The sequence below is a fragment of the Prunus persica genome, chromosome G1 (assembly GCF_000346465.2).
Source record: "Prunus persica cultivar Lovell chromosome G1, Prunus_persica_NCBIv2, whole genome shotgun sequence".
Taxonomy (NCBI): Eukaryota; Viridiplantae; Streptophyta; class Magnoliopsida; order Rosales; family Rosaceae; genus Prunus; species Prunus persica.
This window is the reverse complement of record NC_034009.1, coordinates 17042520-17114608: the sequence shown is the minus strand read 5'-3', so window position 1 is coordinate 17114608 and position 72089 is coordinate 17042520. Positions and strand designations below refer to the sequence as shown.

The 72089-nt window shown below is 36.4% G+C and overlaps 3 protein-coding genes across 8 annotated transcripts in view; 1 reads left to right on the top strand and 2 right to left on the bottom strand.

Moving 5' to 3' along the window:
- Positions 25560-27841, bottom strand: LOC109946611 (monothiol glutaredoxin-S17-like). 2 transcript variants are annotated; one of them, XM_020554969.1, is made up of 4 exons: positions 27555-27841; positions 27382-27450; positions 26253-26422; positions 25560-26055 (listed from the first exon to the last, which is right to left on the bottom strand). In XM_020554969.1, exons 1-3 carry the CDS (start codon positions 27642-27644, stop codon positions 26279-26281), a joined length of 303 nt encoding a protein of 100 aa, XP_020410558.1. In that variant the 5' UTR covers positions 27645-27841; the 3' UTR covers positions 25560-26055; positions 26253-26278. The 2 variants fall into 2 exon arrangements, with proteins under 2 accessions (XP_020410558.1, XP_020410557.1); XM_020554968.1 differs by having other exon boundaries at positions 25560-26422; positions 27555-27840.
- Positions 34118-41879, bottom strand: LOC18793597 (cyclin-dependent kinase C-2). Of its 2 annotated transcripts, XM_020570621.1 has the most exons (14): positions 41309-41879; positions 41080-41221; positions 40866-40876; positions 39278-39359; positions 38973-39063; positions 38799-38828; positions 38494-38603; positions 38327-38399; positions 38117-38237; positions 37861-37978; positions 35754-35893; positions 35577-35634; positions 35239-35309; positions 34118-35111 (listed from the first exon to the last, which is right to left on the bottom strand). In XM_020570621.1, exons 2-14 carry the CDS (start codon positions 41140-41142, stop codon positions 34568-34570), a joined length of 1512 nt encoding a protein of 503 aa, XP_020426210.1. In that variant the 5' UTR covers positions 41143-41221; positions 41309-41879; the 3' UTR covers positions 34118-34567. The 2 variants fall into 2 exon arrangements, with proteins under 2 accessions (XP_020426210.1, XP_007225746.1); XM_007225684.2 differs by lacking the exon at positions 40866-40876.
- Positions 70304-72089, top strand: part of LOC18789574 (INO80 complex subunit D) — a 7561-nt gene continuing 5775 nt past the window's right edge. For 2 of the 4 annotated variants that reach the window (XR_002272116.1, XR_002272118.1), the window contains exon 1: positions 70304-70985. Coding sequence is in view for 1 of the 4 variants with exons in the window: in XM_007222138.2 (XP_007222200.1) it covers positions 70405-70985 (581 nt within the window). In the remaining 3 variants the exon portion in view is untranslated. The remainder of the gene's footprint in view (positions 70986-72089) is intronic. The other 2 variants (XR_002272115.1, XM_007222138.2) reach the window with 1 other exon arrangement.

Sequence of the window (72089 nt, the reverse complement as noted above, 5' to 3'; positions counted from 1 at the left end):
GACGGAAATAAAAAAACGACGCCGTTAAATATCATTTTCACGACAATAAAAAATTTGACGTCTTTAAATACATTAGAAGACGACGTTATTGATACCTACTACGTCGCATATATAAAAACAGCCGTCGTAAAATTAATTTTCCACTTCGATTTTTCGATAAAAGATGACGTGGAAATAGTTGTCAGTGTCATTATTTACGACGTATGTATTTATTGAGTAGACGTTGAAAAACGAAACAACGTCGGTTACAAATATATGAGAGTCGTATTACAAAATTTGTACGTCATATTTTCAGAAACAAACAACGACGATAAATATTAGACGTTGTTAAATAAAACAACGTCGGAAAACAATAAAAACAGACGTGTTTAGTCTGCTAAAGTTCTAGAAAATAGTCGAGGATGAGAATAGACGACCAACTCAAACAAATCACCGTCGTTAAAAAGGAAAAATATGACACATGTTAAAAGAAAAAGGCCGCAAGATATACATACAACGACGACAACTAAAATTTTACGCCGTCAAATATAATTTACACGACAAGAAAAAATATGACGTCTTTAAATACATGAGAAGACGACGTTATTGAAATATACTACGTCTCTTATTTACAAACAACCGTCGTGAAATAAATTTTCCACTTCGATTTTTCTAAAAAAGATGACGTGGAAATAGTTGTCAGTGTCATTATTTACGACGTATGTATTTATACAGTTGACGTTGAAATGCGAAACAACGTCGGTTGCATTTATATAGTCGACGTTGTATTTATATCTATCATCATTACTCACGACGCACTTAATAATATAGACGACATTGAACTTCTAAACAACGTCGGTTCCAAATAAATGAGAGCCGTATTACAGAACATATAGACGGCGTTGATTATGATGAGAGCCGTATTACAAATAACGTCGTTTAATTGTTATTAGACGGCGGTTATAATGAATTTCCGTCGGAATTCATTTCGTTCCTCTTCGTTTATAAAAGAACTTGCGACGTGGAAAATGTATGATGACGTCGTATTTTTTAACGTTCAGATTATATATCTCGTTTTTTAGACGTCGGTATTATGGGATTGGAGTCGTGTTATTTTGAATTACATGGCGGTTCTTAATCCTTCCCCGACATGATATCCTGAATAATTGCTTCACAATTGCGTCGTGGTTCTTCATTGTTACGTTGCTTTAAGACGTCGGTAAATATGCTGAATAACTGGTTCACAATAACGTCGTGTTTTATTTGAACGTAGAAAGTGAAGAAATCACATTACAATATATTACAAAATTAATGTCATACACTGCCAATTACATAAGCATCATTCAATCCATATATCTTCACACCCATCTCGAATATTTTGACCGCCTAACTCACCCACCAGTTCATCAAATGTGTCAACATTTGGCATCCCTCTAGTAAATGGCTCACACTCAATTATCACATCACCTAAGACTTCATCACCAATAACATCATTATATTCTCTATTAGGCATTGATAACACTACCGACCAACCACGATGCATCGGGTCGTCAACAAAAAATATTTGTTTGACTTGAGAAGCCAAAACAAATTGGTCATTCCTATGTCCAATTTTACTCAAATCTACAAGGGTAAATCCAAGTTCGTCGACTACAAGACCAGAACTATCTATCCAATCACACCTAAAGACTGGGATTGTAAACTTTTGGTAGTCAAGGTCCCAAATTTCTTGAATGACACCATAGAAACCCATATTTGAGAGAATTGGGTTTTTATCCTTGGCACTAGCAACTTGCATGGTATGTGCAAGTAAATAAACTCCACTATTTTGAGTTGTCCGCACATCATCTTGTGCCTTGATATTGAATTTAATACCTTTAATAAGATAGCTCCTATATAATGGCACTGACATGTTTGGACCAGCTGCTAGCCACCTTAAATTTTCTGATACGCCATGATTGTCTTCCTCAAGTTCACTTTGAACATGCAAATTAATCATATCTTAATTCAATCTAACATATAAATAAGAAGAAAATTAAAAGAGAAATATGTTATTCAACAATATATACCTTGAAGCGTAGCCATTGAATGAAAGTGCTATTGTGCTTATCCTGCAGCCACTTTGTTCTCTTTCTAAATTTTGGATAAGCAGTCTTGATGTGAATCATATGTTGCCTACATGACACGAAAAATTCAAGCATTACGGTCCTAAATATAGAAGATAAACATAAGAAATAATTTAAAATGGAAACTTAAAGAATAAAGCTCATACGTACTCGATATAAGGTAGGACTTCCTCCGTATTCTCCAAGACATATAGATGTGCTTGATTCAACAGGTCCTGATCAACTACGCTCACTGTGCAACCTGATAATGGCTTTGAAAGTCCCATCTTTTGGCTTGAAGGCACTCCAACTGTACTAACATCAGATAAATGCTGAGTACAACACTCTACCGCTTCTTCAGCTATATACCGCTCAGCAATGCAACCTTCGGGACGAGTACGATTCTGAACATACCCCTTCAGCACTTTCATATATCTTTCAAACGGATACATCCACCTAAAATATACTGGCCCACATAGACGAACTTCTCTGACAAGATGTACTACTAGATGAACCATGATATCAAAGAATGAAGGGGGAAAGTACTTCTCAAGCAAACACAGAGTAACTACTACATCTTCTTCCAACTTATCTAGCTTGGAAACATCAACAGTCTTTGCACATATAGCATTGAAGAAGAAGCACAAACGAGTTATTGCATACCTTGCAGGCTTCTCCAAAACAGAACGAATTGCCACAGGGAGCAATTGTTGCATTAAGGTATGACAATCATGTGATTTAAGGCCAAGAAGTCTTAAATCTTGTAAAGATACAAGATTTTTAATATTTGAAGAATAACCTTCAGGGACCTTCATACCATAGAAAGAATTGCAAACCTCTCTCTTCTCTGCTCTTGACAAATTCCAAGGCCCAGGAGGCAAACGAGTACGTCTTTCTCCATACTCGGGTTGCAAATCAGTTTTGACCCCCATGTTCAATAAATCTAATCGAGCAGCAATCTCATCTTTATTTTTTCCAGGGATCTCCAGCAATGTACCAATGATACTATCGCAAACATTCTTGTCAATGTGCATAACATCTAGGGCATGCCTCACAGGAAGGTATTTCCAATACTCGAGATCAAAGAATATTGATTTCTTCTTCCAACAAACTCTGTCACCATTTTCAACCATATGCAGCACTTCTTCTCCGGTTAATGGCTCGGGAGGTATGCCATATTCAGGTTTCCCATTAAAAGCTGCACGTTGCCTCCTATATGGATGATTGATTGGTAACCATTTTCTATGCCCAATGTAACAAATTTTGTGGCCATTTTTCAACCTGTGACTAGGTGTATCATCGCCGCATATTGGACAAGCTTTATATCCTTTAACAACATAACCAGATAAGTTTCCATAGGCGGGGAAATCATTAATTGTCCACATTAATGCAGCTCTGAGTGTAAAGTATTCTCCATTATGTGCATCATACACTCCTCTAATCCCAACCCACAAGGATTTTAAATCATCAATCAAAGGCTCCAAGTATACGTCTATATCATTTCCGGGTTGTTTAGGACCGGAAATCAATAAGGTTAACATCATGAACTTTCGTTTCATGCACAGCCATGGAGGGAGATTATATGTAACTAAGATAACCGGCCAACAACTATATCTGCTACTTAGAGAACTGTGGGGATTGAATCCATCAGATGAAAGAGCCAATCTCAAGTTTCTCGGCTCATTACCAAACTCAGGCCATTTATCATCAAGAAGTTTCCAAGACGGGGAATCCGCCGGATGAGACATCTGACCGTCAATTGATTTTCTAGCAACATGCCACCAAGTCAAACTCTTAGCTGTCTCATGTGATTGAAACATCCTTTTAAACCTTGGAATTGGGGGAAAATACCACACCACCTTCGCTGGCACACCCTCTTTCAAGATTGAATCTTTGCCTTCCTTCCACCTTGAGATACCACAAGTAGGACAATTAGTTGAATCCTCATACTCCTTCCTATACAAGATGCAATCATTGGGGCATGCGTGCATTTTCTCATAACTCAGCCCCAATGCACACAAAGTCTTTTTAGCCTCATACATGGAGGTTGGTATTGTATTTCCTTCTGGAAGCAAATCGCCTTGAAGTATCAATAATTCTGTAAAACAGACATCACTCATCCCATGTTTTGCCTTCAAATTATACAACTTCACTAATGCCGATAACTTCGTGTACTTTCTACAACCAGGGTACACTGGTTGATCTCCATCCCCAATCACATTGGCAAACTCATACGGATCCGAACCAAAATCACCAAAATCATTATCATCCATATCAATTTCTTCAGACACAAAACTGTACCTACTATGGCCATCATCTTCTTCAACATTTCTACTAGCATTAGTAGTTGCTTCCCAAGGTTCTCCGTGAAATGTCCAATTCTTATAGCTTTGGTCAATTCCATTAAAGTATAAGTGATCCCTTATAATTCCAACCCCAAACAACTTCAAATTAACACATTTAACACATGGACAACGGATATGTGTTGTAGTTAGAAGATTTTCTACAGCAAAGTTCAAAAATGCTTCCACCCCAAATTCATATGCCTTCGATCTTCTATCCGAGTGCATCCATGACTTATCCATCTCCGACACTATAACCTATTATCTATAATAAAGTGAAAATACAGGCAATGACCATCACTATAGTAGATTATACAATGATCTAATCGCAAGTAATACACAACAGAGACGACGGGTTTTAAACAAAAACAGACGTATTTGGCATATATAGACGACGGATTTTCAACAGACGTCGTCTATTATAAGTAATACAAACGACGGTTTATGAAAAAACCGTCGTGTATAAGTAATACAACGACGGTAGTTTAAAAAAACCGTCGTGTAATCGTCGTCGTAAGCCTTAAAATTCGTCGTGTCTCAGTTTATTTTCAAGAACACAAAACCCATTAAGAACACAACATATATATGAAACCAAGCAAGAAACCAACATATACATGAAACCAAGCATGAAAACAATAAATCCATTCCCAATTCAACATAACATAGGGTGATTAAAAGATACGACAAAATTAAATCCATTCCCAATTCAACATAACAGATAATGTAATCCATGAACCCATTAAACAGAAAATCCATGAACCCATACCTATAAGCACATTATTAACAGATCGCAAAGCATACACATAAAACCCTTTAACAAAACAACCTAATATCATTCAATGAATTTACAAGCATCACTCGAATCCCCATCTTCATTATCAGTTTCTTCCTTCGTAGGTACTATTTGCTCCCCATCATTTTCTCCATAGCAGAAGTGAGAGAGCGAAATGTTATGTCGCGCGAAATCTGAAAATTTAAGGTTTCAGGGTTCGAAGTATAAGAATAAGAGCCAAATCTAAAAAAATTTAGGTCGCGCGAAAATTTTTAGAGTTCGCGCGTTTTAAAACGTCGAAAGAAAAACCAAGGCGAAAGTTCTACACGTACCGACGTAAATTTAATATTGCACGACGGAAACTTCATTTTTCGGATTAAGAACGTAAGGCCGTTCATTTTGAAGCTTCATTTTTCGGATTAATTTTAAATTTATTTTGAATTTTTTATATAACGACGACTGAAAAACCACGTCGGTGTTAAGAAATTAAAGACGTTGTAAATTATATAAACCGACTTACATATTAAAATGACGTCGTTTAAAGCGTAAACCATGTCGTATGTTTTTCTGTACGACGTAAAATATGTATTCCACGACGCAACCACCGTCGTTAAAAATTAATACCCTAAACCCATAAAACTAAATTATACAATTTAAAAAATTAAGTTTATAAAAGGTTTTATGGTTTTAAAGCCTAACATATACCCTAGACTACCCAAAAATTATACTTTAAAAATAAACCCCAATAAATAACAACCCTAATCTCTAAACCCTAGACTCTAAACCCTAAACCATAAAACTAGAAGTGATTTTATGACTCATCAAAACAATTTTGTTTTGGATGGTCATTTTAAATTTTTGTTATTCAAAATGAATTTTTTCAAGGTTTATGTGGAAGAAAATATATCAATGACTTCATAGGAGTTGACTTTTCAATTTTCTGATTTATTTTAAATTTATTTTGAATATTTTGATATAAAAATAATAAAATATTCTTACCACAACAACAAACCACGTCGGTGTTAATAAATTGTAGACGTTGTAAATTGTAATAGACTACTAAGTCGTTAAAATGACGTCGTTAAAATGAGAAATCATGGCGGCTATTTAACTATACGACGTAAAATATATATATCAACGACTTAACCGCTGTCGTTACATAAACGTCGTCGATGATACCCTGAACCCTTAAGAAATTGAAGATGTTGTAAACCATAAACGACTCAATTGTTCAAAGAACGTCGTCTAACTATATTTTTACGTCGTATTTGTTTAAAACACGAAACAACAAAATACGACGGTTTGTGACTTTATTAGGTCGTTGGAAATGTATTACACGTCGGTTAAGCAATTTGTATGTTTGTTTTTTTTTTTAATTTAAGAAAACCTCAACAAATTTTTACATTACATATTATAGAGAAAATTTGTACATTATACATAAATATCAAGTGTTCAATAATTGCCCTGTTTAATAATTTGGAAAACAAACTCTGCCCATTCATTCCGGACTTCATCAATGGCTTCTTGGGGGTATGAAGCTTCCTGGTTTCCCTTGGCATACTGCATAAACAATGACTATTAGGGTTTATAAATAAAAAGAAATTCAATCACAGACGACGATATGTTTCATAACCGACGTAGTATATCCATTCAACGACGTTAATTTTACATGACCGTCGTTGATAATACAAAAAACGACTTGAAATGTATGAAGGTAATTTCTTCTTACCTTATTCTCAAACCCCAAGGAAGGATCCATGATGATGTCCCTCATGAAGCGCATCACATAATACCCGCATTCGACATTGCTGGGTTGCTTTGGTGTGCCTGAGAGAGTTTTCCAAATTACATTTTTACGTCCTGCTCGGCCTATGTGGGTATTATATATTTTTAAAGCACTGTTCACGATGTTTTTCGCCTCTTCGTCGACCACACGATGACCTGGCAGAGGATCCAGAAAATAGACGGTCTCCTTCTTTGCTCTTACAATCAGCAAGATCCAATGACGGCTGCACAAAATTAATATAAAAACGACGGTTATTTACAAAAACGACGTATTATAGTATTTCACACGACGAAATAAAGTAGATAACGACGACATTATATATTTATCACGACGATAAATAAATACCGACGTAGTTAGTAGTTTCAAACGACTAAATAAAATAAAACACCGACGTGGTTAGTTTATAAGCTGTCATTTATTGAAAATCATAAAAACAAAATCCTAAGGAGACTAACCCTGGATTGTAAGGCATCATGAAAAGCTGTTCACCGTCTGTCTTCTGAAGTCGAGCTGCTACCAGTCGTGATCTTTCAGTTATTGTGCCAGAGTTGGCACTAACTGTAGCAGGGTCAATAAAGCCAACCATGCTGCACATATTGGCTTGTTTCAAAACATCGTGTAAGTACCTAAATACATAAAATAATATAAACAAGTCAGCACAAACAAACACGACGGTTATGTATAAAAAAACGACGTATTATAATATTTCACACGACGTACTGAAATAGATGAGGACGTTATAATATATTTATCACGACGGTAGTTAGTTAAGACGACGTGGTTAGTTAGTTAAGACGACGCAATATAAACCAACGAGGTATTATTTTAGAAGTACAAACCTCATATATACAGCCAATACAGTAGCTCCAATTTCTTCCATGCCTGCAAATTGTGTAATATCTTCAGGCAGGAGGAAGGTATCGCGCTCACCACCAAACACCTCCTTATCAATTGTAAATTGGAGTGTCTTATCCTCAGGCAGGAGTGTCGTTTCCACAAAACGACAAAGGGTTTTTAAAGAAGATGGCGCCTCCATATTTGAATAAGCACCAACTTCAATAACCTGTTTAAAGAAATAAAAAAAATGACGTGGTAATTTAATAAAGACGACGGTTTAAGTAATAAAACGTCGTCTTAAAAGTATTTAAACGACGGTGAAAAAACTGTCGTGGTAATTCAATAAAGACGACGGTTTTATGAATAAAGCGTCGTCTGAAACCATTTAAACGACGGTGCAAAACCCGTCGTTTAAATATTTTATTACGTCTTAAAAAAATTCCGCCGTCTAAGTTTTAAACAAACGACGGATTAAATAAAAATATCGACGTCTGAAATTTTGAAAAACAAATAAAAAAGGCAAAGTTATGTGAACATACCTTGTCGTCATGCTTTTCTTCATCTTCTTTCTCCTTTTCTTCTTCCTTCTCTTCATCTCTTTTTTCTTCTTCCTTCTCTTCATCTGGCTGATGTTTCCCCATTTTGGCAGTATCATCCTCCAAATGTAGGGATCTCACATCACCTCCAGAGCAGCTAGCTTTGTCAGACATTGGATTTTTGGGGCTTTGGCTAATTCTTGGTTTAAGCATGCTTGGATCAAAATTGGGAATTAATTGGGAAAGCTGACTCAGGAAATGCTCCCTCTCAGCCTCTACCAATTGTTTTGTCCTAGCCTCCATCCTTAAGGCCTCTTCCCTTGCCTTAGCCTCCATCTTTTTAGTCTCTTCTTGAAGGAGAACTCTTAAACTGTCCTTCAAACGGTCGTCAAAGCTCACCCTCTGTGGTTTGGGCAAATTGAAATATTGCCTTGGGGAAACACCAGCACCAACTCCCCTCAGTCTGCCTGGATGCTCGGGGCCCAAAGCCATGGTCAGCACATCATTGCTGCCATCTACTCTGACTTTGCCTTCCGAGACTTGTTTCTGCAATTCATCCTAAAAAAAGATAAACAAAAAAACACACGACGGTTATTTATGTACAAACGACGTATTATATAATTTCACACGACGCAATAACGTATAAACCGACGTTATTATAACTTATCACGACGGTAGTTATACCGACGTGGTTATTTATTTAAAACGACGAAATGAATAAACAACCGACGTCTTATGCTATAATTAAAGATAACAGAGTAGTGATTCCTATTTAGACCGTTAACGACGTTTTTAAAAAAGTTTCGACGTGGTAATATCATTCACACGACGCGAAAATGAACCACCGACGTCTTATGCTATAATTACAGAAAACATAGTAGTGATTCCTATTTAGACCTTTAACGACGTTTTTAAAAACTTTTCGACGTGGTAATATCATTCACACGACGAAAAATATAACATACGACGTAATAAGAATAATTCACAGTTTAATAAAAATTTAAAACAGAGTGATAGTAGGCTTACAATTAATTTTGCTTTCTCTGCCACCTTTGGATCAGGGATGTTACCATGTTTGTCCTGTCTAGCTCTCTTCCATAAGGTAGATCGATCAATTTCTACCCCAGGCATGGTTTCCTCCAATTGATCCTCCAATCCAGCATATCCTTTTCGAGACAATCGATGATTGTACTCGAGTTTCTCCCTAATCTGTGCATGTTGAGAATGCACAGACTCAAAATCTTTGGATAGCCTTGAAGCTACAAAGGCATCCCATTGTGCTTTCTCTATGAATTTATATGTTTCAGGGGGTTGGCTTAATTTCTCCCTGTCATTGGTGTATGGAAGGATATAATGCCTCGTTAGTGTAGACTTGAAATCCTTCCATTTCTTGGAAGCAGAAGCTAAAACAGAGGTCTTGCCCCCTTGGCCTACGACAAAAGCCATGTCAACTGCTTCCCAAATCTGCTCCTTTATATCCTTGGGGATTTGGGACCATTTCTTGTCCACAAGTGGGATCCTGGAGCGTGCCAACACACCAATATACGACTGCATCTCAATATGTGCTTGGCCAACACCTTTCCCCCTTTTATTGTACTCAACAATTGGCCTCAGTTTCTGAAGCTTTCTCTTCACAACACGAGGCATTGTGCTCATACCTCGACCAGTCTTTGAATCATCTGAGATTGTTGTCTGGCTGGTTTGTTCTGTCTCAGCAGATGATGAAGCAAACTTCATCTTCTTCGAAGACTTCATCTCCTTCGAAGACTTGTCTTGAGGAGCTACCATTCCAAGCTTCTTGGAGCCAGAATCCTTAGTTTGTTGTTGAGAAACCATTTTAACAGACAAAACTGCAAGTGAAAATATTTCAGGAAAACATTAAGAACACAAACGACGGTATTAAAAAAATACGACGTATGATATGATTTTAGACGACGCAATGAAATAATCTCAGACGTAATACACCGTCGTGGTAAACTATTATTTATATAACGTCGTGGTATTTATGTTCATACGACGTCAATAGTAATACACCGTCGTGGTATTAACATTCACACGACGTAAAACAATAAGATATTTTGTCGTCTATATTAGATACCAACCCTAGTTTCTTTTTCTTTATATTTTATCAAATAAGGGAAAAACAAAAACCATTGTTCAGCGAAATCAAACCTGCAATTAAACAAGCATATAAAAAAAGACTATTATTTTAAAAACAACTTTGTCAATTTTCAGACGACGCTAGAACAACTGACGAACCGTCGTGGTCTACCGTCGTCTTATTTAGTTGATGTAGTTGTCTTCAAAGTTGGAAACTTTCTCTCTTTGTCTGTATATTTTATCAAACTTGGAAAGAAGTAAAATGATTTTGGCCAGAAAAAAGGTAAAAAGATTTTTCAAACAAAAAACGTATGAGCATGCAAAACAGTAACCAAAATAGTGAAAATGAAAGCTTACCTTTTGCGTGCAATGAAAGCAAGAGGAAGATGATCGATGTTTAAGTTCAGAGACGACGAAGAAGACGAGAGGAAGACGATGAGAAACTCTGACAATGCTCTGACAAGGAAAAAAGACGAAAAGGTTTCTCTGGGAGATTGAAATTTTTAATCGGGTTTGGAAACAGTGCATGTGTAAGTCGAAAAGTTGCTTACATATAAAACCATTTCAAAAAAATAATACGGCGGTTACATTTAACTACGTCGTTTTTAACTAAAACGACGCAATATTTTTCATTCGACGTGGAATCATTTCATTTAACGTCGTTAGGTTTAATATAACCGACGTGGATTTTAATTTTTAAATTATGAATAGAATTTTTTTTCCCGTGACCTTTCAGTTTATTTTTCAATTACAGTGCGTTATAAATAGAGTTTTTTTTCCGGAGGAAATTTAAAACGAAGGAAATTAATATTCTGCAATATGTAAAGTTTCTTTTTTGGATGACAGATTTAAATAAAATAAGAATATAAAAACAACAAATGTGTAAGTCAAGTAGACGAAAAGTTGCTTACATATAAAACCATTTCAAAAAAATAATACGGCGGTTACATATAACTACGACGTATAAATTACAAAATACGACGGTACATTTAACTTCGGACGTGGTAAATAAATACGACAGTAGTTTGTAGGTACCGTCGTAGTAAACTCAAAAATTAAAGTACATAAGTAATAACTCGCGTCATGATAGATTATTTAACACGTCGTTTTTATTAATTTACCGACGTGGATTTCTGTAATATACGTCGATCATACCGACGTTGATTTTAAAATTTAAACGGCGGTTTTTTTGTAAGGACCGCCGTTGGTTTTAAAAATTTATTCTATAAATTTGTCGCTTTCATTCATTTTCGGTTTACATTTAAGGTTCCAAGTTCTTCCTCTCTCAGTCTCTCATGTCTCAAAGACAATAATTTGGATGTTTTCTCAAAGAGAAATTGAGCTTACTCGCATCAAATATATGTCCACAAGAAGAAGCTTGTCAACTAGCCTTCTCACTTCCTTCATCAAGCCTGATAGGACACTTAGTGCTTCTGAATACTCCTTGCTTTCCATCAAAAGAGATGCAAGCCTGGCCTCCACTCGCTGTCGAAGGAAAGTTCGCTTCTCAGGGAAATCTGAAGATCAGATGTGCCTGATCCTCTGCTTGATTTTCTTGCCTAAGAAGATCCGTCGGATTTATTGTGATAGCCTCTTCCTTTATCCGTAGAGCTTCAGAAGAAGAAGATGGGTTTCAAGAATGCGATAAAGAATAGAAATGGCTTCAGATGGCCTCTAAAGCATGAGCAATTGAATCAGTAGTTTCTGGGAGATATGATGAAGACATTGTCAATGCTTTGAACTACACAAGTCCTGCAGAAAGATATGTTAAAGAAACTGAAACAACGGCGGTTTTCTGTTCTACCGTCGTCTTTTATCGTCGTCTATATTAAGTTAAGATGGCGGTAGATTTATAATTACCGACGTAGATTATTTTGTTAAACGTCGTTAAGTGTACTACAACCGACGTGGATTTTAATTTTAAATTATAAATAGAGTTTTTTTTCCCGTATTCTTTCAGTTTTAGTTTTCAATTCCAAAGCGTGATAAATAGATTTTTCTTTCCCGAGGAAATTTAAAATGAGGGAAATTAATGTTCTAAAATTTGTAAACTAACACGACGCAATATTTGCAAATCTGTGTCATCTGTTAAGATTATGATGTGGAACAGAGTTCCATCTGGTAAGATTTCGTAACCCTTGGGATCTCAGACAAAACTGATTATGTCGGCGGTGTTCTATATAAACCGTCGTGGTTATTTCAATTCTTGTCATTAAGTAGATCTACCGACGTAGGATAAGAAAATCAAAGAAAAAAATTGTTAACAAAAATTCTTATTAAGGCGACCGTTAAAATTAAAGGTACGACGTATAAAATGAATAAATACGACGATAAATTTTATTGTACGATTTAAAGATAACGTAGTAGAACTATACGAGAATGACGTTGATATATTTATATTTTCCGTCGTTGTAAATTAATTTAATACGGCGATATTTTGTATTTTAAAGCCGTGGATTTGTTTGTAATTATACGGCGTCTTATACGAAAACCTCGTCGTGTTATTTTATGAGTAAAAACGGCAGTTTTTATTGAAATCGTCGTCTTTACTTTCTACGTCGGTCGATTCATAACTTCTGCCGTTCTTTGTTGGCATTGATTTTACACTGCGGAAATCTGTTTCAAATAGACGTCGGTTGTTTAATTATGTACGTCGTTGTTTTTGAACAGCCATTTGAAACTCCATTTTTTAGTTGTCTAAGGTTGTATTACACGACGGTGTTTTTAGAACCGTCGTCTTTTTGTAAACCACGACGGTTTTCACTTAGACCGTCGTTGTTTTCTGGTCGTCTTTTTCACTTTTTGTAGTAGTGGTATAACCACGCCTGTAAAGGATATCGTTGATGACTGTATATCTTGCTGATCGATACCGCAGCTTTCTTGCCTAGGATTGTCATTTGGCAACGCACCGTTCGTTGAATAAGCATAGATTGGAGACATCCACGTGTCTTTGTACCGTACGGTACACACTTCATGAGTTACCGTATTTGGGTGAGCCAGAATCTCCACCGGCACCTTTCTGCCAATTTTGTCATTGATGGCCAAAGCTAATCTGGCCAATGCATCGGCGTGACTGTTTTCTGTCCTAGGTATCTGCCGAATCTCATAAGCCTTAAATTTCTAAAGCAATTGGGGTGTGGTTGACAGGTAGGCTGACATGGAAGCATCTTTAGCTACAAAGTCTGCCGTTATTTGATTCACAATGAGCTGAGAGTCGTTGTAAATGTTGATCTGCTTTGCACTCATGCTTTTGGCTAGCCGAAGGCCGGCCAAAAGATCTTCGTATTCGGCCTTATTGTTGGATGTCCTGAAATTGAAACGGAGGGTGTACTCAATTTTGACTCCGTCTGATGTAGTTAACACCAAGCCAGCTCCACATCCCTGTTGATTTGCCGAGTCGTCGATGTGCAAGATCCATACAAGGACTGATAGATTGAAACACTTGGGATTTGGTGCGCCATGTTCTTTGGTATCAGTACATGCATTCATTGGCTCGGGGATTACCGAAGGTGTTAGCTCGGATATGAAGTCAGCGACTGCCTAGCCTTTCTCTGCAGGTCTTGGCCTGAATTGTATGTCAAACTCTCCTAGTTCAATAGCCTACTTGACCAATCGACCAGACATTTCAGGTTTCTAGAACACCTGCCAAATCGGTTGATTAGTTAAGACTATGATTTCGTGTGCCGGGAAGTATGGAGGGAGCCTTCTGGCTGAGACGACGAAGGCTTGGGCTAGCTGTTCTATGGGAGGATACCGAAGTTTTGCGCTCTGCAGTGCTTTACTGACGTAAAAGATCGGTAGCTCTGCCTTCTTTAGTTTGAGTATTAGTACCGAGCTGACGACCATGCTGGATACTGAAAGGTAAAGAAACAAAACCTCCCCAATGAGTGGTTTTGACAACAAATGTGCTTTGCTCATGTAGTTTTTTAAGTCTGCCTTGTCGCATTCGGCAGTCCATGTGATATGCTGTTTGCCCCCTTTCAAGGCTTTAAAGAACGGTACACACTTATTGGTGGCTTTGGAGATGAAGCGAGTTAAGACAGTGACACGTCCGGTAAGGCTCTGAATGTCCTTCCGTGTCTTTGGCCTCTCCATGTCGATTATGGCTTTGATTTTTTTAGGGTTTGCTTCGATCTCTCTCTGACTGATCATGAAGCCGAGAAACTTACCGGAAGATACACCGAAGGTGCACTTCGTTGGGTTTAGTCTCATTCGGTAATCTTTCAGTATGCCCAACGTAAGGGACAAGTTGTGTAGATGCTCTTCTGCAGTCCTACTCTTTACCAACATATCGTCTACATACACCTCTTTGGTGCTGCCGATATGTTTCACGAAGATTCTTTAGATCGAACGGCGTGACATTATAGCAATATAGTCCCCTGTCCGTGATAAACGCCGTATGTTCGCGGTCGACAGGGTGCATGAATATCTGATCGTACCTCGAATAGGCATCCATGAAGCTGAGCAGCTCATGGCCGGTAGTGGCGTCTATGAGCTGGTCAATTCGGGGTAAGGGAAAATTATCCTTTGGGCAAGCTTTGTTTAGATAGGTATAGTCCTGGCACTTTCGCCTTCCGAACCATCACAGAGTTTGCTAGCCACTCAGGGTACGTAACCTCCTGAATGAAGCTGATAGCCCAGAGCTTGGCAACTTCGGCTCTCATGCCCTCATACCATTCGGTATCATACGACCAGCGCTTCTGACGTACGGGTTTATAAGTAAGGGAGATGCTGAGCTTGTGGCTGATGACGTTAGGGAGATGGCCAACATATTGTCATATGACCAAGTGAACACTTAGGAGTGGTGTCGTAAGAGCTCAATAAACTATGCTCGGAGAGCTGAGGAGAGTGAAGTGCCGATCTTTAGGCATCGTTCTGGCTGGTCTTCCTGTAAGACGACCGTTTCCAATTCCTCGACGGGTGGCGCTTGCGGCGTCGGAGCTTTGTCCCTTGGGTCGTCAATGGGCCTGTTACCATTCTACGCCCCTTGAACGGACATGGTCTCTCTTGGAGATTTGAAGGCTGCCAATTTTAGTGCTATCGCATAGCATGTTCGCGCACTAAGCTGGTATCCTCGGATCGTGCCTGTGCTATGGCAAGTTGGGAATTTCATCAGCAACATATGGAGTGAGAGGTGCGCCATGATACCAGTAATTGCCGTTCGGCCCACTATGACGTTTTATGTCGTTGGACAATCGACTACTAGGAATTAATCGTATGTCATTGTTTTCCTTGAGGCAATACCGAAGGCAATGGACAAATTGACGATGCCGACTGGTTGAACCAGGTCCCCAGAGAAACTGAGTAGGGTGTTAGCTGCCTATTGACGTGGCCATCGTCTATCCCTAATTCCCTGAACACATCGGCAAAGATTACGTTTACCGAACTTGCAGTATCAATCAGTACTCGTCCCACATCGAAGTCGACAATTTCTGCTCGGATGATCATTGGGTCATCATGGGGTAAAGGACCCCTTTTTCCTCTTTCTCGCAAAAAGTGATAGGTTCCCACCGAACCATTGGTACCTTATGGTGCTGATTGACCTCTATGCCAAAGACTTGTGGGTATTGGGCGACTCGAACGTATTGCTTCAGCGAACGGTTTGACATACCCGCCAGAGTGGGTCCTCCGCTGATGGTGCTGATCATGTTAATCTACCGATTTGCGTTCAGGACTGGCACTTGTGGCGGTCTAGCAATGTACTGATCCAGCTTGCCCTCTCGGATTAAACGCTCGATGATTTTTCTCAAGCTTATGCATTCTTCGGTATTATGACTGTTGTGCTGGTGGTACCGGCATAATTTGCCAGTATCCCGATTGTCCTGCCGATTGAGTTTTTAATTGACCGATTTCGGTATTATCCTGTGCTCATTCATGAGAACGGCCTCGTAAGTGATGTTCAGCAAGGTGAAGAATTCCTGACCGCGTTCATGATTTGGTAAAGGCGTCCGGTGGTCGTTGCTACCATATTTCCCCTTTCCTTTCTTCAAGTGCCCTTACCGACCATCGAGATTGTCTTTTCATTTTTGGCCTGCCGAATACTCATGAACCCTTTTATCTGGGGCATACGGTGATCCCAACTCCGAATAATTCTTCAGCGTCAGCTTCTCCTGCCAAGCCAAAGGCCCGAATTTTGAGTTAAAGTATTCGGCCTTTGCGTGGATCGCCATTTGCTTCATCAATTCGTCATAAGTGCTCCAGTTGTTATTGTGCACTAGGTACAGAAAGTGTGAGGATCGAAGGGCACTCTTGAAGGCACCGTAGGCTGCCCTGTCGTCAGTTTCAGGATACCTTGAATACTCGTGACTGAAGCCCGCATCGTACTCTCTTAAGGGCTCGTCTGCCCTTTGCCGAATAGTGTACAGATCATCGGCAGAATACAGACAGTCCGTCTGGATCATGAAGTGATTGAGAAAAATCTGCTTTAGCTTTTCAAAGGAGTCTACCGTTCCCGGTTCCAACCGATATAACCAATTTAAGGCCGCTCCGGTAAGTGCAGATAGGAATAGCAGGCATTGCCCTTTGTCGCTGAGTCCTTTATATCCCACGGCAGATTGGAAAGAATGGAGATGCGTCAAGAGGTCTTCTACCCCAGTGTAAAATTGTATGCGCAATGGTTGCACATCCCTGTCCTGCCTGGAATGCCTTATACGTTCGGTGAATGGTCCCAGTCGAAGCTTCCCTTAGTCGGGCTCCTGAGAGCGAGTTCGATCATCCTCCATCTTCTAAACTTTCTGGAAAAGGAGTCGGATGACTGGGTCCTGACTAGGGACTTCTTCGGATTCGAAATCCTCCAAATGCCTCTGCGACCTCCTTAGGTTGAACTCGGAATACCGTGTCGGCGTTGCGGAACGGTAGGTTGACTCTCGAGTCTTTGAATGACATACTCGTGGTCGGATTTTGTCGTGGATTCAAACCCTGCACTTTCCGGATGAGGGATTTATTTCCTAGAACCCTCATTCGGGAATCTCTGAGGTGCGCATTAATCCTGATCGGAGATCTCCGCCTTTCGACTTCCCTATCATTAATCCGATGGCGACAATCGAAGTAAACCTTCTTTGGTAGGTGGGGCTTATCTTTAGGAGCTGGAACTACTAGCTGCTTAGAAGGCACAGACGTTGCTTTTACCCCCTTCTTATTTTTCTTCTAGCGACTCGGAGTCTGTAGGCTCTGGGAGGATTGAGTGGTTTGGATATTTTGTGTTTGTTGCTGATTGAGCAGTTGCTGAGTTTCGTCCACTTTGGACGAGAGAAGGTTGTTATGTTCCTACAACTTTGCCTTATCCTATCGAAGAGAAGTGATTTGGGCCATAAGCTCTTCGGTAGTGGTTTGTATCACAGGAAAATTACCGAATGGAGTACAAGGGGGTAGCTTGGGGCTAGCTCCGCTTTGCCTTCCAAACTGTAATCCTTCTTCTAGCAAGAATGTTGGTACTGAAGTGGTCCCCATGTATTTAGGGATAGAGGGTCGATTCGGATCGTTTTCCACAGACGGCGCCAAACTGTTGATGCGAAAAAGTGGTTCGGTACTTTTGTACTCAACTTAGTGATCTTTGGGCCTTTGAAATGCTCTGGGCCTCGGTGGGAGCGTGATCCTGTAAAATAAGAATCTGCTCGGTAAGACCTAGGGCACCGATGTGGTACCGGCCGAAGGCTCTTCGATGCTTAAGTAAGTGCTGATTGGGTAAGAGAATTAAACAGATCTAAGGGCAGTATGTCGAGAGTTCAGATTACCTTCCTTTTGGGACTTATGCCCCTTTTTATAAACCATGGGAGGCATGCATATTGTGTAGGATTTTCGATGTGGGGACTGTTGACAGTTAATGTGGGTGCCCCACGTGTCCAATAAGTGATTTGCGTTTTAAGAAAGCGGTCGGCAGGCCTGGGTGCCGAGTGCTTCCTTGCCGAAGCTATGTTTTGTCCACGTGTCCAGTTATTACTGGTCGCTGATTCTTGTACAAACAAAATCTATATATATACTTGTTCTCAAAAATATATATATATACTGGCTTTGAAATTTCAAGTAAAACAAATTAGACCAACGATTTTGAAACACTTAAACATTTCAGTTTTAAAACACTTCAACGATCTTGACGGCAATATGTTTGTTCCTGTTAAAATCTATTTAATTTTATTTATTAAAGGCATTTGGTAAAAGGCGTGTCGATTTGAAATTGCTAGCGTGATTATTTGAATTTTCTATTTAAACAAACAAACAAGTTCCCAGCCTTTTGTCAAAGAACTGTTTATCCATGGGTTTCAGAGTTCTATCCAAATATTTTATTATTATTATTAGTTTGTTGGTTAAACATAATTATTGGTTTGTATAATTTTGAGGAATTTTTTTTTTTTGGTTGCATCTTTGTGGTATATATATTGTACAGTTCGTTTTGTTGTTTGGGATATTTTAATTGCTAACTTTATTTCAATAGCGTTAATATATTAATGTTCTAATCATATTATTCTTGATTTTAGATATTAATTATCTTTGGTTTTGGAAAATGGATCAAATTACATTCTCTGTGGTGTCTTTCGAGTATTTGATATAAATAAATAAATATATAAATAAATATATATATATATATATTGCACTAACGAGTTTGTCCAAGGTTTATCTTAGATTTGTGTGATTTTCAAGTGGGAGTTATAATGGAATCGATATATCAGAGGTCCAATATCGTATACCGCGAGTTAAGTGCTACCAGCTAATACTTTATCTTATGCAAGTGTGAGCATTGCTATAAATATATGTGATTCCAAGAAATTAACTTAGTTTGAATTTTATGAAATCAGACAATACAGAAACTTATTATTTTCCACTTGTTTAGTTTTGTTAAATTTTAAATAAATCAATCAATAACCTGAAATGAAAATGAAAAATGAAAATCTATTTCATGATCTCATGTACATAGTCTTTTTGTTCTTTACAAATCAGAGGTTGTATTGTGTCTGTTTATTGTTTTTCCTTACCGTATTATTGTTGGTAATATACTTTCACTGCACATTTTCAAAATCCAAACTTTAAAGTCCAACTTAACAAAACTGTTAAAACAATAATATTAAACTATTTGCCGAGTTGGTCTGCGAGTTTTGGAAAAGATTTAAATCTTTAATTGCTCAAAAGCTTTAGATTGTTATAAAAAAAATATAGTTTTTCTTTTTCATAAAGTCAAATACAAAAATATTTACATTATAAATAACTTATAAAAAAATTGGAAAGCTTGTAAGGTATAATGAAATTGAAGAAAATCAAATAATAGTTAAGTAAAATCAAAATAAATAATAAGTAAGAAGGTGAGTTTGGTACGGTGAAGCACGTCAAAGACGCTGTCTTAAAGCTTTTGTAGCATCTCTACGTGCAGGTACTGACGGTCTACAAGACTCCAAGATACGACCTCTTGTACACAAACTCAAGATCCTCTATGAGCCCGTTCATAGACGGATATATCCAAGTCACAGAGCCATTGCCAAAATAATAATATAAAGTAGAGTATATATATAAAAGTAGAAAAGGAGAGAATTAGTTTGTGGTGGTGCTTGTGGTATGTGATATTCTGATAGTGTATTGTGGTTGTTTCAAATATGAAGGAGAAGTGGCCTTTTATAAGCATCCAAGAACATGTAACCTTCCCTAACCAGAAAATTAAGGCATTCAATATAAAAATGAAACCTGAATATTAAATATTTATAACTTCACAATAAATAGAATAAAACAGCCAAAATAATTAAATCAATCAAAACGGTCACATTCTTAGAAATCTTGCACCGAAGATCATACAAAGTCAAAACTTTTTATGGACCAAGTTTGAGCCCGCTCAGCATTGGAGTGCAAACATTTTGAAAGCGGACGAACACCATTCCGACAAGATTTCTCAAACATGGTTATGAATTATGATACTAATTATTTTGGAATTTCGGTTCTTCCTTATTCATATTCTTTTTTCCTGTTTTGTTTCTTTGGGGTTTTCAAAAGTCTAGAACTGGTGTTATCACTTCTTTGAACTTTTGATGGCAGCGAGACATTTAAGCCACCATTTCTCATCAAAGCTGACGGAGGAATTCATAACTATCTTCTTGGCATACTCTTTTGCATACCACAACACCGAAGGATATTGAGTTACATGTTGTGGAGATACCATCTGCCATCAAGTTGGAAAGTACATAACGAACCAGAAAAATAGGCCCAATATGCTAATATATATATAATTTTACATATATATATGTTTATATATTTATATTATTTTAATTACCGTATCGTTATATCGTCTTATATCGTATCGTATCGAATACCTGTATCCGTATCGGTGCGACATAGCCACTAGTTGGAAGATTATTTGCTCATCTACTACTTAATTAGATGTTCCTTCACATCAGATTTAACCATTCATCTTTCAATAATATAACTTTGAGATTATTTTTTTTGCGACAAAGATAACATTGAGATTATTAGTTTAAAAGAATTTGCCAATGGTATTTTCATCTGTGTGAGTAATTCCTTGGCTCTTTGCTAATGCAGAACCTCATTGCTACTCAACTTGGAGTTCAGAGGATCACAGGCATTACCGATTTCAACACAAGAGAGGAACAAACATACGACCCCTTGTCAGATTTGGAGGCTATGTTATTTTTTTCTCTAAGAAAAACAGTAGTTAGGTATCCATCTGCTGGTATATTTTTTGTCACCCTTTCATCCAGATGCGTAACGCTGCCTGGTTTTTGATGTGCTGTCTTTTCTATCTAAACTATAACACCAAATGCTTTTCGTGATCGTCCTGTTCTGGACTCGGTGCAGATTTTGTGAATCTGGACTAATCATTGGCTAGTTTTGACCGGTTCTACTTCCCGTCTTTCATGGGGAATATTTATCAATACGTTATGCAGAGGCCATGGCCTGTCTCATCAATGGGTTTCAATCACGTCAAGCAGATCCGAAAGGCAAGCAGCAAATTCAAGTTCGATGATGGGTGCTGTTTACCTTCCCTTTGGCCTGTGATGGCTAGCTTCAGTGATCTGTCCCTTCCCCTAAAGGGTTATCCAAGTATTGATGGTTCGATTGTATTGAGGAGGAGCAATTGTAAAGCCGTACGATTAGAATGACCGTAAACATGCTTTCGCATCGATTACATTGCTGGAAATTATACTGTACTTCCAGAGGTTGTCGAAGCATCGCTTGGCCCTCATATCATATGCATGACACTGCCATGATGGACACGCTCCGCCTTCCCTTTTCTATGTGTATGATTTTTACTAAACCCTACACCATTTAATTTCTTCTATAAACAAACCCAAAAAAAAAAAAACTCAAAAAATGACAGTTGACCCTATTAAATTTAGTTTTGATTATTAAGTTACTTTGATGCCTATTGAGTGTTTTAAACTTTTTTATGAGTTTTTACTCGAGACATTTTCTAAATGGATGAATTCTCGCATCTTCAACCATAAGAATATAATAGGCAATGTGCTGCAAATTGCAATTCATTTGTTGAACACTTCTTTTTCTTTTTCTTTTATTGTATATGCAATCTCATCTCTCTAACCATAGAGATATTGGGCCACATGTAGAAGAAGTCGAATTAGATATTGCATGAGATTTGTTTTCCTGAAGTGTGTTACTCTGCATTTGTCTACGAATATTACAGTTATTTAATAATATTTAAAAATAAAAATAAAAATTCTAATTATTTGTTAAATTGTAATTAACATTTAATATAATTCAACCTTTTACTTTAACTCCCAGGTACCATTAACTCTTCATTCTCTACTATTTTTAAGGACAAATGTTGATAGAAAAATAACCAGTATAATCGTCGCAAGTAAAAGCAGAAGGAATATGTCTCCCCTCGCGGCTCGGGCAAGTAGAAGGCCAGTGTTCACCTTGCTTTCCACAAATTGAACAATCCTTGAGAAGTGCTTGTCCTTCGCTTAGGCCACAACTGGCACAACAGGAGCCTCTAAAGAGGCATCCGCAAATCTTACAAATTACCTCAACACCGCTGCCGAGAGTTGCATTCTTTGGGAGATGATACCTATAAGGGCATAGTGGCATATAGTGTTTATCCACTTTTAAACAATACTTACATTCACCTGTGCACAATTTGTAGATTTATTGTTAAATACAACAAAAGTAACAAAAATAATCTTTTGTTATTATTTTTTTTAAAAGACAATGAATAAAGATGATAAAACCCAAAAATCAATATTGTGAGCACATGACATAGAATAATAACAAATACATAAGAGAAGCTGCAGATGAAAATATGTAAACATAGAAGTTGCAGATACTTTTTTTCTTTTTTCTCTCTAAAATCAAAAGCATACTAATAGAATTAGCAAGGAGGAGGGTGGCTATCTATTTTTTTTTCTTCTTCTTCTTTTTCTCTCTAAAATCAAACAGTCTATGGGGTCTAACCTAGTGTAAACTACAAGAAGCTACATTGACTTGTAGATTCGAACCCCCATGGGATCATGGTACTGTGTGTTAGAAACTCACCTCTCCCTTATAGTTTAGACTATCTCTTGTATTTTATTTTATTTTAAAGTCAAAAGCATACCAATTTCGGACATTGGTTCTTCAGTCTCTAGTTCTTCATCCATTAGTTCTTCAATCTTTGGTTCTTCATCTTTGCTACCTGTTTGCATGCAATTACATTGTTAAATAAAAAAACTAAAAAATAGAAAAAGAATAGGTGATGATGTCAAAGCTATTTTCAACATGAAATAGAATAACAAAAAATACATAAACATTTTGTCATAAAATAGAGAAGCTGCAATGCAGTTTTTTTCTTTCTTGTCTCTAAATAAAAAAGCATGCCAACAGGACTAGGAAAGAGGAGGCCATCCAATCTTTTTTCTTTTCCTTCTTTTTGTTTCTAAAATTGATAGGCCAACGAGTTCTAGTCTATTGTATAAATGGCCTTGATTCCCCATGACACTCTAGTAATATGTTTGAGAAATTCATCTCTAACTTGTACTTTTGTATTTACAAAATATATACATACCAATACGAGTAGGACTAGGAGGGCCCCAGTGCAGAGAAAAATAAATCTCAAGGTCTTCATCCAATATTGTAGTCTTTGGTTCTTCAACTTTGCTATCTGTTTGCATACAATTACATTGTTAAATAAAAAATAATAATTAAAAATAAAATTAAAAAGAATGGGTGATGATGCCAAAGAAGTTGGAAGGAATGACATCTATGATCAATAAATAACTATATTATTAGATATTGGGTATCTATCATGCACACACCAAAATAAATTGGTCGGAAGTTGATTCAAATTTGTTGGATAATATATATCCTCTAATTATACCAACAAAAGTAAAATAAAAACAATTTCTTTTTTCCAAACCACACAAAGCCCAAGCAATTCCAGATAATCTTCCTTACCAACTCTAAAAACAAAAATAAAGCATACCAGGAACACTAGGATATAAGGTAAAAAAAGGGTAATTTTTCATACACAAAAGCTGAGGCTTAAAATTTAAATCCCAAGTAATTCAATTGCAGATAGTCTTGGTCATCCTTGAATTAAAAGAAAAAGAAAAAGCATACCGATTATTGGCGTATTGCAGTTAGAGGGGACCATAACTGGCGAGAAAAGGTCCTTTCGGCCGCCATCCTTATCGAGCACCTCCAACTGAGAATCCAGTTTCAGGCACTCTGAAGATGTGACGTGGTCCATGGCTGTGTAGCGTAGAGCTTTGGGTTTGGCTTTACGGTTGTGAGAGAAAAAAACGATTTGTGGTTTGGCTTTAGGGTTACTTACTTACTTATTATATAGGTGTGAACCGCAACTCTTTTTCAACCGACCATATTAATCAATATTATTTTTTTCCTTTTCAGCCTTGATTCAATAATAAATTATCATTAAAATAATAATAATAAAGTACTTTTATGATGCACGTATTAATAAATGTTTGTGTTTTTTATTTCTCTAATATTATATAAAGCAATTTAAATGTGTTTTATGTGGTTTGTTTTGTCTCTTGTTTAGCCCTTGTTCTTTTGTAGCTTGTAAATAATCTACTTAATCAGTACTTACTAAAAATAAACAAATTTCAAGAAGGGAAAGGCAAGATTGAAGAGGAAGCAGGAAGCACGTGGGAATTCGAGAATGCAACTTTTGGCTTCTCTCTCATCCTTGTCGTGATGTTTCCCAAAATCCTCCGCTTGGAGCTCCTGCCTGCCTTTTGGATATGTAAAGTTGGATCTTGACCAAAAATATAGAGGTTTTTAAAAACCCCAAATTATTATTATTATTATTATTATTAATTTTGCATTAAAAAAAACCCCAAATTTCTTCTTGTTTCTATGAATGGGTCACATAGAGGTATTATGTTTCCGCTTCCACAAATTTTTACCTAATATATTCCATATAATATTCTATCTATCTATATATACTCCCTTCTATTGAGTGATTTCTTAAATAATTTTATTTGAGGGATGCCCTTTAAGGTACCTTACAAATTTTTTTCAATGATGCAAACTATTTATTTTTTAAGTCTACATTCATATATCATCCTTGCAAAAAATTAGGCAAATCGAAAACTTTTGACATCCAATTGTGTCCTACAAAATCAATGAACACGACAGTGCTTCAAGAAAGTACTAAAATTTCACGACGGTGGATTCCCGTCATCTATTTCAATTTTTGTAGTAGTGTGTTACTGAAAAAGAAGAAAAGATTTACAAATTTTGTTATATGAAGCTCATGGTTCCTCTATACCAAAGGTGTATAGCTCTTGATCAGTGAGATGTCTATTATTCCTATCAGAATTTGCCCAGAAAGAAATTTATGATGAGTTTATACAGTTCAATGGCTTCATATCTGATTTCTAATACACTTTATTTTTGATGTATAGTGTTTTGTGTTCTATGGAAGCGCAACTAAATGTACAGGTTGCCAATGGCGAACCCAGAAAATTTTCAGAGAAGGGGCAATATTTAAAAGACTAAAAATTTGAAAACAAAATTTAGACAACTATTATCTATAAAATTTACACAATACTAATGTCATTCATAATTGATGAAAAAAATAACAGTCGGACAAACAAAACATGGAAATCTCTTTGAGACATTTAGTCGAATACATAGTGGGCGCTAGCTAAAATTTTAAACAGTGAGGAGTATGCTTTTTGAGACATCAATTGTTTTGACAAGAAAAATTTATAAATTTACTAATTAATTTTGATGCATAATAATCAGTATAATGTAATTAAATATACGTACTTATTCATCTAAGCAGAATAAGCAATCCCAAAATATAAAAGTGAGCAATAATAATGAGAAATAAAAGTGAGAAATAATAACCTGTAAAAGCCACAAGAAATATTACCCCATAAAATATATCTTCAAGACTAACCCATCATCACTTAAATTTTTACTGAAGAAATCTTCGAGAGATTTAGGTTGTGGGTGGGAATCCTAATCTGCTCACATGGTTAATTGATTATGGGATAATTAAAAGGTTTTTTGAGCTGGAGGATAATAAGATGGTTAAAGTGGTAATTTGTCGAAAGTCAGAATTGCTTCAATCAATACTCCCCATTTCATTAAACGCCTTTTGAGCTAGAGGATAACAAAGACGACGTCGTTTGCACTGCAAAAAATTGAAAACAAAAAACCCAAATCATCTTCCTCGTTTTGAAACCTCTTGCAACACACCTCAGATGCAGAACCTTGGGACCAGCATAGGTGCATAATCCAGCCTCTTCACAGGATTTCCGACAAGGGGAGGTGCAACTTATAATCTCCAACCAAAAGAGTGTAGAAAGTTGTAAAAGATAAATGATCTACCAAGATTTCTAACAAAAGCTGCAATATCATAATATTGCTAACTCTTGGACTGTGTCAAGGTTGGCAGGAGCAGCAGGTTCTCCAGCCTTAACTGACCCAACAACCCTAGCAACTTTAGTGGCAAAACTAGGTGGATCTACACCTTCTGATGTATCAACGACCTTTCCATCCTGACAAAAGAAAACACAAACAAAAATTGACCAAGAGAAGAACAAGATACAGAACATGATTCATAAACACCTCAAGTTGCAGTAACAAAAAAAAAACACCATCTAAAATTCTATCGGATCTAGTAATCACTTTTGGGGGTGGATGATTGTTTGAATTGCTAAAGTTTCATTACCACAATATTGAGCAATAATCACTATTATAACCCATTCACTAACTAATGGATGGTTTGATAAGTTAATAATAAAAACAAGGTATAAGTTAATAATCACTTTGTATTATGTCCAAAAAAATTCAATTTTTTTTCTCTTTGTTGCTTGATTTTTCCACATGTCTGTTCTTTAATATGTTCTTCTTTTTTGCCTGATGCAAAGGTGAATAATAATATGGTGAATCAATATAGAGAACTCTGTTGTTAGAGATTAAGAATTGGTGAAGCAATAGACAACAATATGTATAATGATTAAAGTCTTTTTCTTTCTTTGAGTTTTTGGGGTTCACTGTGACAAAATAAATGTGTTCATTTGTTTTCTCTTTCTTTGTTTTTGAACTTTAAATATCTGTCAATGGTTCATCAAAATGTATGTGTAAAAATATCATTGTGCTGTTTGGTTTTTGAGAACCTGAACTAAAGGGGAAAGAGGAATAAGTTACTAAATTGCTACGTGTAAAGTTTGGAAAATAAGAACTCAGAGACAGAGAGGAATGTATATATGGAGCACAATATGTAATGCATTGGCTGAGTTTTTTTGGTTTCTTTTCTGGTATGTATATATGGATATGCACTGGACGCCATACCAGCGTGCTTGTTGGATGAAGATGCTTATGAAGTTGGTTTGCCTAAATTTTCTCTGTAATTATTGCAATTACAAATTATAAACCGAAAATAATTAACCCCATATTACAGTGAACCCCAAAAACTCAATTTCAAACATGTATATACTATACCCAAAAAGCATACCTTCACGAAGGCAGAGAAGTACGGCACATCAGAAACCGAATAAGGCTTAGGCTGTTCTTCAGCTTCAACCTGCAATATTAATCAGCAATTGAAGATTAAAAACAAAACACCAACACACACACACACAGAAACACCAGACAAACCCCGGTTAGAGATGAAAGGTGGGCAAATACCTCGTCCATGTGCTTCGAAGCCTCACACCTCAAGGGACGGACCACGCTATCAAGCTCTTTGAATTGCACAACTCTCACTGATCCACCCATGGATGACGAAGTCTTTGAAATTCTAAACCCTAAACGCACAAAAACAAAGAGAGAGATGGAAACAAAGAAAAACAAGGCTGACTATTATATATATATATATAGATATATAAAGGTAGAGGCATACTTTAGGGAAACCTTTTTTTCCCCAAAGAATTTACGGAAACTTTCAAAATACTAAGAAATATCCTCTATTAATTAGACTTCTAAAACAAGATAACTTAATTAATATGAAATAAAATACTAAAGGTTAAATTAAAGTAGTGGGTAATTTTTTATAAAACTTTCCATTACTTCTTATTTTTATATTTCAAAAACATATTCCCCCAAAAAACGACTTTACATATCAATTAAAAAAAGGTAAATTGGTGTCTGTGGCTAGTGTTTAGGGTTAGGCATATGGGAAACAAAGAAAGAAAAGACAAACACAAATAAGAACCCTAAACCCTATATTGATTTGTGAATTAAAGTTGGGCATATGGGTATTTTAGTCTTTTGGGCCTAATGGCATAGTTGTGTCAATTGGGATTAGGGCTCGTACAAGTTACAACAGTGGGCCTGATTCTATGGTTCATGTTTCCAATCTAACAGTTTAAAGCTATTTAGTTAGGAAACTTTTTTCTTTTTCTTTTTCTTTTTTTTTTTTTTTTTTTTTTGGTGGGGTTCTGAAGCTATTTGGTTAAAACGAGCTGTTCCTGTTAACACTATTGCTTTCGTCCTCTTGACGTTGGTCATATATCTTCTTTTTTTGTTTAAAACGTGTTGCTTTTTCTTTTTCTTTTCTCTCAATAAAGTTTTATCTCTGTTCTTTAAATAATTTTTTTTCTTTTTTTTTTAAAGGAAGAAGGCTGGAGTAAGAGGAGTTGACACGAGCAGCACCTAAAACTGAGATTCCTTTTTCTTTTTTTACCTTCTCATTCGATAGGGAAGGAGAGTGAGGAATATTATAGTGGGTTGCCTCAAGATTGTCTCCTACATGAATCTAACTCGAATGCCACCCCATATGCAAAACGAGATTCCTTGAATAAATAATGAAAGAAATATATATGTGTTTTTATTTTGAATAATAAAACTCGCCAATGTAGATAACCATGCATGCAGGGTGGAGAAGTTATTTTGCATAAGTCATTGGGCCTTTAAAACCAAACTTCTATACGACATTGTGCTTTCTAAGAAGGAAAAAAATTAGAGAAAGACATATTTTTCCCAATGAATAACTATTTTCAATTACTTTCCTGTTTTGTTGAATTTTTTTGTTGTTTTGACTAAGAAATTGGTAAGCTTTTTGTTGATTAATATGGAAAGTCTTAATTCAGAGAGTAACATTCTTTTACTTCCCTAAACATAACAAGCTTTTTTTTCTTATAAAAGGATAGTTGCCGCTCTTAACTGGTAGAACTTTTTCAAACTTGCACAAAAACTTTTCTTTCTTTCTCAACGGCAAATTGGTTATTGTAGCTGAGATAAACATCTGTTTTGCATTATGGCTGAGGCATGCTTGGAAAACACCAACCAAGAGTTGAAGGTTTGTGACATTACCACTATTCTTTTATCTATCATACCTTTTTTTTGTAGTTAAATTTATCATATGTAGTATGTACTTACGAGATCTCCTCATTAATCGAATTATGTTTTTATAGTATAGCCATTGAAGTTGAATTTTTCTTTCGAAACTTGGACCTGTTGGGGTTAAATTTTGAACCATGACTTGTTCGATTTTGTGGTCTCTTATTTGTGAGTTTTTAAATCAATAAAAAATTAAATCACATTAAACAATAGAATACGTTCTTAATCCAAATCTATCCTAATCTGCATGACAATTCAATCTAAATTTAGCATATAAATTTTATGAACACAAAAACCCCAAATCTGTACTCTTCTTTGGTTTATTGATTTGATTTGTTTTATATTTCTTCTTCCTATCGGTTTATTCATCTGTACTCTCTCCTTTGGTTGTTATTCTAGTTGCTGTATTTGTTTGCCGTCTTTACTTATTTTTATTTTTTTACCCAGATAAAGGGATGGGGCACAACAAACATCATTGTTATCTGTAATAAAGACCATAAAGCAATATATGTTGGTGTCGATACAAGGTCTACATCTAATGGGATAAAAGGATCTATAGTGTGTGAGGATGCAAAAAAGTTTTTCTTTATGGAGAGTCGCAATGTATTTGCAACTATGGCGGGTTATTCCACACATTGTGAAAATATGTTAAATTATGTGGAGGACTGCTTAACCACATATGAGGAAATAGTTAATGGCATCCATGATGCACCAAAAATAGCCCATAAGTATATTAATTCATGATTGGCAAAAATCGACACTGGAGTTATATCAGGGATCTGTTTATATGGTTGGATGGGATGCAGATGGTCTTCCTCATGTATATAAAGTTGATTCTTCTGGACCAGTGAAAAAAACCAAATCCAAACGTTGCTATGGATTTGCGAATGGAACCGGTGGTAAACAAGTTCGTGAATACTTCAAGAGTTTCAATGTGGAAGTCCAAAGTTCAAATGAATTGTTAGAAACTGTGACAAGGGCTTTATTATATGCAGCCCTTTTTGATGACAGGAGCGGTGGATATTTACGAGTGTTTAAGGTAAAACAAAGTGGCTTTGATGATTTATATCACAAATCAGTTTTGGAAGCGTTTTTTGATCATTACGATGCCTTAGCTGGTCATCTTTCCAAATCATTTTTCTTTCTCTTCCCCAAGCGTGATTACAAGCCTACACATGACATTAATGTGAAAGTGCACAAAGGATTCAAAAGAAAGTTTCGAAAAGAATATAAGGATAATGTTGTCATAAAGCAAGGAAGAAGATTTGTTGTACGACTGGTACATTTTTATAGCATTCCTGATGAACTATATGAGCAGATCAGAAAACAAAATCTTCAAAATAATGTGGCTCGTGAAGTCCAAGCTCTACCGTGGGTTCTAATTGAACAATTTAGTCGAGTTCCTATTTTGTTTTGTAAGCCAACACAGGAGGTTATGAGAGATTTACAAGATGTGTAGCATTGGGCGTGCACTTCTTTAAATAACTGTAAGAATGCTAATGCTTTGTTTAGACTAGTCGTGTAATAACCCATTTCATTTATTTCATCATTTGTTTTCTTTTTTCTTTAATAACAGGACATGCACCTCAGTTGAATAGAATGGGTTCATGTAACTTCATGGTCATTTGAAATTAAGTTTATGCATATATTGTTTTTTAAGTATAAAAGCTTATTTTAATTTTTCTTTTAGACCAAGCAGAATGATTTTATGAACAACGAGTAAGTTAACACACAATTTTTACAATTACATAAGAGGCAAAACAGACAATCAAATAAATCTATTATATAATTGACTAGAAAAAAGGATTCAAAATCGTCAAAGGGAACAAAGAAAAGGAACAAAACAAGCAGATTCAAACATGGAAAGGATTTTGCAACTTGAACAAGCATGAAGCGAAATACACCAAATAACAAATCTATGAACAACGAGTAAGTTAACGAACAAAACAATAGAACAAACCCTTGGAAAATTTACCCATGGTACATGAAAATCCCGCATGTGTCTTAAACCAGTAAACTCTCACACAATCTATTTTTTTTAGTACAACCGATAGTCTAAACTCACACACACAAAGATGTCATTGGGAGTTCGAACTTGAGACCTCTGGTATACAAGTCAATGTCCTTTTCCACCGGATTAGACCCCGTTACAGTATGCACGTATGTACAATATACATACCCAGTAATTACCGGTGGTTTAGCTCAAATGCATTATACATCATACATGCATACATACATGTATTTGAGAAAAATATTCCAACACATTAATTACCGGTGGTTCAGCTTAACACATGAACTTCGACTCGAACTCATTAAACTCACCTCATTTTTCTTAGCTTCTGAGCCACGAAAAACAAAAAGTAAGCAGACCCATCAACAAAATGGAGTTCAAATTGAAACAAAAAATCCCCTTGAAAATTAAATAAAAAATAAAAAAAAAAAGTAGAAGTTACGAGTGCTGTGTGCAGAGGAAGGAGGGCAAGGCGAGGCCATAATTGTGCAGACAAATCAATGGCAACTGTAGCGTGAGGAAACTGGTTCAGCACAAGTAGGTAAATAATTTATTTAAACAAATAGGCACATTTTTTTAATAAAAACATAAGTAAATTATTTATTATATAATAACAGTTTACCTAATAGTCAAGTTACTTCATAGGCACACGTATCAAATGTATATCAGATATATCACAAATCTACAACATAAGGAAAAGTTGACTCGATCAAAAAACAAAACGGAGGAAAGTTGACAGAAATTATAAACAAATAGAAAAATCAATTGAGGTAATAAATAACCTCAATTAATGGAGACATATATAATTTAGCATTTCTAATCCTGCCTTGAATAGATGAAGGGATAATTAGGGGTATTTTTGGAATTCAAAAAAATATAATAAATCCTATCTTAAGCTTGATTAGGTAACTAGTTGACTTGGATCTAGGGGTGGGTACGATTCGGTTTGGACCGGTTTTTGCCTCAAATTAGAATCGATTCGATACTATTCATCCGGTTTGGTTTGGTTTTAATAAAAAAAATTTCAAAAACTGTCTGGTTCGATTTGAACTGGTTTCGGTCCGGTTCTGATTTCGGTTCGGTTTTGGAACCGGATTATATAAATTATTTTTTAAATTATTTTTTAATACAATTCTCAACTGAAATATTATTTTTTTACTTGAAAATTAACAAATTATTCAATTTCATATAAAAAATAAATATTAAAGTGAGAAAAGAGAGATATTTTGACACTGAACTTGGATAAATATTAGATTTTTTTTAGTGAAATTAAAAATATAGCATTAAATATAAATATATATTGAAATTATATATTTTTTTAGTTTCACCAGTTCGGTTCGGCCTGGTTCGGTTTTTGAAGACATGGAACTGAATCCGGAACCGGTCCAAACCGGTCCGGTTCGGTTTTTGACCGGTTTTTGACTTTTTTGTCCACTCGGTTTTTTTTCGGTTTAGTTCGGTGCAGTTCGGTTCGGATTTCCGGTTCACCGGTTTGAGTGCCCACCCCTACTTGGATCTAGTCATCTGGTTTTACATATAAAAATTAGATTTTATTTATAAAAAAAATAAGATGATGGGTTGTAGGTATGACAAAAATAATTTGAAGGGGAAAAAACAAATTTACTATATTATAATAGCTGCCCGCCGTGGGGGAACAGTCGTAGTAGCCTAGGGAAACCTAGGTTTCTTTCTCTCATGAGTTAAGCCCTTTCTTTGGACAGATCATATATCATAGATTATGGGATTATGGTTTGGTTTTTTTGATTCTGCAGCTTGTTCAGCGAATGTCTTCTTCGTAAAATGGATTTATATTGAGGTTTAAGCATGGAACACGTGTCTGCGAATATCACAGTTATTTAATAATATTTAAAATAAAATAAAATAATTCTAATTATTTGTTAAATCGTAGTTAATATTTAATCTTTTTCAACCTTGTGCTTTAACGACTTGATTTCATTACTTTATTTTTTATGAAAGTTATATGTTTTCGATTAATACTGTCTATTGGATTATTGAAACAGATTCATTATCCATTGATCAATTGGTTAATATCTCAAAGACACTTGCCCTGTTTTTTTTTTTTTTCATGGGAAAAAAAAATGTACTATTCAAAAAGAAAGTAAAAATAAAAGAAACATAAATTAGCCATGCAATTAAACACCCTTAAAAATCAAAACATTACATTGCAAATGCCTCAATATCTTTTCTTCTATCAAAATCACATTTCGCAAAAGTTCAGTGTCTTCTCTTGTGCTTTCTTATAAAAATATTTTCTCTTGTGCTTTCACTTGGACAACCTTTCATTTGAGTTTTATGTGACGGAAACCACAAGCCCTCCCTTCGAAGTAAATCTGTAGTAAGGTTAAAAGATAATTTTTCATCCAAAAAAGCTGAGGTGTAAAATTTAAAGCCCAAGTAATTAAATTACAGATAGTCTTGGTCACTCTTAAATTAAAAGAAAAAAGAAAAGCATACCAATTATTGGCGTATTGCAGTTGAGGAGGACCATAACTTGCGAGGAAAGGTCCTTTCCGCCGTCGTGCTTCTCAACAATTGAACTAAATAAAAGAGTAAGTTAGTAATTATAAATAGAAAATTCCAATCAAAAAAAGAATTGATAGAAAAGAAAAGAAAAAAGAATCATATATACTCACCAATAACCAAAGGAAGGACAGTGGAGTGCCAATTGAGGGTGTAGGAGGATAGCCGATGAAGAAGGCGAAAGGAGACGGTGACTATAGAAGAGGAGAGGAACGACAGAGAGGAGGGGAGAACTAGTTTTCACGTTCAGGTGGTATAGGATGTGATATACAAAATGTGGTAAGAATAGCATTACTCTTTTTATAAACTCCCTCTCTTAATTACTTGTACTAAAAAAACACTAGAAAAGTCAGACTCAGATAAAACAATAGAAAGGTTCAAAGACACCGAATTACAACAAATCGTACATGGCCACAAATTACAGTTTATATCAAAGCCAAAACTGTACGAGGAGATATTACTAAAAATAAAAAGTGCAATTTTACATAAATTTAATTAAACCACACAAGCATTCCCGGAGACTCGCCTAAGTACAAACTCAGTCAGATGCACAACTCCAAACAGAATCATGCTGCTACATCCAACTTTTCTGTATATTTTCCAAGAGATTATCACATAAACTGATAAACGGGTACAAGTCAGAACAACCCTGGTTTAATGTATTTTACATATGAATAATTTAGTAACGGTTCGATGATGCTTTCCACCTCCAAATTATTTACTAAATCATCCAATCTCAGATCCCTTGTATCAAGGAGGTGCATATCACGATACCATCACTCATAACTTCGTATAATCAGATCAACCATTACTGCTGCCAACCATACTGTTGATTGCGGTTTCCACCCATCATGTTTGAGCCCCGACCAGCAGTGGAGCCACCATATGGACCATTTTGAGGATAGTTTGGACCACCTACTCCATAACCACTACCTCCACCCCGAGGACCTGCACCAGGCATGCCACTAGAACCATATGGCCCGCCTCTCCCTTGTGTAGGATATGGGCCGCTACTGTACCCACCTCCACCCCCTTGACCACCCCTATTTGGATGGTTGTATCCACCACCAGGGTTTCCACCAGGTGGGTATCTGCTTGGCCCTCCAGAGGGCCCACGGGGTTTCCCATAATGATGGCTAGGCCCTGCAGCAACTGGGGGCTGAGAACCATGGATGGGCTGGTTAGGTCCAGGCCGCATTTGGGAATGTGCTTGGCCAGATTGCTGAATCGGTGGGAGGCGAGTATGTTGTGGGTGCTGCAATTTCTGACGTTTTGCATTTTCTTCATGTTGCCGTTGCTGCTGACGTTTTTTCTTTGTCTGGAACTCGTGTGATGATTCATATTTTGGTAAACTGAGCCAAGAAGTGGTTTTAGTTAAATAAATAACAAGTGGTGTAGATCACATGACAATAAAATTTGTTTCTTAAAGAATAAAAATAAAAATGAAATGAAAGGATAGTAGTAGTACAAGGAACCAACCTCTTCGGATCACAAGGTAATGGATCAGTCCAGAAGTACTCAGCATCAAGAGCATCCTTAGCAGATATTCTCTATAATTAATAATTAAGAAAAAAACAAAACGATAAACAGTATGTTAGAATCCCGCCTAAATACAGTAGCATTGATCATATGGGGACACTATGCCACATTTTTCTGCTTACAATGCAAAACCAGCTAGTATTACCATTGCTACATCTAAGAAGGGGCAACTCATAGGACCAAGGATTAACTTAATAAATTACAAAAGATGATTGTTCTACAAGGTAAAAATCATTCATGCACACGAAAGAGGACAATTTTATCGGATATGTACACACCTGAGAAGGATCAAGTGTCAACATTCTCTCCAATAACTCCAAAGCATGGCGGTCAAAACTATAAAGCAAACAAAGAAAATTTAAGCTAAGATACAAGCCACAAGGCCCAAGGCTTATGCTTAACCTGTATGCTGATGACAGAACATGTGAATACGACGGCAGTAGGAAAATTCTTACTGTCTAAAAACCTCCCTGAGACGTCTCTTCATTGGCCTTGTTGGCTTGAAGTTGTTATACCAAGGAATCTTTGAAACTCCGGGCCAGTTGACCTCATCTGGAGCTCCACACAGCTCAAAAATTTTATTTAATTGTTCCGGCTACAATGATTAAAACAGAAAAAGAGGATTACATTGTTGCGATAAATTATTGAAGATATTAATATTTTAGGTTGGAAAATTTTATACCTTGTACATATGCATGTTAAACAGTAACATATGCCCATGGGCCTTCTTGGAAACCCAAGAGCATTAAGACAAACGGAGGACTCAAGATGGAGTCAAAATAGTCAAACTTCAGGAATAGTTAAAAGTTGGAGTTAGGGTTGGAAGACCAAACTAAAACAATCTCTTGACGCAGACTTGGGAACATGCTTCAGTTGTGTCTAGATAGTAACCAAACCTAGGAAGGGTTATAACTCAGAGATAAGTATTATTGAGGACTCGAGTAGATGCAAAGATAACGAACCACATCCAGAAGTCTTGGTGTGCTGGCAAAAGGACTTGGCAGATTAAAGGGCCAAAAAATTGTAAATGACCCAGTCTATTGGATTGAATCTGGTCAAATGGAACTTAGGAGGTCGACCCAAAGCTTACTCAGTACACCAGCTGTTTAAGAAATTCAAACTTCAGGAACATCTGTGTTATAGACAGTGGGTTCGATCAGAGAAAATCTTGATAGAAAAGGGCTTAGCTCTCAATGGATAGAGCTGGATGGTCAGTGGGTTCAATCCACCTCCCTCAGTTTAAGACACGAAGAATGCAGCAACAGAAGCTCAGCAACCCTTCCTAGTTCATTTTTTATTTGGAGTTATATTCAAATTGCTTAATTTACGCATACTGAGACACATTCAAGCCTACACCTGTACCCACTTGGATTAAGGGGAGTGAGGCTTCCAGTAACTTGTAAATCTTAAGAACCTGTGAGAAAATTGAAGAACTTTTTAAGTGGTGGGTATGGGCTGGCTGGCAATGACCTTGTGAGAAAATTGGCCACTAAGTTTGTACAGACTTTGGGTTGATCTGTATCCCATAAAACCTTACTTTGGATGAGTAACAAAAATCTGACCTAGAGAGGTTGGTGTGGATGTAGGCGAGTTACCAAACAATGTAGAAATCTTAGTGCTTTTATGTTTTTTTTTTTTTTTACAGCTTTATTTTAATTATGCAGAAAGTAGTGTCCTGATTGAATTTCAGTTGACTGGAAATGAATCCTGCCCAACCTAGTGACTTACTAGACATGTGTTAGCATAAGTAAAAGTTAGACACTAAAGCTTGAACCTGCACTAATCCGCAGTCAAAGTGAACCCATACTTCAGTTAGTACACTGTTTGACCTTTCCTGTCACTCTAGGCCGCACTTGCAATTAGTTGCATGAAGATTATAATGTTTTCTTTCTAGTTCTCAATAAGTTCATAGCAACAACATAAAATTCTTATAACTGCACAATGCAAAAGAAATTAAAATAAAATACCAAAAGGATGGTTAATTAATTAAATGACACAGAGAACTACAACACATCCTAAATTGAAAACTACCTATTAAGCATAAAGAATGAAATTTACAAAAAGGGAGGCAAAAATATACTCTAAAATTATGGCCCCTTTTATGACATACGAACCCACACTTCAGTTAGTACACTGTTTGACCTTTCAAGGTCAAACAGTCAACCAGTCACTCTAGGATGCACTTGCAATTATTAGCTTGAAGATTATACTGTTTTCTTTCTAGTTCTCAATAAATTCATAGCAACAACATAAAATTCTTATAACTGCACAATGCAAAAGAAATTAAAATAAAATAACAAAAGGACGGTTAATTAATTATATAACACAGAGAACTACAACACATCCTAAATTGTAAACTACCTATTAAGCATAAAGAATGAAATATACTCTAAAATTATGGCCCTTTTTACAACATAAATTTCGTATAACACATGGTGTTATTGTGAATCTATCTTTTGTGAATTCTTACCCAATTCTTCATCTTTCAAACTGTCCTAAAATAATCTTATTGGTCCTATTGTACATGCCTGATGAGAGCTTGTAGTGCAGAAAATATTTTACCTCATCTTTCCCGGGAAAGATTGGCTTGCCATGTAGAAGCTCAGCAAAGATACACCCAACCGACCACATATCTACAGCTGGGCCGTACTTAGTAGCCCCAAGAAGCAATTCTGGAGGTCTGTTCAAACAAAGACAGATCACAAACTATACTTTTTGTTGTACAAAATTTTATTTCAGAGACAAAGGAACCAAAAGGAAATGCCAAAATTGAAAGATACAAAATCTCTAGAATCCATTCAAGGGAGTTCAATTTCACCTGTACCAAAGAGTAATAACACGATTTGTAAGATTGGCATTGTGATCGTTTGAAAATGAACGGGCGAGCCCAAAATCTGCAAGCTTCAGATTACCTTCATTGTCTATAAGAAGATTAGAGCCTGCAAGAAAAATATAAAACATAATGTAGGCCTCATAAAATAAAATAAAATAAACTAGAAATGGTGATAAAATACTAGCGTTTATAAACCTTTGATATCACGGTGAAGTACTTGATTCACATGACAATAGTGAAGCCCCGTCAAAAGTTGTCTCATGTAGCACTGTAAGACAAACAGGTAAACAGATGAGAAGAGTGCTTCAAGTATCAAATAGTTGGTGATTAAGTACACTTTGCAATCTTGCTGTTTGTGATACCTTAATCTGAGGAACCGAAAATCTCATCCCAGGTCGATCAGCTAGGCCTGTCAAATCATGGTCCATGTATTCAAAGACCATATAGATGCCACCTTTATACTTGTTACCATCTGCAACTCCAAGAAAAACAGATTTAAGTTAGAAATTCCGTGATATCAAATGAGAGTAAAACCCCGGAAAAAAAAATTGGCTAAATTAGACAAGCCAGATCTAAAGAAAAATGGTAGTGCTTGACCAGCTTTAAACCAATGAAGACGACAATAAACATGATACGCTAATGGTGAACACAACAACAGAGTACTTGCCTGGTCTACCTTGGTCATCCTTCTCTGGCCCTGTAAAACAATCCCCCAAATTATTGATAGCTAAAAAAAACTATAAAATGAAACTGTTCCAGGAAACAAAGAGTGCATTATATAAAAATTCCCACAGTTGTATACAGAGACATAAATATCTAATAGAAAGTATCACTACAATACCTGGAGATGTCACAATCTCTTTCAAATTGATGACATTTTCATGATGCAGCTTCTTTAGAATCTTGATTTCCCGTATGGCAGTTATGGGGAACTGGATGGGACACATTTCAAAGAAGTTTGCATATTTAGTAACCGATTATATATTAGCATTAATCTTTCTTGATTGGGTACTGTACGGGAAATCCAGTTCAAGAGGAAATTTAAAAATTAAGGTATAAGTGAAGGGGCGGTGGCACCATTGTTCTTCTATGTAATCAAAATAACAAAGCTCGATGTGCTTAATAAAACTAAAAAGCATGACATACCCCCTCTCTCTCATTGTCCATTCGTATTTTCTTCAAAGCAACAATTTCTCCAGTCTTTATTTCTCTAGCCATGTAAACTTGACTGCAATTATTTGACAGCATCAGCAACCAAAACGTACAAAGAATGAGAATCCTCTTAACTTTGTAGGAGGACTAAAAAAAGCACGCATTAAAAAAGTTCTAGAATAAAAGGTTCCCTTAGGAAAGGATAAACAATAAACAAATTAAACTCTTGGATGAAGGTTAGTGAAGTTCAAATAAGAATATTTTGGTGGCACAAAAGGACCCACGGATTTATTGTCAAATTCGGTAAAACAATATGTGACCTGATTATCTAATCAGAAAAGAAAAACAAAAGTAGGCCTCATTAAACATGAATGACAAGTATACACTGTTTAGCTTATTATTTTGAATGATTGTATCCATGAAGCACTTGCATTCTTTATTATAACTTCTGTAAGGAGAACCACTCTCATTATTTTCTTTTTCAATGAAAGTATCCTTGAACCATTATTATTATCATGCACCTTTCTGTGCAAGTGCACCGTATATTGATGTTAAAAAATCGCAACGCATTTGTTTTGGAAAAGGTTCTTTTTTTCCTAAGGGGGTTGATGTCCTCCAAGCTATATGTACAGACGACTGGACTCCTAAGAAGAGTGGGTGTAAAGTTAAGGAGGAAGGCAGGTTAGGGTGCCATATGACTCAACATTCAAGGCACTGTTAAACAACTTTTAAGGTTAAACATTCAGCTCAGTTTGGACACACTGCCTACATTTATGTTTCCTTCTAGAAGAGGCTCCAAGATTTTATATTAACAGAGGTGCTTGGAAAAAGGGAAGGAACTTGGGATACATAATAAATGAATAAATATGGGTCACCAAGGCATACAGAACCGCAAATGGCATCTATAATATACTGTCACTAAAGATGGTGCGAGGAGAAGCAGGCTTATGTGGTATAGATTTCTTCAACCAAAAGTTGAAATGGGGAAAAATAATTTATTTTTGGGCCTCTAAAGCTGTTGATTCATGCTATATTCTGACAAGTAAGATTTCAGTTCACTTCAGTGTTGAGATTAACATGAACAAGAAACATTAGGGTTAAACAGAGAGGTTTTACTGTGTCTGTTGTGGAACAAACACAAGTCCAATATCTACTGCCTTGTAGACATTGTTTAACTATGTCTTCTACAACTTAGTGAAAAAGGTAAAACGAGTTGGGAATTATGAAAAAACAAAGGGCTTGCCAAACGAAAAATATCTGTAGCCACGTCCAGATGGTGATTTGTCTGTTAAGCCATGTGCTCTAATCAATACCTATTAGCACTTGCCCAGTGACTAGAGTGCCTTGTTAGTGATGTATCAGGTAGTAATTAGCAAAAATAGAAAAAGAATGAACAAAAACCAAAAAGAAATATTGAGGTCATCCTTTATCAGCAATACAAGCTAATCATTAAATTTATTTCATACATTCACCAAGACGTTGCAGTAGTAAATTCATAAAGAAAAAACAACTATTTCAGTTCCCCCTGAGGGTCAAAGTAAAATAACAACTCTGTTTAAATATGTGTTGTCGATAATCATACCCATATGAGACCTACAAAAAAAAATTGAGCAAATTGAAACATCAACTTCTAAGATTAAACTTCACTAACCAATATCATGTTATCTGACAAAACATCAAACAAGAAACACAGAAAAAATGGGTGCCAAACTACAAGCCAAAATCCACAATATTTAAAAAAGTAAAAATACTACGACAGAAACTTCAAGTACTGAGATGCATGGAATTGAACTAACCCATAGGTTCCCTCGCCAATTTGCTCCAATTTCTCGAAGCAGTCGACGCTTCTTGAACCCCATGAAGGCACCTCGTTGAGATTAAGCTGCCCAGGGGCTGCTATTGCCATTATTTCGCTTATTCTTCAGCAATCGATTATATCTTCAATTTAATACAATGGCATAATCAGAACACCAAGCTAAAACAGAACAAAGACAATGAAAGTTGCAGATTTTCTCATCATCATACCTGAACGATATCAATCGTCCAAGAAAAGGCGAGGAAGCTACCAAATCCAATTGGTGCTTGTTAACACCTCCACCCTCTTCTTCTTTTGGGGTTCACAGACTCCAGGAATGCAGCACCGGGGCTTTTGCAGAACAACTGTACACTTTTCAAAATTGATAATTCTCCGTTCCAATCAGTTTTCTAGGGAAGCAAACAGAACGCAGGCCAGCCCTCCTCTTCACACAGTAATTGGTTCAATCTCAGATTCACAAACTGAAAAACGGAAATATAAAGAGAACCCAATTTGAAAAGACGCAAAAGAAGGCGGCCCACTAGGGTTTAAGGTGGGTGCCGTTCACCAGAGCCGAGGCCGATCGAGGTCTGGCGCTTTGACAGAAAAACCCTAGCTTCAGCTTGAGGAGCGCAGGGAGGGGCGACGGTAAAAGCTTTGTCTTGGTCCGTTTTCCAAACGTATATCCAAACTTCAATCAAATAAGCTCATCACAGCGACAAGAGTAATTTTTTTGGTGTAACCACTAATGATCCTAGACTAAATAGAGAAATTGGAACTCCGATCATGCTACTTATGCCTATTCACTTTCTAAAGTAAGAAAAGGAATTCTAATGGCTTCCAATGGTTTAATGCTTTTTATTTTTCATATATTAAACTTTTAATTATTGGTAATTATTTTTTATTAAAAAATTAGGTATTAAATATAACAATCCTTATTAATTAGGATTTGAGAGAGAAGAGTAATACTACACTTACTATATTTTTATCCCATATTTCTATACCACATGATGTGGCATGTTCATATCATATATCACATCAATTAAATCAATGAAGTGTATTTTAATAAAGAAAGTTTAATTAACAATCTTTTTAAGTGTTAAGAAATTTTATTTATATGGTTTCCCTTATTGTATGCTATTAGAGCATTTCCAGGAGAGTCTCCAACTTTTAGCCAAATTCTAGTTAAAATAGTTAGAAAGCTATTATAGCAAACCACTTAAAAGGTGTTTCCTCCAGCAATGTTCTCTATTTTGGCTAATCTGAAATATATTTTTTATTATTTTCTCTTTCTCTTTCTCTTTCTCCTTCTTTCTCTTGCAAATCCAATATAATTATAAAATAAAAATAAAATAAAATAAGTAGAAACTCAACCCCACCAACCTCTCAAATGTCTCTATCTCTCTCTCTCCCTTATTCTCTCTCCTCCTTGATAAATGTTGAGAGCCAAAAGTTGGTCCTCCAAAATAGAGAGCCAAGTAGGGAGTCTGCTGGAGGAGGATTTTCCTTCTTTTTAATCAAAGTAGCTAGGGATGAGAGGATAGAGAGTCTGTTGGAGATGCTCTTACATGAGCTTACTTAAGTAAATTATTTTCAAGCATCTATTGGCAAATATGTACGTATACAAAAGAACTTTGTTGTATAGTATTTTGACAGTATTTTATAAAACAGATAAGGTTATTTATGTTGAAAACAAAGTTTGTTGAACGCTTTGTTTTCGTCCACTCACATCTTCTGTTTTGTGCCCTTGGGTCCTAGATATCTGAGGTCTAGACCACCACCTCGAGGCATCGCGGCTGTCCTGTAACATCCCACATTGACCAACGGAGAAGGGGTGATGTGCCTTATATGTACATACCTGTCTCCATCTAGCATGAGGCCTTTTGGGAGTGCACTGGCTTCAGGAGTCATGGGAACTCCGACGTTAAGCTAGTTGGGGGCTAGAACAATCCTAGGATAGGTGACCCACTGGGAAGTTGCTCGTGAGTTCCCAGAAACAAAACCGTGAGGGCAGAGAGGGGAGCCCAAAGCGGATAATATCGTGATACGGCGAAGCGATCCGGGATGTGACATGTCCACTCTGTAGAAACTTTCCTTTACTTTTTTAAGGATCCGCCCCGAATTTTCTCAAAACCCGAGACGAACCCTTTGGAATTCCTGACATCACTCCGATGTCAAACCCAATCACTAAAGACCGAGACTTCCTGCCGAAATTTCGGCAGAGTCTCCCCTATAAATTGGACATTTTCCAAAATTTCAACCTGCATAAAAACGCATTTAATATCCATAACTGGCAGCATGCACAATATAATTTCATGCAAATTCTCATAAATGGCCTTCGGCCTTCCAATAATTCTCAAACAACTACCAAACAATTCAAATACAAATTTATGACTAATATTTAGTCTGCGGCTGCACCTAATAACCTTAGGCTGCCTACGTACCCTTCTTGAGGGATCAAGCCACACGTAGTTCTTCCACTAAAATCCAATTTCATACATCGGTGATACCTTATTTCATTTCTCTGTATTTCACATATTCTCCCCATACGCCGGTACAACCAACGCCACGTATGGGGCCTGTCAACACACCGGATAACCTACGCCACGTGCGACCATACCATACTATCATCATATCTCCCCATACGCCGGTACAACCAACGCCACGTATGGGGTCTGTCTCAACGCCGGATAACCTACGCCACGTGAGACCTGCACATCATATCACAAATCTCCTCATACGCCGGTACAACCAACGCCACGTATGGGGTCTGTCCCAACACCGGATAACCTACGCCACGCGGGACCTCAATATCATATCACAAATCTCCCCATACGCCGGTAGAACCAACGCCACGTATGGGGTCTGTCGACACGCCGGATAACCTACGCCACGTGCGACCTCAACACAATATCACATAGCTCCCCATACGCCGGTACAACCAACGCCACGTATGGGGTCTGTCTCAACGCCGGATAACCTACGCCACGTGAGACCTGAACATAATATTACATAGCTCTCCATACGCCGGTACAACCAACGCCACGTATGGGGCCTGTCCCAACGCCGGATAACCTACGCCACATGGGACCTAACTTTCACTTGGTGGTACTTGTAGTGAATCCAACATCCGAGGAGGTACCTAAAGTAGTGCGTATAGCACTCCAAACTGACACTGTAGACTCTGTTGTACCCTTGTACAACCATATATAATCATAGTTATATAAATTAATTCTAATATTGTGTAACCCTCCACAATCATCTAGCACCCGATAATCCCCCCTAGAAAGGTGAGATTACTCCGGGAGACTCACGGTCAACCAAGGGTCAAACTACTCTAACCCTGGTCAACCGGACCTGAAGAACCCACGACCTCCAATTTTCGATCTGAAAGTCTCTATGGGTTCTACCAGGTATAGGACACTTGTCCTGCAAGTTTGGTTCAGATCGGACGGTCGGATCGCTCACGATCGCACGATCTGACGGTTAATATAAAATATAAACTTTAAATTATTATTCGGAACATCCGGGGCTCCGATTCACGATCCGTGAATTCCTACACGATCCTAGAAATACCTAGATTAACATATATTAAATTTGGGACCATCCAACGGTCCCAACCTATCGAACCCGGTAACGTACACTATGCGATTATCCGTTCGATAGTCAAACGACGTCCGAATTGAGATCCGCCAAATCCTACGCACTCATGACAACCTAAGGATCTCATCAGAATGCATCGCTACTTTTTCTACAGTGCCCACGCGCCGCAGCACGCGCCGGCAGCGCGTGGGTGCCCAAAGCGATAACGCTTCGCCGGAAAATCTCAAAACCATGGCTCCAAACTCCTACCCTTGGTATAACACCCTATTTGGAGCCACTTTTGTTCTTGGACCTACCCCAAAAAGTGGCCGGAAATAGCCGATCACGGCGGCCGAAGTTTCGGCCGATTTTCAATTCGAAAATCGAGTTGTCTACGCTAAGAATCGATCTAATCCTACCCAACCATCAGCTAGAGCAGCTCGAGAGGTTCAAAATCCATACCTGGGTCGACGGAATTGGTGGCCGGAGGAGGGAGATCGGCGGCCGTGAAGATCGGGCGACATCCGGACGAAAATTGCCATTTTCCGATGGCTGGGGCGGCGGCCGATGTCGGGGGTGGGCTGGGTCGTGACGCCGAGGCCGAGCCGGTTCTTTTGGTACCGGCCCCGTCCGCAGCCGCGGCCGGTGGCCGGAGTTATGAGGAGAGAGAGAGAGAGAGAGAGAGCGCCGACGGGAGAGGGAGAGAGATCGCGGGAGGAGAGAGAGAGAGAGAGAGAGAAAAAAAAACCAGATTTTATAAAAAATCCCATTTTGAAATATTTACGATTATGCCACTGGGCTTCTTTTGACCATATCTCTCTCGTTACAACTCCGATTCGAGCCCACTACGTGTCTATGAACTCGTCTCAGTACGACCTATCCAAAAATACAAGTCGCGGTCCCAAACTCTCTCCGGTTAAAAATATGACTAAAATACCCTTAAATAATTAAATAATTAAATAAGGGTTAAATTTGGGGTCGGGGTGTTACAACTTTTCTCTACCCTTATTCTTTCCCAGGTTGTAAATTAAATTCTTAATTGCTCTACTTACTCATTTCGAGTTCGAGTAGGGGGCATGAAGCTCATTTCAATAGTCTTAACTATGGTGTGTGCTTTAGCATTGTGTGTGCTGCTTATTGGAATATATTCTTCTGCTGTTTGTACATGTGGAAATTTTTGGTACAGTCCTTTTTTCAAGGAAGGCTCTGCTGAAATTTCGACAAAAGTCGATTTGTTTATCCCTTAAGCTAGGGCTTTAGGGCGTTTAGTAAAGTAGGTCCGGTATCGGGTACGTGTCAAGGGGGAATCCGGGGCGGGTCCTGTCAGGGGCTTTCAAAATTAGGGGATCCCTGTACCCGTCCTTGATTTGCCCCTGAAATGTCTCCCCATTAGGTTCAGGGGCCCAGCTCGACAGGGATTTATGTCATCCCTACACATAACTAAGATGTCATAGGGGTTCAAACTTGAGACCTCTTGTCTGCAGGTCAAGGCCTTTTTCCAGTGAGTTAGACCTTGTTGGCTCAATTGAACTATTTTAATTGGATTGAGTTTGTGGAACTTAAAAATATTGAATTGGGAAATAATTAAACTTCCTCTACACAGTAACAATAACGAGCATTGACTTAATCACAAGACACAAGAAGGATGTACCTTAACCAATCAAGAGATGAGTTTTTTGCACAATCAAAACCATCAACTTAATCAAATTGTTATTTAACTGAAAGCCAGAAAGAAGTTTTTAGGCAATCTAAATTGTAATACCCCGAAAAATTCAAAGTGAATTTTCATATTTTAGTGAAAAACAATATTATGGTGAAGAATGATTGTGAGTATTTTATCAAGTGATTTTGGATTAAGACTATTAAATTAAGTGTGTTTAATTTCAAGTTGGACAAAAATGCCCTTATGTAACATTTGGTGAATTTTTCAAAGGACGTTTAAGACTTTGAAGTGAAACGATAGTAGTCAACTCAACGAATGCGTAGGAAATTGTTTCTGAATTTTGGGCCAAAATGACCAAAATACCCCTATGTGTGAAAAATTACCAAAATACTCTTGTAGGAAAAAAAAAAGAAAAAAAAAAAAAAGAATCTGAAACGTGGAGGGTATCAGCCCACCCTCATCCCATTCTTCCCCCATTGCCTCGAGCTTTCAAATCACCATTATGAAAGTGGTGAGCCACCTAATCTAAAGTGGTGAGTCACCTAGCCTAAGGGATCTTCCTTAATGAAGCTGAAATTTTTAAGAGCTAAGGGAGGTGAGTTGCTAGCAGGATGGAGAAGATAATGGGAGAGAGAGAGAGAGAGAGAGAGAGAGAGAGAGAGAGAGAGAGGATAAAATTTGGAAATAAGGGAGATGGAGATTATTACTATTACACCCATGAGAGAATTAAGAAAAAAATGTGAGAGGTAGAAAAGAAAAGGTTAAGTGTTGAAAGCAATTGGAAGGATGAAGGGCTCGAGTGAAAACAGAAGGATTGGAAGGGTAATTTGGTAATCTAACTAGTCGAACGCAAGGTAGGGTTTCCTGATTCCCCAATGATTGGACTATATCACTTTTAATCTTGGTGTTTATATATAGTATTATAAATATGAATAGTATTGTTGTTTTGCTTGGTGAATAGTATTATTGATATTGCTTCTTGGATATTATTTGACGTTGGAAGAGTATTATTATTCATGGGATTAAACTTGAAATATTTTTGTTATTATTTGTATTACTGTTTTGCAGAGATTGATAATGTTTGAGTTACATTACATATGCATCATAATTATGGCCGTGTATTGGGTCGATGTGTGTGTGTCTTTTAAGGTATATCTAAGGGGTGAGAGAATACTTTAGATATATCTAAGGAAAAAAAAAAGTGGAATATATTCAGGGGATAGGAGCAGAGCTTGAATATATTGAGGTGATTGGAGCAGGGTCTCTAATGAAAAGTGAAAGTTGAGAAATTCGTAAATAAAAGAAAAATGGGTTAAGGGACAGATGGGCGCTAATTCATATTTTAGGATATTCGTAGCCGCAGTGGTAAAACGCATGGTATGAGACATGCAAGCTTATTGCTCTAAGATATGAACTAGTGGGATTAGAAGGGAGTGAGTTCATGGCATTGCCATATATGCAAATTTATTTATCTTGTATGGTTGCATAATTTATGTATCTTATGTTATTTGATGCATGACACTTTGATTAATTGTGATAGCTGACCTTAAGGGGTTTGATAGTACTCTATTGAGCATTAGAATGCTCATACCCTAATAGATTATGCAGGATTCAAGACGAAGTTTAAGGAAGCGGGTTTTAACTAAGCTGCTAGGCTTTTGTTGTTGATTTGTGTAATTAATGTTTGTAAGTAGTCAACCATTTAATAAAGATCTTAGTGTATATTTAACTACGAGCTACTGTAATTCTGATTTTATGTTGTTAAGTAAATTTGTATTTTTATGGCTATATTTCTCATCATATCATGGTTGTAGAATTTTATTCTTATGACTATGGTATGACTCACACCATAATTCGGGATTATTCCTTATTTTCTAGTCGGATCATGACATAAACCTCGCTTCAACTATGGAATAATATTAAGACAATAAAATCATCTCAAGGAATCAATCCGAATTTTAGAATTAATTCCAGAATGTATGTCCTAATCGGGAATTTGGATAACATAAAGAAATAGAGTCACTCACGGCCATTAGATTGGAAAGAGTATCATGATATGATAAAATGTATGTGGATAGAAGAGAAGAGAGAACCATCAGATGCTAAACTTCAATCAGTGTGCCTTGAGGCTGTAATCCGTTCCTATATGGAACAAACATAAAGCAATAAGCAAAAGATTAAGAAAAGGAGATGTGGAGTAGTTATTCATGAATCCAAAGATGATACTTCTACTAAGTTTAACATCAATTCAGGCACTGGTAGAATGTTGGGGGGCCCTCTGTTAGCTCTCAATCCCATCCTTGGTGTGATGTAAAAGAGTCAAGGCTTAAATCTAGCCCAGTCTCCAGGAATCTCAACCTCAGGATGACCAACACCTTTAAAACCGTGGTATATCAGTCCAGAACAAAAGATTGTGAAGAATTACCGAGAGCAAAGTGTTCACTGATGTCCAATATTAGCTCTAAATCATGTCAAGAGATATCCATCAAACGAGTATATAAGTCAACACGTTAGTAAGTACAAATAACACCCACCATAAGAGAGTAAATAGCGTAAAAAACAAAATCATTCCATACAACAAGGTGATTGCTAATAATAACAATCACACACCACTTGATGATGCGGGTACCGCTCTGATCATCTGTCCAATGACAAGTGAGGGTGTTGAACAAATAGCGGAAGCCATTGGAGGGAATCTGACTTGGCTCCGCAAGGTAAAGGGCAAAGAAAGAAGCGGTTGACAACCTTGTTCTTGAGCCCCTTTACCAATCCTTCATAGAAGAACAGGAAAGTGTCCCCCACCCTAAATTGGAGCCAAATGCATATATACTTATAGAAGATGTGAGGGCTGTCTTAAAGTTATCTTAATTCGATGTTTTATTTTCTTTCTAGAAAAATGTAGCTAGCGGATTTCTTCCATGTTTCCCTCTTTAAGAAAAATACAATTTAATGTTGGAGAATTGTGACTATTGAATTGATAAAATTCATTTGACCTGATCACACCTTTTTCTTCCAATGATCCGACCCATTTTTTTATCCTATCATTAGTTCAACGGAAAAAAAAAATAGAAATGAAAAATACTGTACAGGGATCCGGGTAAAATCTTCCTGAGTGACCTTAGCTAGCAGAAGAGCTAAAACGATATGAGAGAATCATATAGCTGACATTTAAAAAACACAATTGCATAAAATAAAAAGTAATTTCTTTTGTCGCGCATATTAAATGCAAAAGAAACACCTTTAACGGGTTGACATGATCCATGATAAGCCTTGCCGTACTAGGTCTTACTTAATTGGATCGGATTCGTGCTGTGATCAGGAAGGCCCAATTTGTTTGACACCTTTAGATTGAAAAGGTGATAAATAAATAAAAAAAACAAACCGAATAAGAGGACACATATGAATTGCCGTAGAGAAGAAGGCATGGTATTACCCTTTTTCTTATTTAAATTTTTAACAAGATGGTAAGAAAATTATAAATTTTTCTGGATAAATTGAAGGAAAAATGAAAGTCAATACCTTTAATAAGGGTAAACTTGGAAAACGAAAGCTAGCTTGTTGTGGTCCAAATAGCAACACTTCTTCTAAGTACAAGATATAGTCTAAATTAGAGATGATCTGTTAGAAATCTGCCCTTAAAGCCAACTAATTATGTAATAGTTTAGGACATCTTTGATAACAAACATATTATATTATAAATGGGCAAGAAATGTTGTTTTATATATTAAATCATCCTATATATATCTTTTAATATATAGAACAACCATAGTCCAAGGAATACACAAGTGGATATGAGAGTTATGTAATGAGATTGCATACATGAAGACTTCTCATTATCCCTAAATCCTGAATATGTTCATAGTCATAGGAATATTGATTGGGCATCAATATTCCGCAGATACCAGTACACACAGTATCGTCTTTATATGTAGGGAATGACAAGGTCTCAAGTCATTAGGTGTGGAGACACATCGATATATGTGTAGATGCTTGTAGAAGAACAAGTAAACTGAACGCGATCCAACACATGAGTTACAGCATGGAAGTCTTTACTCACATGTCAAGCTGGAACTCATAAATTGCAATTGTGGAAACTAATCCTTAGACCTGAGGCATCATAGATGTTTTGTGGCTATGTTGTTAATCCTTGAGGGCACTATACGGTCATGCTGAATTAGGCATAGCTTAAAGGTGCTCATCAAGATTCTCAATAGAGTCATGGAAGCAAATGAATGTACAATAAGGAATCTCTACTCTCAGTAAAAGAGAGAGAATACTCCAAGATATGATTGATCAAATATCTACGCAATGTTGTGGATAAGACTTGAAAGAAGAAGTCTTCAAATCTTACTAGGATAATCATGTAAAAGGAATGATTCACATTAGGATATTGACAATCGAATTCTATGATCTAATAATGTGAATAAGGAGCATTGACATAGGAGAAGGATTCAATTGCGCGGTTGTTTCAATTTGAATAGGTTCTTTCACAACGTCTCATTTAAGTCGGATAACTGTGACTTGCTGCTAGGCAACAACCATGGTTTGTGGATGTCCTAAAAGGTTTCAATTAACCTTTATTAATAGGAAGAATTAAATTGTGGAATTTAATTTGTATATCATATTTGAGGAGTTGTGTCAACCTACTACCTTGCTAAAGGGAACCAACGGATCTGCACATCCAAAGAATGTGATTGGAGGTACAAATGAGGAGAAATGAAACGAAGAGACACAAGTCAATGGTTGATAATCAAATGTCAAAGTCAACGGTCAAAAGTCAACATGTTGACCGGAGCAATTGACCAAAGTTAAATAATTCGACCAGATCAATTAAGTAAGACTTGTAAATGCATGAGTTGGTGGATGACCACCATACCTCTTAATATTCCACCGTTGGATTTTATGTAACCTATGCACTAAGTATTTGTAATTAATGCTTGTAACCTATAGGTATATTGTAAATGATGGTATTCAATCTCCTATCTTGTAAGCCTATAAATTGGTGGTTCTACCAAAGATTTAGTGAAGGAATAAACATGGTGAAGCTTTATCTTTAGCATATCACTTCTCTCTACATTTTCTCCCTCTAGTTTTATAACACGTTATCAGCACGACATTGCTCTTGGTATGTTTTCTTTCTCTGAATTTTCTTTCTTCTTATATGAGCTAGAGTCATCACATGGTATGGAGTTTCTTTGTACTTACCATCAGACTTCATCATGCTTGTTTAAGAAAAAAAATTCTTATTCTTATTACACATGAATATAATGCCATGGTTTTGTTTTTATTTGTTTGTTTATTTAATTTTAAGTATGATCTTAATTATTATGATGAGTTTGAATTATACAAAAGATCAGGGGCCCGAAGTTCCGTGATCCTCATCATATAACTAGATTAGGATATAGAGTCCTTTTGATTGAATCAGAACCTGAAGTTCTTTGATTCCAAATAATTGAGGGCGTGAAGTTCCGCGAATTTAAAGAGCACATAAGGACATAAAACTCCTCGATTTTGTATTAACTAAAATCAGAATTCCATGAGGCCTACATATGTCAAGAACTTGAACCAGAAGTTTCGAGTGCATATACATCGATTTGAGTATGAAGTTCAAAGCACAACTATTAATTCAATTTATTTAGATCTACGTATTCGTACCTGAAGTTTCGAATATATATTGATATGAACCTGAAGTTCATAGTTTTTCATGGATCTTAATACTATATATGAACTTGAAGTTCATTACTTATTTGTGCCTATATGAACCTGAATTGGTTGGAAATACAATTCTTAAACTTGTAGTTTTATCTACATATTGAATCCACATTAATATTGGATTATCTTGGAATTTCATAATCTTTAATTGATTTATTATTATTCCTTGTTTATACCACTTTACTTATTTTATTATATTTTATTTTATTTATGTTAGGTTATTAATTAATTTCGTTTTACAATGGTAATGTTTTGTATTACCGCCCTAATATTGATAGCCAGAGGCGTCTATTGGAGAAACTTCCTACTTTCTTTTGTGGGTAGGAAGTTTATGATGTTATGAACCAAAAGTTCTTGAGGCCCCAATATTACACAACTATTATAGTTGAAGATTATGATATCATGAACTAGAAGTTCATTGACCGAATAACTTTTATGTTGTGACATGACTATCTTGGCAATCCATGTCCCACAAATGATGCATAAGATTTTTATAAATTTGTAAGGACATCGTTTAAAGACTCAAATTATTGTCTTGTCCAACAATATCATTACAAAGAACGCTCACAAATAAAAGCTGTCATAAGATCATCTCAGTCAAAAAAAAAAATTAACTTTGAGCCATCTTTCCTGAAATAATTCAAGGGGATATTTGTGAGCCTATACAACATCTAATTATGGATCACTTCACCAGTTTTACTGGATGTGCCTACTAAAATGGCCACATATTTGATAACGACTGTGAGTTTATTTTCCTACATTTTGAGACAATTTTCCCGTCGTTAGAGGGAGAAATGACAATTCCTAAAGAACGTCGTGAAATAGTGTTGAATCAATCCGCTTTTATCTCATCAAGATAATGCATATATAAGTTGTACATATGCTAACATGGATTGATATTCTCGTATCACAATCCATTAACATGGTGACTATATATATAATGCATGCCTGAAGCATGTCAGAAATATAGGTTCTAAAGACTTAACTCCTCAGAAATGGAGATTATTTGAAAAATTCAAGCCCTATAAAAAATAATGCTCTATAGGAGGTTATGATCCACATATTCTAAATAATTCATTGTAAAAGAGATGTTTGTCCCATAAGTGACAACATAAGCCCCTGAAAAGGCATTGGTACCCCAAAGCAATGAGATGATTATAAATTATGCATGTGCATGCACATAAGAATTGTGGGATCACAAATTGATGATACATTTAGTTTATTAGTAGCTACTACAATCATCAAGGGCTATGATTATATTAAATCACGTTTCATGAATGTCGACAAGTTAAGTGATTGGCCAAAAATGGAAATAGGCAATTCCATTTATCACTAAATAAGAAGAGTTGGATATTGAACCTATAACTCAAACACCAAATTACAAATGTTCAGTATGAAGGTTACGAATTGGTGTTTGTGAAGTGAAATAAGATCACTAATATGACATAAGGTTTCCTGGGAGAGACATGTGGTTTTTAGTCTCCAATCTCATCGTAATTGCATCCATATTTCTATAAGTGCGGTTGTTACTTTAACGCAAAACTTATAGTATGTGTTAAATGCATATTTATTAAGACTATATGGTACATGGAAATCCTCAAAGCTCATGAAATATTTGAGATATATCGGATGAAGCAACCTCTTGAAGGATATAAAGTACCACAATATTCTTAATTAAGAGTTAACACTAAGAGTTTGAGTATTTTGAATTCAAATTTGATATTGTTGTAACATATTCTAACTACTAAATTAGTTGTTGATACTCCTAAAGATTTCAATCATTTGAAAAGTGAAAAGCAGGTTGAATATGATCATGTATGAAGACAATGTTGCTTGTATTGCTCAAATCAGAGAGGGAGAGATATTAATCAGGGGGAGATATCAATCAGGGGGAGCATCCTAATTCTACTACATTCAAGGCAGATGCGCGTTATACTCTTTTTCCCTTCGACTAGGTTTTTGTCCCACTGGGTTTTTCCTAGCAAGGTTTTAACGAGGCAATATAAGCTCATCCAACACCATATCAATGATTCAGAAGAAAGTTTCACTCTTTTTTCCTTCGCTTTGGTTTTGTCCCACTGGGATTTCCAAGCAAGGTTTTTAATGAGGGAACTATGTCATTGTATGATGGACATCCAAGGGGGAGTGTTGTAAATGCATGAGTTGGTGGATGACCACCATACCTCTTAATATTCCACCGTTGGATTTTATGTAACCTATGCACTAAGTATTTGTAATTAATGCTTGTAACATATAGGTATATTGTAAATGATGGTATTCAATCTCCTATCTTGTAAGCCTATAAATAGGTGGTTCTACCAAAGATTTAGTGAAGGAATAAACATGGTGAAGCTTTATCTTTAGCATATCACTTCTCTCTACATTTTCTCCCTCTAGTTTTATAACAATAATTATAATTTAATAGTTAAATTATAATTAAAAGATTAATTATGGAATTAATATTGATATATATATAAATATTGGATTGGACTTTTAAATATGATTTAAAAGGAAAGGGACAAAATAGCTCAAAAGACTATTGGGCTCAAAGGATAAGTGACATAAGATGACATGACCATGGACCAAATGGAGCCCCAAATACCCACCCAAATTTTGGCAACTAAGGGGAAACTCTCCCTTTGCCTTTTGTGTTGTCCTATATAAGGTAAGTGTTGGAGAAAACCTAGCTAAGGTTTTTGGGTTTCTACTTTGGTTGATGAGTGATCATCTTTGTATCTCATCTTCCATAAATCAAAAATTGGTCAAATCAAGAAGTAGACTAGCATCCATACTTCTTGATTGCCTTCCCTTCATCTCTAAGGGCATTTGGTATGGTGAGGTAGAGGACTCCAATCTTGGAGCCTTAAGGTGAAGGAGTCAAAATCAAGAGAAAGAAAAGGCTTTTCCAACAAATGTGTTCATTCTTGAGAAATCAAGAAAAGGTTATCAAGGGTAAAGATCTATTCTCTTTTTCATTTTTTTCTATTTGTGTTCAAAGAGACTAGGCTAAGATATCTGATTTAAAATAAAAGAGGTTTAGCTAAACTAATATAAACAAAATGAATCCGCCATTTAGAATGTTTTTGTTGTATAGGTTGTGGCTAAAGTTCATTTCTTAAGCATTAGATGCATGTTTCCTTCATGATCTCAATTCAGGAACCGTGAATTTTCCAATCAACTGAAAACCGACTGACAATTCGTACACTACTACAAAAAAGCAAAAAGACGACGGTAAATCACCGTCGTGTATTTGGTTTTTCAATGGTCGTGGAATCCACCGTCATCTTTTCCCTCATAAACCACGACGCTAAATAACCGTCGTTGTTAAACAATACAACGTCATCAAAAAATACAAAACGACGTCTTTGTACTGCAAAAAGATCTAAAAAAAGCAATCGAGGATGATAATAGACGACCAATTCTCTAAAAAGACCGTCGTTAAAAAGGGAAAATATGACACATATTAAGAGAACAAGGCCGCAAGATAGACATACAACGACGACAATAAAAATACGCCGACGTTAAATATAATTTTCACGACAATAAAAAATATGACGTCTTTAAATACATTAGAAGACGACGTTATTGATACCTACTACGTCGCACATATAAACACAACCGTCGTACAATTAATTTTCCACTTCGATTTTTCGATAAAAGATGACGTGGAAATAGTTGTCAGTGTCATTATTTACGACGTATGTGTTTCTATAGTAGACGTTGAAAAACTAAACAACGTCAGTTACAAATATATGAGAGTCGTATTAAAAAATTTATACGTCCTATTTTCAGAAACAAACAACGACCATAAATATTAGACGTTGTTAAATACAACAACGTCGGAAAACAATAAAAACAGACGTGTTTAGTCTGCTAAAGTTCTACAACGTCTCTTATTTACAAAAAACCGTCGTGAAATAAATTTTCCACTTCGATTTTTCTAAAAAAGATGACGTGGAAATAGTTGTCAGTGTCATTATTTACGACGTATACATTTATATAGTCGACGTTGTATTTATATGTATTCATTACTCACGACGCACTTAATAATATAGACGACGTTGAACGTCTAAACAACGTCGGTTCCAAATAAATGAGAGCCGTATTACAGAACATATAGACGGCGTAGATTATGATGGGAGCCGTATTACAAATAACGTCGTTTAATTGTTATTAGACGGCGGTTATAATGAATTTCCGTCGGAATTAATTTCGTTCCTCTTCGTTTATAAAAGAACTTGCGACGTGGAAAATGTATGATGACGTCGTATTTTTTAACGTTCAGATTACATATCTCGTTTTTTAGACGTCGGTATTATGGGATTGGAGTCGTGTTATTTTGAATTACATGGCGGTTCTTTATCCTTCACCGACGTGATATCCTGAATAATTGCTTCACAATAGCGTCGTGGTTCTTCATTGTTACGTTGCTTTAAGACGTCGGTAAATATGCTGAATAACTGATTCACAATAACGTCGTGTTTTATTTGAACGTAGAAAGTGAAGAAATCACATTACAATATTTTACAAAATTAATGTCATACACTGCCAATTACATAAGCATCATTCAATCCATATATCTTCACACCCATCTCGAATATTTTGACCGCCTAACTCACCTACCAGTTCATCAAATGTGTCAACATTTGGCATCCCTCTAGTAAATGGCTCACACTCAATTATCACATCACCTAATACTTCATCACCAATAACATCATTATATTCTCTACTAGGCATTGATAACACTACCGACCAACCACGATGCATCGGGTCGTCAACAAAAAATATTTGTTTGACTTGAGAAGCCAAAACAAATTGGTCATTCCTATGTCCAATTTTACTCAAATCTACAAGGGTAAATCCAAGTTCGTCGACTACAAGACCAGAACTATCTATCCAATCACACCTAAAGACTGGGATTGTAAACTTTTGGTAGTCAAGGTCCCAAATTTCTTGAATGACACCATAGAAACCCATATTTGAGAGAATTGGGTTTTTATCCTTGGCACTAGCAACTTGCATGGTATGTGCAAGTAAATAAACTCCACTATTTTGAGTTGTCCGCACATCATCTTGTGCCTTGATATTGAATTTAATACCTTTAATAAGATAGCTCCTATATAATGGCACTGACATGTTTGGACCAGCTGCTAGCCACCTTAAATTTTCTGATACGCCATGATTGTCTTCCTCAAGTTCACTTTGAATCCTCATACTCCTTCCTATACAAGATGCAATCATTGGGGCATGCGTGCATTTTCTCATAACTCAGCCCCAATGCACACAAAGTCTTTTTAGCCTCATACATGGAGGTTGGTATTGTATTTCCTTCTGGAAGCAAATCGCCTTGAAGTATCAATAATTCTGTAAAACAGACATCACTCATCCCATGTTTTGCCTTCAAATTATACAACTTCACTAATGCCGATAACTTCGTGTACTTTCTACAACCAGGGTACACTGGTTGATCTCCATCCCCAATCACATTGGCAAACTCATACGGATCCGAACCAAAATCACCAAAATCATTATCATCCATATCAATTTCTTCAGACACAAAACTGTACCTACTATGGCCATCATCTTCTTCAACATTTCTGCTAGCATTAGTAGTTGCTTCCCAAGGTTCTCCGTGAAATGTCCAATTCTTATAGCTTTGGTCAATTCCATTAAAGTATAAGTGATCCCTTATAATTCCAACCCCAAACAACTTCAAATTAACACATTTAACACATGGACAACGGATATGTGTTGTAGTTAGAAGATTTTCTACAGCAAAGTTCAAAAATGCTTCCACCCCAAACTCATATGCCTTCGATCTTCTATCCGAGTGCATCCATGACTTATCCATCTCCGACACTATAACCTATTATCTATAATAAAGTGAAAATACAGGCAATGACCATCACTATAGCAGATTATACAATGATCTAATCGCAAGTAATAAACAACAGAGACGACGGGTTTTAATCAAAAACAGACGTATTTGGCATATATAGACGACGGATTTTCAACAGACATCGTCTATTATACGTAATACAAACGACGGTTTATGAAAAAACCGTCGTGTATAAGTAATACAACGACGGTAGTTTAAAAACACCGTCGTGTAATCGTCGTCGTACGCCTTAAAATTCGTCGTGTCTCAGTTTATTTTCAAGAACACAAAACCCATTAAGAACACAACATATATATGAAACCAAGCAAGAAACCAACATATACATGAAACCAAGCATGAAAACAATAAATCCATTCCCAATTCAACATAACATAGGGTGATTAAAAGATACGACAAAATTAAATCCATTCCCAATTCAACATAACAGATAATGTAATCCATGAACCCATTAAACAGAAAATCCATGAACCCATACCTATAAGCATTGGTGCACTTTGCACCTTCTCCAGAGCGGAAAATGACAAGATCAAATAAAGGTGTCCTTTTGCTGGAAATCATTTGGAAGTTGGTGATGTGTCTTTTTGTGTTGATTTCCAGCAAAAGTACACCTTTATTTGATCTTGTCATGAACCCATTAAACAGAAAATCCATGAACCCATACCTATAAGCACATTATTAACAGATCGCAAAGCATATACCTAAAACCCTTTAACAAAACAACCTAATATCATTCAATGAATTTACAAGGGGAAGATAGGGTTTGTACTTACAGGTTGGACGAGCTCACAGATTCGACGAGCCTGGAGAGTGCAACTTTTAATTAGAGCAGAAGTGAGAGAGCGAAATGTTATGTCGCGTGAAATCTGAAATTTTAGGTTTCAGGGATCAAAGTATAAGACTAAGAGCCAAATCTAAAAAAATTTAGGTCGCGCGAAAATTTTTAGAGCGCGCGCGTTATAAAACGTCGAAAGAAAAACCAAGGCGAAAGTTCTACAAGTACCGACGTAAATTTAATATTCCACGACGGAAACTTCATTTTTCGGATTAAGAACGTAAGGCCGTTCATTTTTCGGATTAATTTTAAATTTATTTTGAATTTTTTATATAACGACGACTGAAAAACCACGTCGGTGTTAAGAAATTAAAGACGTTGTAAATTATATAAACCGACTTACATATTAAAATAACGTCGTTTAAAGCGTAAACCATGTCGTATGTTTTACTGTACGACGTAAAATATGTATTCCACGACCCAACCACCGTCGTTAAAAATTAATACACTAAACCCATAAAATTAAATTATACAATTTAAAAAATTAAGTTTATAAAAGGTTTTATGGTTTTAAAGCCTAACATATAACATAGACTACCCAAAAATTATACTTTAAAAATAAACCCCAATAAATAACAACACTAATCTCTAAACTCTAGACTCTAAACCCTAAACCATTAAACTAGAAGTGATTTTATGACTCATCAAAACAATTTTGTTTTGGATGGTCATTTTAAATTTTTGTTATTCAAAATGAATTTTTTCAAGGTTTATGTGGAAGAAAATATATCAATGACTTCATAGGAGTTGACTTTTCAATTTTCTGATTTATTTTATATTTATTTTGAATATTTTGATATAAAAATAATAAAATATTCTTACCATACAACAAACCACGTCGGTGTTAAATAAATTGTAGACGTTGTAAATTGTAATAGACTACTAAGTCGTTAAAATGACGTCGTTAAAATGAGAAACCACGTCGGTGTTAAGAAATTAAAAACGTTGTAAATTATATAAACCGACTTACATATTAAAATGACGTCGTTTAAAGCGTAAACCATGTCGTATGTTTTACTGTACGACGTAAAATATGTATTCCACGACCCAACCACCGTCGTTAAAAATTAATACCCTAAACCCATAAAATTAAATTATACAATTTAAAAAATTAAGTTTATAAAAGGTTTTATGGTTTTAAAGCCTAACATATACCCTAGACTACCCAAAAATTATACTTTAAAAATAAACCCCAATAAATAACAACCCTAATCTCTAAACCCTAGACTCTAAACCCTAAACCATAAAACTAGAAGTGATTTTATGACTCATCAAAACAATTTTGTTTTGGATGGTCATTTTAAATTTTTGTTATTCAAAATGAATTTTTTCAAGGTTTATGTGGAAGAAAATATATCAATGACTTCATAGGAGTTGACTTTTCAATTTTCTGATTTATTTTAAATTTATTTTGAATATTTTGATATAAAAATAATAAAATATTCTTACCACAACAACAAACCACGTCGGTGTTAATAAATTGTAGACGTTGTAAATTGTACTAGACTACTAAGTCGTTAAAATGACGTCGTTAAAATGAGAAACCATGGCGGCTATTTAACTATACGACGTAAAATATATATATCAACGACTTAACCGCTGTCGTTACATAAACGTCGTCGATGATACCCTAAACCCTTAAGAAATTGAAGATGTTGTAAACCATAAACGACTCAATTGTTCAAAGAACGTCGTCTAACTATATTTTTACGTCGTAATTGTTTAAAACACGAAACAACAAAATACGACGGTTTGTGACTTTATTAGGTCGTTGGAAAAGTATTACACGTCGGTTAAGCAATTTGTATGTTTGTTTTTTTTTTAATTTAAGAAAACCTCAACAAATTTTTACATTACATATTATAGAGAAAATTTGTACATTATACATAAATATCAAGTGTTCAATAATTGCCCTGTTTAATAATTTGGAAAACAAACTCTGCCCATTCATTCCGGACTTCATCAATGGCTTCTTGGGGGTATGAAGCTTCCTGGTTTCCCTTGGCATACTGCATAAACAATGACTATTAGGGTTTATAAATAAAAAGAAATTCAATCACAGACGACGATATTTTTCATAACCGACGTAGTATATCCATTCAACGACGTTAATTTTACACGACCGTCGTTGATAATACAAAAAACGACGTGAAATGTATGAAGGTAATTTCTTCTTACCTTATTCTCAAACCCCAAGGAAGGATCCATGATGATGTCCCTCATGAAGCGCATTACATAATACCCGCATTCGACATTGCTGGGTTGCTTTGGTGTGCCTGAGAGAGTTTTCCAAATTACATTTTTACGTCCTGCTCGGGCTATGTGGGTATTATATATTTTTAAAGCACTGTTCACGATGTTTTTGGCCTCTTCATCGACCACACGATTTCCTGGCAGAGGATCCAGAAAATAGACGGTTTCTCTCTTTGCTCTTACAATCAGCAAAATCCAATGACGGCTGCACAAAATTAATATAAAAACGACGGTTATTTACAAAAACGACGTATTATAGTATTTCACACGACGAAGTAAAGTAGCTAACGACGACATTATATATTTATCACGATGATAAATAAATACCGACGTGGTTAGTAGTTTCAAACGACTAAATAAAATAAAACACCGACGTGGTTAGTTTATAAGCTGTCATTTATTGAAAATCTTAAAAACAAAATCCTAAGGAGACTAACCCTGGATTGTAAGGCATCATGAAAATCTGTTCACCGTCTGTCTTCTGAAGTCGAGCTGCTACAAGTCGTGATCTTGCAGTTATTGTGCCAGAGTTGGCACTAACTGTAGCAGGGTCGATAAAGCCAACCATACTGCACATATTGGCTTTTTTCAAAACATCGTGTAAGTACCTAAACAAATAAAATAATATAAACAAGTCAGCACACAAAACACGACGGTTATGTATAAAAAAAACGACGTATTATAATATTTCAAACGACGTACTGAAATAGATGAGGACGTTATAATATATTTATCACGACGGTTGTTAGTTAAGACGACGTGGTTAGTTAGTTAAGACGACGCAATATATAAACCAACGAGTTATTATTTTAGAAGTACAAACCTCATATATACAGCCAATACAGTAGCTCCAATTTCTTCCATGCCTGCAAATTGTGTAATATCTTCAGGCAGGAGGAAGGTATCGCGCTCACCACCAAACACCTCCTTATCAATTGTAAATTGGACTGTCTTATCCTCAGGCAGGAGTGTCGTTTCCACAAAACGACAAAGGGTTTTTAAAGAAGATGGCGCCTCCATTTTTGAATAAGCACCAACTTCAATAACCTGTTTAAAGAAATAAAAAAAATGACGTGGTAATTCAATAAAGACGACGGTTTAAGTAATAAAACGTCGTCTTAAAAGTATTTAAACGACGGTGAAAAAACTGTCGTGGTAATTCAATAAAGACGACGGTTTTATGAATAAAGCGTCGTCTGAAACCATTTAAACGACGGTGCAAAAACCGTCGTTTAAATATTTTATTACGTCTTAAAAAAATTCCGCCGTCTAAGTTGTAAACAAACGACGGATTAAATAAAAATATCGACGTCTGAAATTTTGAAAAACAAATAAAAAAGTTATGTTAACATACCTTGTCGTCATGCTTTTCTTCATCTTCTTTCTCCTTTTCTTCTTCCTTCTCTTCATCTCTTTTTTCTTCTTCCTTCTCTTCATATCTTTTTTCTTCTTCCTTCTCTTCATCTCTCTTTTCTTCTTCCTTCTCTTCATCTGGCTGATGTTTCCCCATTTTGGCAGTATCATCCTCCAAATGTAGGGATCTCACATCACCTCCAGAGCAGCTAGCTTTGTCAGACATTGGATTTTTGGGGCTTTGGCTAATTCTTGGTTTAAGCATGCTTGGATCAAAATTGGGAATTAATTGGGAAAGCTGACTCAGGAAATGCTCCCTCTCAGCCTCTACCAATTGTTTTGTCCTAGCCTCCATCCTTAAGGCCTCTTCCCTTGCCTTAGCCTCCATCTTTTTAGTCTCTTCTTGAAGGAGAACTCTTAAACTCTCCTTCAAACGGTCGTCAAAGCTCACCCTCTGTGGTTTGGGCAAATTGAAATATTGCCTTGGGGAAACACCAGCACCAACTCCCCTCACCCTGCCTGGATGCTCGGGGCCCAAAGCCATGGTCAGCACATCATTGCTGCCATCTACTCTGACTTTGCCTTCCGAGACTTGTTTCTGCAATTCATCCTAAAACAAAGATAAACAAAAAAACACACGACGGTTATTTATGTACAAACGACGTATTATATAATTTCACACGACGCAATAACGTATAAACCGACGTTATTATAACTTATCACGACGGTAGTTATACCGACGTGGTTATTTATTTAAAACGACGAAATGAATAAACAACCGACGTCTTATGCTATAATTAAAGATAACAGAGTAGTGATTCCTATTTAGACCGTTAACGACGTTTTTAAAAAAATTTCGACGTGGTAATATCCTTCACACGACGCGAAAATGAACCACCGACGTCTTATGCTATAATTACAGAAAACATAGTAGTGATTCCTATTTAGACCTTTAACGACGTTTTTAAAAACTTTTCGACGTGGTAATATCATTCACACGACGAAAAATATAACATACGACGTAATAAGAATAATTCACAGTTTAATAAAAATTTAAAACAGAGTGAGTAGGCTTACAATTAATTTTGCCTTCTCTGCCACCTTTGGATCAGGGATGTTACCATGTTTGTCCTGTCTAGCTCTCTTCCATAAGGTAGATCGATCAATTTCTACCCCAGGCATGGTTTCCTCCAATTGATCCTCCAATCCAGCATATCCTTTTCGAGACAATCGATGATTGTACTCGAGTTTTTCCCTAATCTGTGAATGTTGAGAATGCACAGACTGAAAATCTTTGGATAGCCTTGAAGCTACAAAGGCATCCCATTGTGCTTTCTCTATGAATTTATATGTTTCAGGGGGTTGGCTTAATTTCTCCCTGTCATTGGTGTATGGAAGGATATAATGCCTCGTTAGTGTAGACTTGAAATCCTTCCATTTTTTGGCAGCAGAAGATAAAACAGAGGTCTTGCCCCCTTGGCCTACGACAAAAGCCATGTCAACTGCTTCCCAAATCTGCTCCTTTATATCCTTTGGGATTTGGGACCATTTCTTGTCCACAAGTGGGATCCTGGAGCGTGCCAAGACACCAATATACGACTGCATCTCAATATGTGCTTGGCCAACACCTTTCCCCCTTTTATTGTACTCAACAATTGGCCTCAGTTTCTGAAGCTTTCTCTTCACAACACGAGGCATTGTGCTCATACCTCGACCAGTCTTTGAATCATCAGAGATTGTTGTCTGGCTGGTTGGTTCTGTCTCAGCAGATGATGAAGCAAACTTCATCTTCTTCGAAGACTTCATCTCCTTCGAAGACTTGTCTTGGGGAGCTACCACTCCAAGCTTCTTGGAGCCAGAATCCTTAGTTTGTTGTTGAGAAACCATTTTAACAGACAAAACTGCAAGTGAAAATATTTCAGGAAAACATTAAGAACACAAACGACGGTATTAAAAAAATACGACGTATGATATGATTTTAGACGACGCAATGAAATAATCTCAGACGTAATAAATGTTTAAAACCATTATTTATATAACGTCGTGGTATATATGTTCACACGACGTCAATAGTAATACACCGTCGTGGTAAACTATTATTTATATTTTATCGTCTATATTAGATACCAACCCTAGTTTCTTTTTCTTTATATTTTATCAAATAAGGGAAAAACAAAAACCATTGTTCAGCGAAATCAAACCTGCAATTAAACAAGCATATAAAAAAAGACTATTATTTTAAAAACAACTTTGTCAATTTTCAGACGACGCTAGAACAACTGACGAACCGTCGTGGTCTACCGTCGTCTTATTTAGTTGATGTAGTTGTCTTCAAAGTTGGAAACTTTCTCTCTTTGTCTGTATATTTTATCAAACTTGGAAAGAAGTAAAATGATTTTGGCCAGAAAAAAGGTAAAAAGATTTTTCAAACAAAAAACGTATGAGCATGCAAAACAGTAACCAAAATAGTGAAAATGAAAGCTTACCTTTTGCGTGCAATGAAAGCAAGAGGAAGATGATCGATGTTTAAGTTCAGAGACGACGAAGAAGACGAGAGGAAGACGATGAGAAACTCTGACAATGCTCTGACAAGGAAAAAAGACGAAAAGGTTTCTCTGGGAGATTGAAATTTTTAATCGGGTTTGGAAACAGTGCATGTGTAAGTCGAAAAGTTGCTTACATATAAAACCATTTCAAAAAAATAATACGGCGGTTACATTTAACTACGTCGTTTTTAACTAAAACGACGCAATATTTTTCATTCGACGTGGAATCATTTCATTTAACGTCGTTAGGTTTAATATAACCGACGTGGATTTTAATTTTTAAATTATGAATAGAATTTTTTTTCCCGTGACCTTTCAGTTTATTTTTCAATTACAGTGCGTTATAAATAGAGTTTTTTTTCCGGAGGAAATTTAAAACGAAGGAAATTAATATTCTGCAATATGTAAAGTTTCTTTTTTGGATGACAGATTTAAATAAAATAAGAATATAAAAACAACAAATGTGTAAGTCAAGTAGACGAAAAGTTGCTTACATATAAAACCATTTCAAAAAAATAATATGGCGGTTACATATAACTACGACGTATAAATTACAAAATACGACGGTACATTTAACTTCGGACGTGGTAAATAAATACGACAGTAGTTTGTAGGTACCGTCGTAGTAAACTCAAAAATTAAAGTACATAAGTAATAACTCGCGTCATGGTATATTATTTAACACGTCGTTTTTATTAATTTACCGACGTGGATTTCTGTAATATACGTCGATCATACCGACGTTGATTTTACAATTTAAACGGCGGTTTTTTTGTAAGGACCGCCGTTGGTTTTAAAAATTTATTCTATAAATTTGTCGCTTTCATTCATTTTCGGTTTACATTTAAGGTTCCAAGTTCTTCCTCTCTCAGTCTCTCATGTCTCAAAGATAATAATTTGGATGTTTTCTCAAAGAGAAATTGAGCTTACTCGCATCAAATATATGTCCACAAGAAGAAGCTTGTCAACTAGCCTTCTCACTTCCTTGATCAAGCCTGATAGGACACTTAGTGCTTCTGAATACTCCTTGCTTTCCATCAAAAGAGATGCAAGCCTGGCCTCCACTCGCTGTCGAAGGAAAGTTCGCTTCTCAGGGAAATCTGAAGATCAGATGTGCCTGATCCTCTGCTTGATTTTCTTGCCTAAGAAGATCCGTCGGATTTATTGTGATAGCCTCTTCCTTTATCCGTAGAGCTTCAGAAGAAGAAGATGGGTTTCAAGAATGCGATAAAGAATAGAAATGGCTTCAGATGGCCTCTAAAGCATGAGCAATTGAATCAGTAGTTTCTGGGAGATATGATGAAGACATTGTCAATGCTTTGAACTACACAAGTCCTGCAGAAAGATATGTTAAAGAAACTGAAACAACGGCGGTTTTCTGTTCTACCGTCGTCTTTTCTCGTCGTCTATATTAAGTTACGATGGCGGTAGATTTATAATTACCGACGTAGATTATTTTGTTAAACGTCGTTAAGTGTACTACAACCGACGTGGATTTTAATTTTAAATTATAAATGGAGTTTTTTTTCCCGTATTCTTTCAGTTTTAGTTTTCAATTCCAAAGCGTGATAAATAGATTTTTCTTTCCCGAGGAAATTTAAAATGAGGGAAATTAATGTTCTAGAATTTGTAAACTAACACGACGCAATATTTGCAAATCTGTGTCATCTGTTAAGATTATGATGTGGAACAGAGTTCCATCTGGTAAGATTTCGTAACCCTTGGGATCTCAGACAAAACTGATTATGTCGGCGGTGTTCTATATAAACCGTCGTGGTTATTTCAATTCTTGTCATTAAGTAGATCTACCGACGTAGGATAAGAAAATCAAAGAAAAAAATTGTTAACAAAAATTCTTATTAAGACGACCGTTAAAATTAAAGGTACGACGTATAAAATGAATAAATACGACGATAAATTTTATTGTACGATTTAAAGATAACGTAGTAGAACTATACGAGAATGACGTCGATATATTTATATTTTCCGTCGTTGTAAATTAATTTAATACGGCGATATTTTGTATTTTAAAGCCGTGGATTTGTTTGTAATTATACGGCGTCTTATACGAAAATCTCGTCGTCTTATTTTATGAGTAAAAACGGCAGTTTTTATTGAAATCGTCGTCTTTACTTTCTACGTCGGTCGATTCATAACTTCTGCCGTTCTTTGTTGGCATTGATTTTACACTGCGGAAATCTGTTTCAAATAGACGTCGGTTGTTTAATTATGTACGTCGTTGTTTTTGAACAGCCATTTGAAACTCCATTTTTAGTTGTCTAAGGTTGTATTACACGACGGTGTTTTTAGAACCGTCGTCTTTTTATAAACCACGACGGTTTTCACTGAGACCGTCGTTGTTTTCTGGTCGTCTTTTTCACTTTTTGTAGTAGTGGTAGTATGGCTATATTTGGGACCAGTCTTGACCCGACAGAGGTTTGTTAACCATGACTTGGTCAGACCGACTACGCGGTCAGTATCACCAAATACAGCCACCACTGAATTGGGCCTAAAATTCAACAAAAAATCCCATGTGAAATTCGAATCCCTAATTTCAAAGCCCAAAATTGACAAACCCCAATTCAATTGTATCATTTAACCACATTGAGAGAGAGAGAGAGAGAGAGAGAGAGAGAGAGAGAGAGATGAGTAAATTAGTAATAAACAAAATGCATTAAATGCTATCTCAAATGCAGGGAAAAAGTTTCTTAAGGTGAACAATGGTATAAAGTTCCCTATACATAGGAAGCTTATACCTATGAGTTTAGTATTGCATTCTCATTACTTTTCTACTCTTAAAACTTGAACCAAAAGGTGTCTTAAAGGTAAGCATATATACTTGTGGGGAATGATCTTGATGGCCCCGAAAATTACTTCTTGAACCTTGAAATTTGAACAAGAGAAAGAAAGAATCATGAGCCTTTGAACACAAGAGCCTCAGATGCCTAAGTCAGTTCTCCTATCAAGGATTAGTGTTATTCTGAATAAAGAGAGTGTTACCTATGTATATGACGGAGGTAGGGTTTTATATGTCCTCTGAGGGGTCGTTTGGTATGGCGGACTATCATAGATTGGACTAAATCCTGAGACTGTCTTGGATTAGCTCGGATTGGCCTAAGCTGGATTATGTACTGACCTACGTTTGGTGCTGCGTTGGACTAAAAAGCTGGATTGTAAAAATAGTGAAGACCTATGTTTGGTTCTGTGTCGGACTAAAAAATAATTTTTTTAAAAATTATTTCTAATTACTCAGACAAGAAAAAAAAAAAGTATACATGAACAAAATTGATACCAAAAATTGTATTGGGTGTTGTTGTGATGTATAAATATAAATACAAATTACCAAAGAAAATTAGAAGAAAAAAATTCCTCTTTTTAAAGCCCAAGGTTTAGCTTGGGTATTTCCAATATATATAAATAAAATAAATAAATAAAAAAGAGTTTCAACTTAGGTAGTCCCAAATATCTGTAGATTGCAACCTTTCCCTAACCCAATTCTAAAAGGATAAGAAATCTCTCTTCGAATCTGAAGTGTGAAATTGAACAACTCATGCTATGCATTTGAGAGCATGGATGTCAATATTTTCAATTTCAGTTTCATCATCTTCTTCCCTTCTTCCTAATGTCTCATTCTTCTCCTCAAAATGCAGCTATTCATTTCTCACCCCACCAACCCACAACCACCACATATTTCTACCCATCTCAAAATCCATGAAGAAGAAACCAATCGGAGTGACCATGAGCATGGAGGCTGGCATAGGAGTTATGGCCACAAAGCTAGGCATGATGAGCTTCTTCCAACCCAGTGACAAAGTAGTCCCAGTCACAGACAGATACGATGCCGTTCAAGTATGCTACCGCCGAGTCAAGGACCGAAAACATAAATGGGTCATCTCCAGAGAAGGCCGGAGATCTTGCCTTGGTAGGAAATAAGAAGGAGAGGAGAGGAGATGTTGAAGGAAACGAGAGAGAAAGAAACGTCTGGACTCGCATGTTCTATATAGGCAGGGTGTTATTTTGTGAACCCCTTTTCAGCCTTGCTATATTAGAATAGTGAGTGAAGTGTTTTTTTTACTATTGTCCTATACAATCTCATTTAACTTAGTACCTCCTTTTACCAAACATGGGTTTCAAGTGTTATTTAACACAGTCCAGTCCAGTGAGGCATACCAAACATGCCCTGAGTGGCTGACTTTTCGTCGTAAGAGGTTTGGCATTAATTGGGGCGTTCTTGCCTGTTATATCACACATCCAGTCAATTAGCCGCTTGACTTGGGATGTGCAAAATATTTGCTCAAATTGTGTAGACATGATCTCCTAGATTGTTATGGCAGTGATTAGGATATCTGAGTGGATTAATGCTGATCTGTTTTAGAGGCGTGCTGCCCAAGATTTAGTCATGTCTGGACATTCTTTGTTGGCCTAGCAAGGCCCATGAGGTTTGCTTGGCCTTGTATGGCTAATCTGGGCGCGTGTGCAGGCTCAAGTGGAGCCCACACCCCTTATCATTTATGGCTGAGAAAACTACCTATACTGGTTAGAAATCCATGACGTCATTCTTCCCACATTAATGAAGATGGGACATGTTGTTGATTTTTGCCCATCACTCTAACTCAACGTATACTCTCATCAGACAAAAAAAAAACAAAAAAAAAACGTGTACTCTCATTACCATTCTGAACCCTTAGCATGTGTTCATGGGCATAACCATGGTTTTATAAATACAAGGCAAATAGTTAACTATGGTTATGCCAATGAACATATGTCAAGTGTTGATAAGGGTGGTGAAGATACACCTTGAGTTAAAGTGGTGCGTAAAAATATTTCCTTTTTTAAGGATATTAGGTCCTAACAACAAAACTATGTACACGTGGCTTACACTCATTGTCGCGTAATTATTTTCTCCAACAATAAAAAGAGAGTGGGGGAGAGAGAAATCAGCCTTATTGGTATTTCATGAACTTTCCTTCTTACGTCCCAAAGTTTTATATTTACAAAAAAGTTATTTACATTAACACCACTTGAAATTTTTTGTGTTTTCACAAAATCCCTTATGTCTAAAAAATACATGAACACCTTATGAGGTTTCAGTTTATTTTCACAAAACCCCTTTTTGTTCAATATTCATTCAAAAATTAATGATTTCATTGAAAAAAAACTTATGTAAATGACAAATTAACCTTAATGAATGTATACGCAATCTAATCTCAAAGGTCAACTTTGTCATTTGGAGAATTTTTTTTAATATAAAATCATCAATTTTTTGATGAAAAATTAATAAAAAAGAGTTTTGTGGAAATAATTTAAATATTAATGTAATTTCTGAAACCTCATGAGTTTTGTGAAATATCCAAAAACCCCATGAGTGCTAGTGTAAATATCTCTTTACAAAATTGTTTCTGACAATCACAATACACGCATAGCCTAACAACTCTCGACCTCACGCGCGCGCTCTCTCTCTCTCTCTCTCTCCCCTCCCTCCTCCCATGGCTGCCTCTGGTTCGAAGCCCCATCCTCCCTCTAGTTCCAAACCTCCCAAAAACCCCATAACCCTCAAACCCACAAATGAAACCCAAACTCCAAACCCTAACCCTTCCACCTCCAACATCCCTCCTGTCCCACCCTCCCAAGAAGAAATCGCTCTCTCAGGCGCCTCCCAGCTCACGCGCCTGGAGGTCCTCCGCCGCCGTTCCTACTTCTTAAGGCAGCTCAGAAAATTCTACCAATCCAAATACTGGGCCTTCATGGAGGAGGTCAAGAAGAAGCACAGGGAGTTCTACTGGAACTTCGGTGTGAGCCCTTTCAAAGATGAGCACAAGAGCGATAGAGACGCTACTGGGAATGCTGAAGGCACTGATGAGAACAATAACAACATCAACAGCAATTTCAACAACAATAATGGTGGTGCTGCGATTGCTCGGACCGACGTCGATGCGAAAAAGAAACTGCAATGCTCTTATCATCAGTGTAAGACGAAGGCCATGCCGTTGACGAGCTTTTGTCACCTCCATATTCTATCGGATTCGAAGCAGAAGCTCTATAAGCCTTGTGGGTTTGTTATCAAGAGGTAATTTGCTATTTCTTGTATTGAAGTTTGGTTCTTTTGGGTTAATTCTTTGATGGGTATATCTTAGTTTGTGAGAGTGCTTCTGGGTTTGTCATCAATTGATTGAATAGCCTGATATTCGTGCATTAGAATCTTTAATACATGTAAATTGTAGTTTATGCTAGCTATTGATTTTTAACTGTTATGATGGTTTTGTTATTTATTTATTTTGTCATTGTGGGCATCAACTTCTTCAGTATTTAAGGAGATTAACTTTAGTTTCATTCATTTGGATTGGAAAGCTGTAATTTTGTAATGTGTTAGGCTGTCTAGGTGTTGTTTTTTGTTTTGGGGCTTGTGTGGCCCCTTGGCCACCCCCGTTTTGTTCTCTTTTAAAAAACTAGGCTAGCCGTTATATCGAATTTACTTTGAGTTTCATAGCTTAATTCTATGATGGCTATTTGTTATTCAATGAGAGTGGGCTTCTGTGCTTGTTTGGATTGGTGGAATAATTTTTAGCTGTGTAAGAATTGTTTATGATGCTGCTTTCAGGATTTGATTGTTTTTATTCCTCCATTTTCTAATTGGTTTCTACTTTTCTGAAAAATAGCTTCTCCAGAAGAATGTAATTAATTGGGAGAGAAAGATACAGCTGTCAGTTATATTGTACTTGAGTGTTGCCATTTATAAGATCAGCTTTACCTTAAATAAAATTAATTCTTGTTTCTATGGATAGTTGTTTGTATTCACTTATTTGGCTGTTATTAAAAGAAAATAAAAATGGAAATCTAGCTTTTCTGGCCTGGCATTGATATTGTAAAGTTTTTACTGTTGTTATTGAGCTCGTACAATAACACTCAAGCACTTAGCAGTTAGAAAGTTACTACAGTGCTAACCAGTCATTTTGGCCTACCCCACAATATAATTTCATAATCCGAACCATTTACCTTTTAGGTCCTCATTCAAAGATCCTCCCAGCAAAATTTCATCCTAATCGGAACTGGTTCAGCCACTTGATTATTGTGATGAACATATCCTTGTTTGTTGAAAATGTTTCGTTCATCTATTTATTTGCTTACAGTTTAATAACTAAACGTTCTTCGATTTGAGTAAATATTTGCAAGG

Excerpts from the sequence above, each read along its gene's own strand:
- LOC109946611 (XM_020554969.1), bottom strand. The coding sequence starts at position 27,644 with ATGGGTGGATCAGTGAGAGTTGTGCAATTCAAAGAGCTTGATAGCGTG. Across the intron at positions 27,451-27,554 it reads CTTCGAAGCACATGGACGAG|GTTGAAGCTGAAGAACAGCC; the intron begins GTATTTGCCCAC and ends TTAATATTGCAG. Across the intron at positions 26,423-27,381 it reads ACTTCTCTGCCTTCGTGAAG|GATGGAAAGGTCGTTGATAC; the intron begins GTATGCTTTTTG and ends TTCTTTTGTCAG.
- LOC18793597 (XM_007225684.2), bottom strand. The coding sequence starts at position 41,189 with ATGGCAATAGCAGCCCCTGGGCAGCTTAATCTCAACGAGGTGCCTTCA. Across the intron at positions 38,238-38,326 it reads ACTTCACCGTGATATCAAAG|GCTCTAATCTTCTTATAGAC; the intron begins GTTTATAAACGC and ends TTTTTCTTGCAG. Across the intron at positions 35,635-35,753 it reads CTCAGGGAGGTTTTTAGACA|TTTTGACCGCCATGCTTTGG; the intron begins GTAAGAATTTTC and ends TTTGCTTTATAG.